Source organism: Budorcas taxicolor, chromosome 24, assembly GCF_023091745.1.
Source record: "Budorcas taxicolor isolate Tak-1 chromosome 24, Takin1.1, whole genome shotgun sequence".
Taxonomy (NCBI): domain Eukaryota; kingdom Metazoa; phylum Chordata; class Mammalia; order Artiodactyla; family Bovidae; genus Budorcas; species Budorcas taxicolor.
The window spans coordinates 7,975,412-8,047,500 of NC_068933.1; the positions used below are offsets into that span (position 1 = coordinate 7,975,412).

A 72,089-nucleotide genomic window follows, 5' to 3' on the forward strand; every position below is an offset into this window, starting at 1 on the left:
AGCACCCCTCTGCTGAGACCCATAATGGAGAAACCAAGGCCTCCTGCCAATAGCTGTGCAAGAGAGCCTTCTCTTATATGGGTATTCTAGCTACAATCAAGCATTTAGACTGAAACTGCTTGACAAGCACTGATCTAGAACCACTCAGCCCAACCCCTACAAATTCTTGACATGAAGAAACTTTGAAATACGAAATGAAGTAATTTGTTAGGTAGCAAAAAGTAAATAAATAAATAAAAAGGTAAACCTGAATAAACTGTATGAAGACTCAGTATCAGTTCAGTAGCTCAGTCATGTCCGACTCTCTGCGACCCCATGAAGCACAGTAGGCCAGGCCTCCCTGTCTATCACCAACTCCCGGAGTTTACCCAAACGCATATCCATTGAGTCGGTGATGCTGTCTAACCATCTCATCCTCCGTCGTCCCCTTCTTCTCCTGCCTTCAATCTTTCCCAACATAAGGGTCTTTCAAAAGAGTCAGCTCTTCTTATCAGGTGGCCAAAATATTGGAGTTTCAGCTTTAACATCAGTCCTTCCAAACAACACCCAGGACTGACTTCCTTTAGGATGGACTGGATGGATCTCCTTGCAGTCCAAGGGACTCTCAAGAGTCTTCTCCAACACCACAGTTAAGAGCATCAATTCTGCGCTCAGCTTTCTTTATAGTCCAACCCACACAACCATACATTACCACTGGAAAAACCATAGCCTTGACTAGATGGACCTTTGTGGACAAAGTAATATCTCTGTTTTTCAATATGCTATCTAGGTTGGTCATAACTTTCCTTCCAAGGAGTAAGCATCTTTTAATTTCATGGCTGCAATCACCATCTGTGCTGATTTTGGAGCTCAGCAAAATACAGTTAGCCACTGTTTCCACTGTTTCTCCATCCATCTGCGATGAAGTAATGGGACCAGATGCCATGGTCTTGTTTTCTGAATGTTGAGCTTTAAGCCAACTTTTTACCTGTCCTCTTTCACTTTTATCAAGAGGCTCTTTAGTTCTTCACTTTCTGCCATAAGGGTGGTGTCATCTGCATATCTGAGATTATTGATATTTCTCCTGGCAATCTTGATCCCAGCTTGTGCTTCCTCCACCCCAGCATTTCTCATGATGTACTCTGCATATAAGTTAAATAAGCAGGGTGACAATATACAGCCTTGACATACTCCTTTTCCTATCTGGAACCATTCTGTTGTTCCATGTCCAGTTCTAACTGTTGCTTCCAGACCTGCATACAGGTTTCTCAAGAGGGAGGTCAGGTGGTCTGGTATTCCCATCTCTTTCAGAATTTTCCTCAGTTTATTGTGGTCCACACAGTCAAAGGGTTTGGCATAGTCAATAAAGCAGAAATAGATGTTTTTCTGGAACTCGCTTGCTTTTTTTTTTTTTTTAATAGTTTTTTATTTTTTTAATTTTAAAATCTTTAATTCTTACAATGTGTTCCCAAACATGAACCCCCCTACCGCCTCCCTCCCCATAACATCTCTGTTTTTTTGATGATCCAGCAGATGTTGGCAATTTGATCTCTGGTTCCTCTGCCTTTTCTAAAACCAGCTTGAACATCTGGAAGTTCACAGTTCACATTTTGCTGAAGTCTGGCTTGGAGAATTTTTGAGCATTACTTTGCTATCATGTGAGATGAGTGCAGTTTTGCAGTAGTTTGAGCATTCTGTGGCATTGCGTTTCTTTGGGATTGGAAGGAAAACTGACGTTTTCCAGTCCTGTGGCCACTACTGAGTTTTCCAAATTTGCTAGCATGTTGAGTGCAGCACTTTCACAGCATCATCTTTCAGGATTTGAAATAGCTCCACTGGAATTCCATCACCTCCACTAGCTTTGTTAGTAGTGATACTTCCTAAGGCCCACTTGACTTCACATTCCAGGATGTCTGGTTCTAGGTGAATGATCACACCATCGTGATTATCTTGGTCGTGAAGATCTTTTTTGTACAGGTCTTCTGTGTATTCTTGCCACCTCTTCTTAATATCTTCTGCTTCTGTTAGGTCCAGACCATTTCTGTCCTTTATTGAGCCCATCTTTGAATGAAATGTTCCCTTGGTGTCTCTAATATTCTTGAAGAGATCTCTAATCTTTCCCATTCTATCATTTTCCTCTATTTCTTTGTATTGATTGCTGAGGAAGGCTTTGTTATCTTCCTTGCTATTCTTTGGAACTCTGCATTCAAATGGATATATCTTTCCTTTTCTCCTTTGCTTTTTGCTTCTCTTCTTTTCACAGCTATTTGTAAGGCCTCCTCAGACAGCCATTTTGCTTTTTTGCATTTCTTTTTCTTGGGGATGGTCTTGATCCCTGTCTCCTGTACAATATCACGAACTCTGTCTAGCAGAACTAATCCCTTAAATCTATTTCTCCCTTCCACTGTATAATCATAAGGGATTTGATTTAGGTCTTACCTGAATGGTCTAGTGGTTTTCTCCTCTTTCTTCAATTTCTGTCTGAATTTGGCAATAAAGAGTTCATGGTCTGAGCCACAGTCAGCTCCCAGGCTTGTTTTTGTTGACTGTATAGAGCTTCTCCATCTTTGGCTGCAAAGAATATAATCAATCTGATTTCGGTGTTGACCATCTGGTGATGTCCATGTGTAGAATCTTCTCTTGTGTTGATGGAAGAGCGTGTTTTCTATGACCAGTGTGTTCTCTTGGCAAAACTCTGTTAGCCTTTGCCCTGCTTCATTCTGTATTGCAAGGCCAAATTTGCCTATTACTCCAGGTATTTCTTGGCTTCCTACTTTTGCACTCCAGTTCCCTTTAATGAAAAGGACATTTTTTGCGGGGTGTTAGTTCTAAAAGGTCTTGGAGGTCTTCATAGAACCATTCAACTTCAGCTTCTTTAGCATTACTGGTCAGGGTGTAGACTTGGATTACCGTGATATTGAATGGTTTACCTTGGAAACGAACAGAGATCATTCTGTTGTTTTTGAGATTGCATCCAAGTACTGCATTTCAGACTCTTTTGTTGACTATGATGGCTACTCCATTTCTTCTAAGGGATTCAGAAAAATATCTATTTCTGCTTTATTGACTATGCCAAAGCCTTTGACTGTGTGGATCACAATAAACTGAGGAAAATTCTGAGAGGGATGGGAATACCAGACCACCTGACCCGCCTCTTGAGAAACCTATATGCAGGTCAGGAAGCAACAGTTAGAACTGGACATGGAACAACAGACTTGTTCCAAATAGGAAAAGGAGTACGTCAAGGCTGTATATTGTCACCCTGCTTATTTAACTTATATGCAGAGTACATCATGAGAAATGCTGGACTGGAAGAAACACAAGCTGGAATCAAGATTGCCGGGAGAAACATCAATAATCTCAGAAATGCAGATGACACCACCCTTATGGCAGAAAGTGAAGAGGAACTAAAAAGCCTCTTGATGAAAGTGAAAGAGGAGAGGGAAAAAGTTGGCTTAAAGCTCAACATTCAGAAAACGAAGATCATGGCATCTGGTCCCATCACTTCATGGGAAATAGATGGGGAAACAGTGGAAACAGTGTCAGACTTTATTTTTTGGGGCTCCAACATCACTGCAGATGGTGACTGCAGCCATGAAATTAAAAGACGCTTACTCCTTGGAAGAAAAGTTATGACCAACCTAGAAAGCATATTGAAAAGCAGAGACATTACTTTGCCAACTAAGATCCGTCTACTCAAGGCTATGGGTTTCCTGTGGTCATGTATGGATGTGAGAGTTGGACTGTGAAGAAGGCTGAGCGCCGAAGAATTGATGCTTTTGAACTGTGGTGTTGGAGAAGACTCTTGAGAGTCCCTTGGACTGCAAGGAGATCCAACTAGTCCATTCTGAAGGAGATCAGCCCTGGGATTTCTTTGGAAGGGATGATGCTAAAGCTGAAACTCCAGTACTTTGGCCACCTCATGTGAAGAGTTGACTTACTGGAAAAGACTCTGCTGCTGGGAGGGATTGGGGGCAGGAGGAGAAGGGGACGACAGAGGATGAGATGGCTGGATGGCATCACTGACTCGATGGACGTGAGTCTGAGTGAACTCTAGGAGTTGGTAATGGACAGGGAGGCCTGGCGTGCTGTGATTCATGGGGTCACAAAGAGTCGGACATGACTGAGCGACTGAACTGAACTGAACTGAACTGAACTGCCCACAGTAGTAGATATAATGGTCATCTAAGTTAAATTTACCCATTCCAGTCCATCTTAGTTCACTGATTCCTGGAATGTCGACATTCACTCTTGCCGTCTCCTGTTTGACCACTTCCAATTTGCCTTGATTCGTGGATCTAATATTCCAGGTTCCTATGCAATATTGCTCTTTACAGCATCTGTCCTTGCTTCTTTCACCAGTCCCGTCTACAACTGGGTGTTGTTTTGTTTTGGCCCTATCCCTTCATTCTTTCTGGAATTATTTCTCCACTGATCTCCAGTAGCATATTGGGCACCTACCAACCTGGGGAGTTCATCTTTCAGTGTCCTATCGTTTGCCTTTTTATACAGTTCATGGGGTTCTCAAGGCAAGAATACGGAAGTGGTTTGCCATTCCCTTCTCCAGTGGACCACATTCTTCAGACCTCTCCACCATGACCCATCCGTCTTGGGTGGCCCCACAGGGCATGGCTTAGTTTCATTGAGTTAGACAAGGCTGTGGTCCATGTGATCAGATTGGCTAGTTGTCTGTGATTTTGGTTTCAGACTGTCTGCCCTCTGATGCCCTCTCTCAGCACCTACCGTCTTCCCTGGGTTTCTGTTACCTTTGACATGGGGTATCTCTTCGTGGCTGCTCCAGCAAAGCACGTTGGTGCTCCTTACCTTGGACGTGGGATAGCTCCTCTCAGCCATGGCCCCTGAGCTTGGGCATATGAAGACTGTCTTCCATCAAAGGGCAGAAATCATGACTGAATTTAGGTTGTTAGAAAATAGGATTCTTCCTTGACTATTTTGTAACCTGACCTAGAAGCGTAAACAGTAATTAAACAAGGAAGTACAAAGAATCCTGAGCCTGATCCAGCTAACTTTTTATGACTAATCTCTCTCTACAAAGACATTTTTTTCCCAATTTTTAAATTTAAATCATTAGTATATATATTCTGGTTTAATGATGGCTGTGATATGCTTACTAAATTTTTGATAAATTGACGTTGTGTTTTAATGTGCTATACTTTAATTTTGAAAAAGGATTAGATTTTTCATTATTTAAAAAGTTGTATGGAGTCATTATATATTTTCATACGTGCAACGTTATGTAAATTCGAAAAACTATGCATTGCCTCAAATTTATATAGAGCCCTGCCTTTTTACAAAATTTCAAATGGTGCTCATCTCAGACATCCCAAAACAGAATATTTGTATGAATTTTTGTAGAATCTTGCTTAGCTCAGGTATCAAAAAATGAAGTGGATTTTAACATAGACACTAAGATATACTTGGCATAATAGGCCACGTTTTCTAAGACATGCTAAACCTATAGGTGAAGTGAAGTGAAGTCGCTCAGTCGTGTCCGACTATCTGCGACCCCATGGATTGTAGCCTACCAGGCTCCTCTGTCCATGGGATTTTCCAGGCAATAGTACTGGAGTGGATTGCCATTTCCTTCTCCAGGGGATCTTCTCGACCCAGGGATCGAACCCAGGTCTCCCACATTGTAGACAGACGCTTTACCATCTGAAACCTATAGGAGAAAAGTAAAAGCTGCTTGTTGTAAAAACCTTCCCCTGAGTCCCTCTGCGGCCACCCAAGCCCGAGGAGGGCCTGCAGAAACCTGAGGCCTGCCAGGCCACCTCGGACTTCGGGAAGAGTAAGAGAATCAGGTCACAAAACGTGCGTGTACCGTGCAGCTCAACGACAAGGGCAAAACTTCAAAGCAAAGGAAACAAAATTAGAGCTTCTGAGGATATACAGATCGGCCCCCAGAGGAGGGTGGTGAGTGAGCAGCAACAATTCTCTCCTTTCTATTGCACCCCCGCGTCTGTGCCCGAAGGCTGGGCCACTGCGCCTGCGCCGAGAAGCCGGGCCTGGGGAGGTGGGGGAGGGTGGGGCTGGAGAGGCGGGGCGGGGGCGGGGCCGGGGCGGGGCCGGGGCGGGGCCGGGAGCGCGCGAGATTTGAACTTCTAGGAGGAGCTAAGTATCTCCGCTGAGGTGAAGTTACGCGGCAGTTTTCTCAGCTGGCTTTGCAACTTAGTGGGGCGCAGCGCGGGCCCGGGCGATGGTGGAAGGCCCGGGTTGTACTCTAAATGGAGAGAAGATTCGGGCGCGTGTGCGCCCGGGCCAGGCTCTGACTGACGTGCGGGGCCGCGCGCTGCAGGGCCTGGGGCGGCCCGGCTCGCCGCCCGCCGCCTCCCGGCCTCAGGGCCCCTCACAGGTGAGCAGCTTCCGTGTCTCGCTAGGGGACCAGCAGTGGGAGATAGAACAAAAAGCTCATCGGGTTTCCAGGGTCCAAAGTGCCTTAGCTCTGGTCAAGGCTTCCTGCTGCTGCAGCTAAGTCACTTCAGTCGTGTCCGATTCTGTGCGACCCCGTGGACAGCAGCCCACCAGGCTCCTCAGTCCACTGGAGTGCCCAGGCAAGAATACTGAAGTGGGTTGTCACTTCCTTCTCCACAAGGCTTCCTGGGGCCTCGCCTTTCCTAACACGTACCTTGACCTCACCTGAGGGAGAATGCCCTACTGGTGCGCCTGCGCGGTTGAGGGTTGGTTGCTGGACCGCCGAGTTAAGGCCGCATTGGAGATGCCCAGGTGGGAAGTGATGGAAGGTGTTTTATTCCATGCCACCTTGCTTAGCTTCTTTACAACCCAGCAAAAGATGGTTTCCTTCTATCCATAGCCGCATTTTCTGCCGTTAATATTTTCAGATATTATGGCCCCCCACTTCAGTACTCTTGCCTGGAAACTCCCGTGGACGAGGAGCCTGGTAGGCTGCAGTCCATGGGGTCGCTGAGAGATGGACACGACTGAGTGACTTCACTTTCACTTTTCACTTTCATGCACTGGAGAAGGAAATGGCAACCCACTCCAGTGTTCTTGCCTGGAGAATCCCAGGGACGGGGGAGCCTGGTGGGCTGCCGTCTATGGGGTCGCACAGAGTCGGACACGACTGAAGCGACTTAGCAGCAGCAGCAGCAGCTGCTGCTGTGAATATTATCAGATGCCTGCAACCTCTGTTTTGTTTTTTTTTTTTCTTCTGTTTTTCACGTTTTAAAAACAATAAGCTTGTAGAATAAAATTCTAGCTTCTCGCCTGCCTAATATTCTCCAACTGAAAGTGTATTATAACTAACATATAATCCTAAAATTTCCCACAGAAGATTTGGCACCACCCTGTCCACTCAACTCAATATTGCCATCTAATGAAGCGGCAGAACCATTTTGGATCCCTTAAGTGAATTTATTTCTTTTTAAAGGAAGTTATAGCACAGCTTCTTGCCACTCAGGCATGCATTGCAGGTGGTGTGATTTTCATCTGGTAAGAACTTAGAACTTGTACTGAAAATATTCTGATTAAACCTCGTGCCTTAAAAGCCCTTCAGATGTACGGATGATTGTATTTCATGAATGCATGCATTATTGCGCTGTACTTCAATTTCTCCTGCAAAGCTTCATCATAGCCTTTGGTCTTGGAAGAAAAAGTTGCTTGCTATGAAATTAGCATATGCTTACAACTTGAAAGAAATGAAGTTCTGAGTCTGAGTAAATACATTTTCAAACTTGGACAAAGAGTAATTTTTGCATCTCCTTCCAATTGCCCTTGTGTTTTATTTATTTTGACTATATGTCAGTTAGTACTCTGTACCTGTTCTTTTATTATAGTGTTTTCTTTCAAAATCATTTCAGGATACCACAGAGATGAATCCTGAGTAGTCTCTTAAGAGTTTATAGAAAGTTAATGAAAGTTTATAGAAAGAGTTAATGTTTATAGAAAAATCACTCATTCAACAGAATTTTGAATACTCAAGGAACCTCAGTAACAGAATCTAACACTTCCCCTTGTGGAGGCTATTCTTTAGTTGGGAAGGTACATAGACATTCATTAGGTGAAAACAGAAAGAAATATAAGTTGATTAAATTCTCTAAAGTAAAGATACAGGGTTCCATGAGAACTTACAGGAAGTTCAGGGATGGCTTTGCTGAGAAAGTAACAAGCTGAGGTGTGAAGGGTGAGGAGATACCTAGATCTGAACTGAAGGTGGAACACTGCAGGCAATAGCAAAGGAAGAGAGATTGAAAGAAATCTGGTGTGGCTGGAAAGGGGATGATGAGATACAGGGAACGTGGTTTGAAATAAGACAAAATTGAGATTGCTGGTCGAAGTCAGATCCTGAGAATCTTTGCAGAACTTTGTAGGGACTCGACTCATTCTGGAATAATGGGGGTCTTTGAAGGGTGTTAAGATCCAGTGGCACTTTGAAAGATCATTCTCCTTGCAAAGGAAAATTATAAGACTGGCAGAAAGCCAGGGTACCTGCTGCCTTCTCAGGTGAGATTACAGGAATCTGAGAAGACTACCTGGAGCACAGAGGAGGGGGCTGGTGACAAATGAAGAGAAGGGAACAGAATTGCTATTTTGGAAGTAAAGGGAGTAGGGTGTGGTAATGATATGGCATGAATATGTTACGGATATCATAATTTACATCATTAAACAATAATATATTCTGTATTAAGTTTTAAGCTATTAGTAGCTCCCGAGGATACGAGTCAGATAAACTTACTTCCTTGAGAATACCATTTAATGTTTTAAATAGACATTACCTCATTGGTCTTCAGGCCAGACCAGCATGAACATTTCCTTTCCATTTACGATTATCTTCAGTTCCAAGGCATAAAGTGCTTTTGAAGAACTGTTATATATCATTTCATTATAAAAAATAATAACCCCATGATAAAGGATTAACCTGATTCTACAGATAAGGAATGTGAAGCTTGAAGTGAGTTTAAATAATTAAGTTGCCCGGTATCACATGACTAGGAAGGGCTGAACCAGGTGTAATCTTTCTTCTTTCAAACTCCAAAGCCTACACTTTTAACCATAGTTCCCCTCAGTTATAAACGGTTCAGTAGGAAAATGACTGATTCATTTTGGCAAGAATACCATACTGCTCAGCATATAGTGGTGACTACTTATTAATCAGAGAAGTGAGATGTTAAGTTTTTGGCTGTGTCTGCCACCATTTTTACTTTTGTTCAGTTTAGCCAGTTGGCTTACCTACTTTGGTAATGCTAATGGCTTCCATTCCCATATTCACAGTGCAGCCTGATAATATAATGTAGATGCTTCATCAGTGGTTGGGAAATTAATATCACTTGGAAAGCAATCACTGAACATTACTATATTTAATACTTTGGCATAAAGAGGTATTAAAAATTGGAATAGGTCTTTATGATTTGGAATCAAGAATCTTGTTCTATGGGAACTGGCTTTGAAAATCAATATGAAATGAATAACCCCTTTGTGAAAATCAATGTGGAATTAATAATCCCTTTATCATTGGGAATATTCTAAATATTTTGCCATAGCTTCACTTTATGGGCCCTTGATCTAAAGAAATAATAATCTTTGTAAACATGAAGGGTCTTTGCATTTTAGAGCATTGAATCCATAGTGTTAGTCGCTCAATCGTGTCTGACTTTTTTGAGATCCTGCCAGGCTCCTCTCTCCATGGAATTCTCCAGGCAAGAATACTAGAATGGGTAGCCATTCCCTTTTCCAGAGGATCTTCCCAACCCAGGGTTTGAACCCGGGTTCCCCACACTATGGGCAGATTCTTTACTGATTGAACCACCAGGGAAGCCCTATAGTAAATTTCATCAAAACGTGGTAGGTTGTCACAGATCTCTGGCATGATCACTACTTAAATAGGTGATCCCATGCTTCCTAGACCTTTATGCCTGAGCATTAAAGCTATTCAAAGGTTTCTGCTACTGACTTGAAATCATTAGTTTTCACAAGGCAGCAGCTGAAAAATAATAACTGCATGTGATCTTCTTTATATTGCAATAAACATGAAAAAGTACAAAGGAGAGTTAAATAAATACTGAATGGGCATTTAAAATAAATGAGTTAAACTCCAGATAATCATTGTACCAAAAAGAAGAACCCCACCTGTGTAGCTACTGTTGTAATGAATCAGCTACTGTGGCCTGTAGTTGTCCTCTTGGCTCAAGTTTGAAGTTCATGGAGAACATGTTCTAAGGCCTGTCTCCTTGTGACAAGTGACCCCCAATTTGAAGAAGAAAGCCTAGCCATAGAAGCCCAGCGTTTGCTAGTCGTGCACGCACTATATTACTTCTGAGTTTTGATCCACTGTCTTGTCAGCATAAAATTATGCAATTCTGTAAGCACATCGCATAAAACTCTGCTGGAGCTTTTGGAACCTTATGGTAAGAGACAACACTGGAATATAAATGAACATGCCTGCTTAATGAGCTGTGAAGAGTCAATCCTTCGATTTTAATTGTTGGGTGGATACAATATTTTGGTGAAATCGGTGTGTAATCTGCATATGTTTTCAGTTTCCTTTCACAAAACAGAATATGAAACAGAGTTTATAAGCATTCATTTCATTTGAAACATGGTCCTCTGGCTACTCTCTCTCTTCTTAAGATTTGATATATGTATGTAATATGCTAGCTATTCTTACTCATCTTGATATGCCCTTCACAGTGTCTCAGAGTTATTTAGTAAACATTTGAATGGATCAGAAAGAGCAAAGTTTTAAATAGTGCAAAAATAATTTTGATGAAAGATTTAAAAATAAATTCAATTTGGACTCTTTCTCCATGAGTGTGTATTTTGTTATGCATGTTAAATGGAAATTTCTATTACAAGAATATAATGAAGCCACATAATAAAAGTTTTCCTCCCTCCTTTCTCTTTATGGTTGAGGAAGTGGAAATCATAATTCATTTGATTGCCGTTATATGAAGGAATGAGCTAATCCACAGAGATTAATTTTCTAGCTAAATGAAGCTTATTCGTTTAAATCTAAAAAGAGGTTTTTTAACTTGTATAGAACATGCATAATAGTATTACATTATTCCATGGATCTGGGTAATGGTTTCATCTTAATGACTCAGGATCATTACTACCAGCATTCAGCATTACATGGAGTCATGGAGCAAGAGTGAACAGAAAACGGTTAAGGAAACTCAGGGAGATGATTCTCCACAGCCATTGGAGCTTTTAGTGAACCCTAAAGTGTTGGGGATGACGTAGAGAGAACATCTGATCATCTTGATTTTTGAATTCCAGCTCCTTTGTTGCTTATACTCACATCTTTGCCTATTTGGTCAGAATCAGATTATAGGACACATAAAACTCTTAGCTTAGTGCCACACTAGTAGTGTTAGTCACTCAGTTGTGTCCAACTCTTTGTGACTCTGTGGGCTGTAGCCTGCCTGCCGGGCTCCTCCATCCATGGGATTCTCCAGGCAACAATACTGGAGTGCACTGCCATTCCCTTCTCCAGGGATCTTCCCGACCCAGGGATCGAACCCGGGTCTCCTACATTGCAGGCAGATTCTTTACTGTCTGAGCTGCAGTAAAAGTCCTGGTAATTGTTCCTTTTTCTCCCAGATCAGGGCTTTCTCACCAGACCCACCTATCTGATGATGACTTTATAAAGGGGTGTAATCTTCTGGTGTAATCATATTGTGTATAAAACATTTAGCCTCTGAGTAAGTGCTTATAGCCTCTGCTCTTACAAAATTGTAAGACCTCTTTTGGGGGGCTTAGAGACCATTTTAAAGTTAGGTTTTTTTGATAGTTTAAATGGATAGATAAGTGGCTTGTGATTACTAAAAGTATTGTTGTATTGGGGGTAAAAAGCATGTGGGGGACAAAAAGAGACTGTGATTGTAAATACGGTATATTTCCCTCTCTAGGGGAAATATGTAACTGAACTAGAGGTGAACCATTTATCTGTGGAAAAGCCTTATTCTGTTCTTAAAAGTTCATCTTCCTTGTTCACCCATGGATAGGCAGAATAAATGGTAATCAGCACAATAAATCATGTGCTGTCTCCAAAGATATATGTTGTTTTGATGATTTCCTATTATTAAGCCACTTGAAAATGGGAAGGTGAACCCTTCTAAATCATACTTAAAATTGTGGCAAAGGATATTTTCTTCTCTTATTTCAGGGGAAAGAACAAAGAATGAAAAGTTCAGATAATACAGTAACGAGTTTATAAGGGTCAAAATGAGAAAGTCAGGTATATATTGGACAATTGTGTATAGTTACAGCAAAGATAATAGGCTTGTGGAAATTAATTTTTGAATTTGCATGGGCTGCTGCATCTTGTATGAAGAGGTGATAACCCCGGGTTCTACAGTAGGACAAGTGAATCTCTTGTAGTTCTTAGGTTTATTGCAAAAACCTTGCCCTGTTTGTACATAAGAGCTCTCAAAATAAATGGAACAAACCATCACTGGTACATAAGAATTTCTCCCTCAAATGGTGTTTTAAAAGAAAAAAAAAACAGTTAAAAATGTATGCAGGTGCTTGAGATGGTCAGTTATAAGTTGAAATTTTTATTTTGCCTGGAGTATATTCTCTAGAGCAGATTATTTTAGAAATGATAGTGTACTAGGGATCAGGTGATTTAGGTCAAGTGCCCACATGATAAACAATTTGTATCATCTCCCTCAAAACCCAAATAAGGTATTAGAATAGGTGTTTTTAAAGCAGTCATTTAAATGCTAAGTAAACATCTTAAGTAAAAACCAGGGCAGGCTGGGACTGGTTGCTGAAATCCTAAACCTTCCCGTAAAGTTCTTTTTACTTAATGGGAAATTCTGATTAACTATAATATTTTACATACATCTAGCTTTTGTAGTAACTTGGTACTCCTATATTTAAGCCTCATTTCTTTGAAGATAATTAGAAAATAAGAGACTAGGATGTTAATAATTCTCAAAGCAGCTAAAACAGTTGGTGGAACAGAAGTTTTTGCCAAGAGACCTTGGGAAAGGTATAGCAAGATGGGGATGATGGGTGGGGAATACCAAGAGGGAAGGAGGAAAGGATCTGGTTCATCCCACAGATGTTTCCTGAGCTCCAGGCATTGTGCGAAGTGCCCAGGGATAAGGAAACACCATAGTTGCTGTCCACAAAGAGCTCACGGACAACTAAGGGATAAACACGAGTCACAGACACTTGTTCAGTTGGCAAGTGCCAGCACAGCGGTTGTAGAAAGCCCTGTGCTGGGTTTGGCAGGTAGAAAGCCTCAAGATGATTCTTCTTCCCAGGCAGGGAAATTCTAGTCCCAGCGAGTGTACTGGAGTGTATAGCGAGTGACAAACCGTGTATGTGAGCAGGGAAGAGGTTATGCTAACATGCCTTTTTAATTCCCAAGCACCTCATCAAGTATTAAAAAACTAATTCTGACACACAGTTGAGCCAAGGGCTCGCGGCATCTGTAGCTAGAGCAGGCTGTGCCACAGAAGTCATCAGATGGTGTCAGGTCTGTGTGTTTCCACAGCTCCGGCCTCTCCACGTGTGATCGTTCCCCACCTGCCCTCTGCTGACGTCTGTATTGTCATAGTCACCTTCACCTTCATCAGGCCCAAAACATCTTTTTTCAGTATTTGTAGAGACTTTAATATCATCCCTTTCCACATTCTGTTTTTGGTGTCCTATTCTGTGTTATTTTTGATTATAGAGACTAGAGTACAAAACCAGGACACCTGTGAAGATTTGGCTTCTGGTTCCTTGAGCCTCTGTCCATCAGGATACCATGGTTCACTTCTCGTGGACAGTTGTTTGAAGAGACTTACTGGTGTCATGCATTTTAAGTATATTGGCATTTGTGTTTTTTGACTCATCCTCCTATGTACAAGCAATTTATGTCTAAGGGCACATGCTCCTCTTTGTGTTGTTAATAAGTGGTCCAGGAACCCTAACATTTGGGAGGGCCTTCTACTGAATCCTCCTTTGGCTGGAGAGACATTTCCCATGGTCAGATCCGTTAGACTTCCTAAAACCTCTGATGGTTGGCAGTAATTGGACAGCATGTAGATGCATACTCCAGGACAGCCTGTGGTGTCTTAACAGATTAATACTGTATGGAAAAGCTCTTTCTTTAACCTGCCCCTCAATCTTCGTCTAGTGGGCATTTCAGCTGTGCTCTCTGTTAGCTACACATGGAACCAAACTCCCTCAGGACTGTAGGAACTAATAGGGATATTTAGCACAGAGTTAGACATTTCCCAGGGAAAATCTAGGATAAAAATCAGGATAAGCTAGATTTGGATTTCTTCCTAGACATAGACATTATTAGGAACCCTGGCATTTAACTTTGACCAAGAAAAAGGTTTTATGGTTTCTTTTAATTTATACCTGCTGAAATGGATGTTACAGTGGTTTAAGAATAAGTGGCACAAAAATTTTCGATATGAGTTGTACTCAGAGATTTTGTTTAGCTAATTATAACAAAACCCAATGATGTGTTACTGTTGATTTACATCTGGGTGTTTTGATAATGGGGCAGTTTTAGATGGCCCAGTCTAGTCATTGAACAGTGAGCAGTTATCCTTACAGAGTGGGAAACTTCCCCAGAAAATGATCTGGTTTTCAGATGTCTAGAATAAGGCCTCGCAATGCCTCACACGTAGTAGAAAGTCAACAAGCTTTTCTAAAATGAATAAATTCAGTTCAACAGCCCTGAATGATACATTTTTTATGTGGAGGGTGTGTGTCCAGATGCCACCTGCCATCTTTATCCTTAGAGGATGTCAAAGTCATGGACACAGCCAAGTGAGTGGCATGAACTGTGGTAGCTGTTGGCTGAGAATTTTAAACTAAATTGTGTTAAGTTCTTGCAAAATGGTTAATTTAGTGCTGTGAGCAGACTTCCAGGGAGACATTAGGGACCCATTTACTATTTTATTAGATATGGTGACACCGCTGTCTATTTCAAGGTTATCGTCTCTGTCTCTGCCATGAGCCATTACAGAACTTGGTAAAGCCAGATCAAGGAACGAAAAGGAGATCTGAACACTGGGGTCATGGTGCACACAGGTGCTTAGGGAAACTTAGGGATGTGCACTCAACCTGGAACAGGGAGAGACTCCCTCACAAGGGAATCAAGCACAGGCTGTGAGGGTTCTGTATGTCCCAGAAAGGAAGTATCCTAGGTTCAAGGCAGGACGAAGGGTGTGTGGACTGGCATGGTGACCTTTTCCTGCATATTGGATAGATGATGGGTTTTAGATTTAACTTGTAAAGCTTAAAGGAAGATGCAAACATTGGGGTGACAGTCAGCACATTTTCTCCTAACCAAAAAGTCGGGGATGCTGCTGTGGTGTCCAGGGCTGTGTGTGTGAACCAGGGCCAGATTCCCACCCGGCCTTCACCGGGAACCCTAATAAAAGTCAGAGGACTTCAGAGGACATGGTTAAAACCAGTTGCTAGTAAAGGATACTGGGAGGGATAAGAGGCTGTTGGCTCTAGAGTGACAGAGACACAGGCCCCCAAACCATTAATTAGAAAAGAAAGGTTTAAAAGGTCATAAGACATTATGGCCAAAATGCTGAAAAATATAAAACCTAGTCTATGTTGAGGCAAAGGTTATTCAAAACTGGTCTATATCTGCTCTATTAATCATCATCTTCAAAGTCTCTGGGCTAATATATGAGAATTTTCAACTACTAATTGGTTGTCATGGAAACCCACCTCAAAACTGCTATCTTAATCTGCACTTGGTTTGAAGTGTATGCAAGAGACAGCAAAAAGTCTTGTTTTTGCTGAAAACAATCAGAAAAAACAGCAGAAAAATATCAAATTCTTGGTGCTTCTCAGTTTAGGGCTCTAATTGATTCATTTATAAAAATAAGGCAAATGTGAAAGAATGTTTTTCCCTCACTGAGTACTCAGGTTTGTTGTGCCAGTACTTGATAACCACTGATTGGTGCTAGAGTTCATCCAACTCTTTGTGATCCCATGGAATGCAGCGCCCCAGGCTTCCCTGTCCGTCACCAACTCCTGGAACTTGTTCAGACTCATGTCTGTTGAGTTAGTGATGCCATCCAAACATCTCATCCTGTCGTCCCCTTCTCCTGCCTTCAATCTTTCCCAGCATCAGGGTCTTTTCAAATGAGTCAGGTGGCCCAAGTATTGGAGTTTCCCATCAGGTGGCCAAAGTATTGGAGTTTCAGCTTCAACATCAGTCTTTCCAATGAATATTCAGGATTGATTTCTTTTAGGATGGAGTGGTTGGATCTCCTTGCTGTCCAAGGGACTCTCAAGAGTCTTCTCCAACACCACAGTTCGAAAGCATCAGTTCTTCAGCGCTCAGCTTTCTTTTTGGTCCGGGTCTCACATGTATACATGATTACTGGAAATACCATAGATTTGACTAGATGACCTTTGTTGCAAAGTAATGTCTCTGCTTTTTAATATGCTGTCTAGGTTGCTCATAACTTTTCTTCCCAGAAGCAGGCATCTTTTAATTTCATTGCTGCAGTCACCATCTGCAGTGATTTTGGAGCCCAAGAAAATAAAGTATGTCACTGTTTCCATTGTTTCCCAATCTATTTGCCATGAAGTGATGGAACTGGATGCCATGATGTTAGTTGTGAATGTTGAGTTTTAAGCCAACTTTTTCACTCTCCTCTTTCACTTTCATCAAGAGGCTCTTCAGTTCCTCTTCGCTTTCTGCCACTAAAGTGGTATCGTCTGCATATCTGAGGTTAATGATATTTCTCCCGCAGTCTTGATTCCAGCTTATACTTCATCCAGCCCAGCATTTCGCATTGATGTACTCTGCATAGAAATTAAATAAGCAGGGTGACAATATACAGCCTTGACCTACTCCTTTCCCAATCTGGAACCAGTCTGTTGTTCCATGTCTGGTTCTAACTGTTGTTTCTTAACCTACTACAGATTTATCAGGAGTCAGGTAAAGTGGTCTGGTATCACCATCTCTTTAAGAATTTCCACAATCTGTCGTGATCCACACAATCAGAGGCTTTGGCATAGTCAATAAAGCAGAAGTAGGTGTTTTTCTGGAACTCTCTTGCTTTTTCTATGATCCAAAGAATGTTGGCAGGCAATTTGATCTCTTGTTCCTCTTGCTTTTCTAAGGAAGTTTGAACATCTGGAAGTTCTCGGTTCACGTGTTGCTGAAGCCTGGCTTGGAGAATTTTGAGCATTACTTTGCTAGTATGTGACATGAGTGCAATTGTGTATGAGCATTCTTTGGCATTGCCTTTCTTTGTGATTGGGATGAAAACTGAGCTTTTCCAGTCCTGGGGCCACTGCTGAGTTTTCCAAATTTGCTGGCATATTGAATGTAGCACTTTGATGGCATCATCTTGTAGGATTTGAAATAGCTCAGCTGGAATTCCATCACCTCTACTAGCTTTGTTTATAGTGATGCTTGCTAAGTGCCACTTGACGTGAGACTCCAGGATGTCTGGCTCTAGGTGAGTGATCACACCATTGTGGTTATATAGGTCATTAAGATCTTTTTTGTTTAGTTCTTCTGTGTATTCTTGGTACCTGTCCTTAATATCTTCTGCTTCTGATAGGTCCATACTGCTTCTGTTCTTTATTGTGCCCATCTTTGCATGAAGTGTTCCCTTGGTATCTCTAATTTTCTTCAAAAGATCTCTAGTCTTTCCCATTCTGTTGTTTTCCTCTATTTCTTTGCATTGATCACTGAGGAAGGCTTTCTTATCTCTCCTTGCTATTCTTTGGAACTCTGCATTCAGATGGGTGTATCTTTCCTTTGCTTCTTTGTCTTTAGCTTCTCTTCTTTTCTCAGATATTTGTAAGGCCTCCTCAGTCAACCATTTTGCCTTTTTTCATTTCTTTTTCTTGGGGATGGTCTTGATCCCTGCCTTCTGTACAAGGTCATGAACCTCTGTCCATAGTTCTTCAGGCACTCTGTCTATCAGATCTAATCTCTTGAATCTATTTGTCACCTGCACTATATAATCGTAAGGGTTTTGATTTAGGTTATACCTGAATGGTCTAATGGTTTCCCCTACTTCCTTCAATTTAAGTCTGAATTTGACAATAAGGAGTTCATGATCTGAGCCACAGTCAGCTCCCAGTCTTATTTTTACTGACTGTATAGAGCTTCTCCATCTCTGGCTGCAAAGAATATAATCAATCTGATTTTGGTATTGACCATCTGGTCATGATGTCTACGTGTAGAGTTGTCTTTTGTTTTGTTGGAAGAGGATGTTTGCTATGACCAGTGTGTTCTCTTGGCAAAACTCTAGTAGCCTTTCCTCTGCTTCATTTTGTACTCCAAGGCCAAACTTATCTGTTACTCCAGGTATCTCTTGACTTCCTATTTTTGCATTCCAGTCCCCTATAATGAAAAGATCATCTTCTTTTGGTGTTAATTCTAGAAGGCCTTGTCGATCATCATAGAACCGTTCAACTTCAGCTTCTTCAGCATTATTGGTTGGGGCATAGCCTTGGATTACTGTATTATTGAATGGTTTGCCTTGGAAAACAAAGAGATCGTTTTGTTGTTTTTTGAGAGTGCACCTAAGTACTGCATTTTGGACTCTTGTTGACTATGAGGGCTACCCTGCTTCTTCTGAGGGATTCTTGCCTACCATAGTAGATATACTGGTCATCTGAATGAAATTCACCCATTCAAGTCCATTTTATTTCACTGATTCCTAAAATGTCCAGGTTCGTGTTTGCCGTCTTCTGTTAGATCACTTCCATTTACCTTGATTCATGGACCTAACATTCCAGATTCCTGTGCAACATTGTTCTTTACAACATCGGACTTTACTTCCATCACCAGTCACATCCACAACTGGGTGTGATTTTTGTTTTGTCTCTGTCTCCATTGTTTCTGGAGTTATTTCTCCACTCTTCTCTAGTGGCATACTGTCTCCTTTTGTTCGTGAAAGTGAAGTCGCTCAGGCATGTCCGACTCTTTGCAACCGCATAGATTGCAGCCTACCAGGCTCTTCCATCCATGGGATTTTCCTGGCAAGAATACTGGAGTGGGTTGTTTGTTCTTAGACAGTATCTAAACTGTTTTATAGTTTTATAATCACAGCATACATACTGCTTGGCTTCTGAAAAAAGCTTTATTTCTGTCATCATTTTCTCTGTCATTATGCATTTTTACTTCGAAGGCTAGTCAATTTATTTCTTTAAAAAAGAAAATGGCTACTTGGCATGGCTTCTCAGGTATTTGTAAACTCAATGCATTCCTTCCCTTCACCTGCAGGAGTCCTGATATTTTATGTCTGTAATTACCTTGGTCTTTTTTATAATGTTCAGTATATATGTTGTATATGTTGTTTGGTTTCCATGCTGATGGGGGAAGGTGTACTGGGTTTCTTTTTCCTTTATTCTGAACATCACAGTTGGGGAGTGGGAGAGGAGCAGCCCTGCAGTCAGAATCCCCTCCCCAGAGGGACCCGGGCTCCGCCTCTGACCCTCTGTATCCCACAGAGCCATGAAAACTGGAGGTCTCATGTCTTAATGTCCAGTAAATGCCTTCCTGATAAAATCTGGCTCCTTACCTTTGGGGTTCTCTCTCACTTTTACTTGGCTTTTGCCCTCTTTTTCTTTCTTACTGGTTTATGCATTCATCATCAAAGGTCAAAATTTATTCTTTACCAAAATATACTGTTTACCTATATTCTTTACCTGTTTTATTCTTTACCACAGTTAGATGTTTTTATCTGAATGCTCTTCCAAGGACCTTGGCTGTACTTTGGAAACGAAAGACTCTGTGCCCTAGTTTTTAACTTTAAAACATTCATGTCATTTCCCTGTGCCTTATTTTCACATGCACAGAACAGTATAGTCCTGGGAGAAATTCATTTTGATTCTGTGCCAATGACTTTTTTTTCCACTTATTATTATTATTTTTTTTTTTTGGCCTCTCTCTCTTTAAATAACTGCCTAGTAATTTAACAAAATATACGTAAACAGCTGTTTACATTATTCGACTTATTGGAGATGATTCTTCTCATTGGCATGCACCTGAGCATGGAGTAATATAAAAATGTTAAGATTTAAATTATGATTTTTGTTTCAAGTTTGTGTGTTTACACATGTGTATTTTCTCCTAGGCTGCTGCACTGAATAATAATAAAAATTCCAGTCAGGATTTCTTGAGACTGTTTAATGGACATGTTTACAGTGGTGTGGAAACTTTGGGGAAGGAGCTCTTCATGTACTTTGGGCCAAAAGCTTTACGGTAAGATAAACCTGTACAATACATCTGACCTGTCTGTCTTTAAAGATCTGCAGAAGGCTTTTCTTGCAGTTTGCTACATGTCACATTTAATCACAGAGAAAGTACTCCATTTTTAAGAGAGCTCTACTACAAGAGGTTGAAATTTTTGAAATTATCGTGGAAAGCAGCAAGTAGAAGAATAAAAGTATGATGTCATCATTACTTGGAGAGCTAGTCAATTTATTTCTTAAAAAAAAAAAAAAGATAGTCTGGCAAGGTTTCCCAAAGGTTGTTAGAATAACGCATCTCTGTTTCGCTCATCTGCAAACTCCCCTGGTGCCCTTTCCCTCTCTTGTTTTTACCAAATGTTTACTGCATTAGTGACTTCATTTTCCTTATGATATCTCCTAGTTTGATTTGAATGTCTCTCCAGATTTGTATATTTTTCTCTCTTCCTTCTTTCTCCAAAGCCTTGTACAGAAGTGGAAGCTTACCTGTACGTTTCAAAAACTTTCCACAGAAGTAACTGGTTCTCTGCTGTTTTACAGTGCTTATGGAAATCAGTTGCTAACTTACAGGTTGACTTAGTGATAAAGGTGTTGAAATGTATGTAGTCACCTATCTGATTTTTTGCAAAAAATATGAAAAAGTCCTATGAAATAATATGTCTGTCATTTTTGTCTTCTTGGAGTTTAGCCTAAGCTATTGCAAACTGTAAACTTTAAAATTTTTAAAATTTTTCTTTTAGATGTTAAACAGTTTTCATCTTCTTGAAAGTTCTGCTGTTGGACCCCGTGAAGATGAATAGTGTCATAGATAATATGACTGCGTAATTGTTATTTATTGCATCTTAGCTTTTGCTTGTTTTGAGTACTTCAGAGTTTACCTAGCTGCTTTTCCTTTGACGTGTTGTTCTCTCATTGTCAGCAGCTGCTGTCCTTGGAGAGCACTGTCCCTTCATGGTTTTTCTTTGTCTGGAACTGATAACATCACATAACCTCCCAGTTCATGTAGGAGCAGGCTGCATTGTTGTGGTAGTAGATTGATTGATGTGACTGAAAATTCTTTGTTGTGAACAGAGAAGGATGCAATGGGATCCATGTGAGATAGTTGAAAACATTGATATATTATTGATTCTCTGGTGTGAGGTGCAGATTTATTTCTGTAGAATGAGAGGGACATTTTTATCATGTCTTCTCCCCCAGACTGATAAGGGGAATCATTTCTCAGTGAAAGGCTGTCTGTAGGTGTCCGCTGAAGTTCTCAACCAGTGCAGTTGTTTCCTTAAACTCAGCGACATAGTACCATCCCTGGCAGGTATGCATCTCAGCTTATGGATGAGGAGCAACGTGGTCCCTATTTCTTTCCAGTTTCTGCAGCCTCAAATACTATTTGATATGACATTTCAAGGTCATTGGCAGATCAGCTGTTTGAATATGAAGTAAGCAACCTAAAATCAGCTGTATTCCCTTTCACAGTTTAACACAAAATACAGAAATGCTTTCCTGACCTAAGCTGCTCAGGAGGATGGATGACTGTGTCAGAGAAATGGGATCCTGTGTGAGGCTGCAGGTCTGTGAGTGTGAGATAGGAATGTTGTCTTCACTTCTGACCTGTTTTCTCCTCACCAGGCTGGTCTCTTTCGAAAGCCCATAGCCAGAAACATGCTTAATGATCACTTACAGTATTCCCTCCATAGGCAGCATCTCACAATTAAAACTGCCCTTGGATTTTGGTCCATCTTATAGGTCAGGCTGTGAGTCTTCCTGGGAGTCATTTGTTATCAAAGTTAAATACAGGCCTAGCCCTCTGGAGGAGAACATGCCATGTAAAATCCAAGCTTCAGATAGGTACAAATTAGATACTGACTATTTCTGTTGCTAAAAGATGTATCTAAGTGCTCAAGCACTTGGAACAGTACCAGAAAATAATAAAAATGATTTAACATATATTTATTTTAGGAGCACAGTTGTGGTGTTATGTGTGATTAATACGTATATTGTTTCTAAACACTTTTTAGAAGCTTTTAATATGTAACAAAAAAAGTCATGTTTAACTTTTTGTTAAATATGTATCAAATATTCATTAAAGCAAACTAAGGATAATGAACAAATACGAATAAATGTATACTTTCACAATCCCACTGCTGCTGCTGCTGCTGCTAAGTCACTTCAGTCTTGTCCGACTCTGTGCGACCCCATAGACGGCAGCCCACCAGGCTCCCCCATCCCTGGGATTCTCCAGGCAAGAACACTGGAGTGGGTTGCCATTTCCTTCTCCAATGCATGAAAGTGAAAAGTGAAAGTGAAGTCACTCAGTCGTGTCCAACCCTTAGCATGGACTGCAGCCTACCAGGCTCCTCTGTCCATGGGATTTTCCAGGCAAGAGTACTGGAGTGGGGTGCCACTGCCTTCTCCCACTACTGAATAGAATATCTACTAACTGTGGGTGTATATCTGTAAATCTGTTCACCCACCCTTCAAGCCACTATTTTCAATCAAAATGACACAGCTTATGTTGTGGATTAACCGGTATGTAAATATATTTTTAAATGAGTATCTTTTCCAAAAAGAATTTGCTATTTTTAACTTGTGGTTTACATGAAGAATTATTACATACATACATACAATAATAGTTACATACATACAATAATAGTTACATACATACTCAGAGGCCAAAAGCTGTATCTGAAATATTTGGGGTTTTGCCATTTTAGTGAAGCATTACGCATTATCAGTTTTGTAATTTAGTAATTTATTGGAGAAATGCAAAAGATAATGTGACAGTTTGTTTAGCTTGCTGGAAAATCTTTAAGGAATCCATGATATGCTGCATATAAGAGGGTTTTACAGCTTAAATGTAGCTTTGTAATCTGTCATATAACATGTTAGGAAAAGTTGGAATGTGATAAGTACTCCAAATTTTACACTTTAAAGTAGTAAATACCTACTGTTTGTCCAGTCTGCCCTCTTAACTTTTGAGGACAGCATTTCTTCTGGAAACTGGTTATCTGATCACAGAAACTGGAGAGTTCAAGTTGAATTTAGCATTTCTTTCCTAACACAACCTATTGGGTCAGTCTGAGTTCTTTTGTGAACTTTCTCAGCTGGAGCTGAGGAGAGTTAGTCTCTCTGTGATGGAAGGAAGCTGGGATGTGAGGTCTTAGACCTTGTATGTGGCCACTAGCTTGTCCAAAAAGACAAGGTGATGGAAGATACAGCCAGTCTCCGTGAAACAGAGAGAGTCCCCAAGGCATCTTCGTTCCTTATTCCCTCTGTCCCTGAGATCCAGCTTTCCTGCACTTTGATTCTTCAGCCTTCCTAAGAGCCATGAAAGTAAAAAAGTGAAAGAAAGTTGCTCAGTCATGTCCGACTCTGCAACCCCATGGACTGTAGCCTACCAGGCTCCTCCATCCATTGGATTTTCCAGGCAAGAGTACTGGAGTGGGTAGCCATTTTCTTCTCCAGGATATCTTCCCAACCCAGGGATTGAACCCAGGTCTCCCACATTGTAGACAGACGCTTTACTGTCTGAACCACCTGGGAAGACCCATGAGCTACCAAATATCCCTTAATGCCTAAACTTTTTGAGTTGAGTCTCTGTCACTTGCAATCTAAGAAACCTGATCAGTAAAGTGTCTATGGGTTGTTGTTCAGTTGCCAAGTTGTGTCCGGCTCTGCAATCCCATGGACTTACAGCAAGCCAAGCTTCCCTATCCTTCACTATCTCCCAAAGTTTGCTCAAACTTGTGTGCATTGAGTCAATGATGCCATCCAACCATCTCATCCTCTGTTAATCCCCTTCTCCTCCTGCCCTCAGTATTCCCCAATATCAAGGTCATTTCCAGTGAGTCAGCTATTCCCATCAGGTGGTCAAAGTATTGGAGTTTCAGCTTCAGGATCAGTCCTTCCAGTGAATATTCAGGGTTGATTTCCTTTAGGATGGACTGGTTTGATCTCCTTGTAGTCCAAGGCAGTCTCAAGAGTCTTCTCCAACACTGCAGTTCGAAAGCATTAATTCTTTGGCACTCAGCCTTCTTTATGGTCCAGCTCTTACATCCATACACATGATTATTGGAAAAACCATCGCTTTGACTATATGGATCTTTGATGGCAAAGTGATGTCTCTGCTTTTTAATATGCTGCGTAGGTTTAAGCATCTTTTGATTTCATGGTGCAGTCACTGTCTGCAGTGATTTAAGAACCCCCCAAAATAAAATTTTCCACTGTTTCCATTATTCCCCTTTCTATTTGCCATGAAGTGATAGAACCAGATTCCATAATCTTAGTTTTTTGATTGTTGAGTTTTAACCCAGCCTTTTCACTCTCCTCTTTAACCTTCATCAGGAGCTTCTTAATTCCTCTTCACTTTCTGCCATTAGGGTGGTATCATCTGCATATCTGAAGTTGTTGATATTCCTCCCAGCAATTTTGATTCCAGCTTGTGAGTCATAACAGCCCAGCATTTCACATGATGTATTCTGAATGTAAGTTAAATAAGCAGGATGACAGTATACAGCCTTGATGTACCCCTTTCTCCATTTTGAACCAGTCAGTTGTTCCATGTCCAATTCTAGCTGTTGCTTCTTGACGTGCATACAGGTTTCTCAGGAGGCAGATCAGGTGGTCTGGTATTCTTATCTCTGTAAGAATTTTCCATAGTTTGTTGTGATCCACACAGACAGAGGCTTTAGCATAGTCAATGAAGCAGAAATAGATGTTTTTCTGAAATTGTCTTGCTTTTTCTATAATCCAACGAATGTTGGCAATTTGATCTCTAGCTCTTCTGCCTTTTCTAAATCCAGCTTGTACATCTGCAAGTTCTTAACTCATGAAAAATAAGGTTTTGAAGCAGTAACTTATTTTCTATTTTTGTTACCATAATGGTTTATGTGTAACTGGAAAAATATACAATTTTCTTACTATCACTTCAGCTTTTAGTTTGGACAGAATTTTCATATTAAAATTTTGGTTGTAAGTTGCAGAAGCTCAACTTAAACAATTTTAATAATTATCTGTTATAAGAATATGAGTGTCTTTTAATAATGGAATCAGCCTTCAGGTACGACTGGAAGCAAAGACTAAATGCTATGAAGACTACATTCCGTGATTCTCTTCCTCCGAAATTCTCTACAATCTGTGTCTCTGCAGACAGGCCTCCTTTGGCTTTTCTGGTGCCCAGTGCCCTGTCAGTAACATCGTAGACAGCTCCCAGCTCCCAGGTCTCCCAGTCCTAACAAGAAACTGATCTCTCTCTGTCCCAAATAAGTTTGTCAGGAGAACTCTGATGAATGCAGCTTGACTCAGGTGTCCATTCCTGAATCAACTGTGTCAAAAGTGTGGGATCAGAGGAAGGGACAGAAACCACCCCTGGTGCGGCCTGGAGCCCACTGTGGGCAGGCAGTCATGTTATGCACAATGAATGAGCCCAAGAAACCAGTTGGATTGGGGTGGAGGGAACATGAAATGTCAAGAAATAAGGATCTAATCAGATTTTCCTAATCTGGGTTGATAACAATGAGGAATCTTGAAAACAAATCTGACTCTTGAATGCAGTGCAATAAGGGTGTATGTCCTAGTTTATAAGACATCAGTATGACGATTGTAGTAACAGTACAGGTCTTTACTATGCCTTGAAAATTTTCATGATACCGTTAAGTTTTTCATAGTTTTAGACAAAGAATATGTAACAATAAACAAAATTTGTTTTATTGGGGCGTGGTTATCACAACAGTTTGCTATTTCATAAAAATTAACTAAACTTTGTTAATTATAAGAAGTTATTTTTATGCACATTTCTCCCTAAATAGATTCGTAAGACCAAAAAAAGGTATATATATGTGTATTTAATCCAGGGTTCTTACTGAGACTACTGCTGCCTTTGAGTTGGGTCTTAACCTTTGAGATTTTACATGTGGATGCAGTTTCATTATAGAAAATGATTTAGAATCCACTTTATGAGCCATGCAGCTGAAAAGATTTTAGGTATGATGGCTTCTGGGCATGACAGTTGTACACCTTTCACTGGGGTTGAACCTCCATAAGCTAAATTACAGAGTACTTACAGGCACACATTTTTCCTGTCAAGAACTATGGGGCATGTAAAATGCATATATGATTGATAGTAGGGCACACAGAGTTTAACATCCACATTTTTAAAGTTAGACTGGTTAACCTTGTACAAAACTATAACATGGTGCTTTGGAATTAGAAGCATAGAGCAGTAACATTTGCTGCCAAAAAAGCCATATTTATTAACTCAACAAAGCTATAAGGAGAAGGATTTGAAAGGCAGAACACAATATTTCATCTTGAGAATCATTTCTGATCTTCATCATCAGAAGTCTCATAGAACCACTTTTTTTCTTTATTTTTTAACTGGACATGCTAATCAATCCTATAAAAACTGAAAGGCTATGAATTTTTCATCACTGCACTGTGGCTTTCAAGTTAACTGTAAATATTTATAAATCCCCTCTTCCCAATACATATGAAGGTAGAAGGAAACTAAAAGAATTGAAGACAATGGTATTTTGACTTGTTCTCTTTTCTTTTGATCTGAAAGATTTTGTAAAAAATTGTTTCATTGTGTTATCCCAAAGCAGGGGAGGGGGTAAAAAAGAATAAATGTCTTAAGCTATAGATCTCATTTTGGAATGGGTACATTTCCAATCCACTGTGGCTAGAAGTAAGAAATGTGAGTGTTTGTGGCTTTGTAGAATTCATAAAAACACCAACTGTAGGCAATTTAAATTTAGCCTTATCTCACCCCAAGCCTTTGAATCTCAGAAAAGGCTGAGAAGACAGTAGACTGTTGTGTGAATAAAAGATACTTCATCTGACAAGAACAGGGGGATGTTTTCTTGGGATTATTGTCAGGGCCTTATTATTTCTCTAGGAACTTATTTTATTTGTGGGTTGAAAAAATGATTGCCATATCTTGTTTTATAAGGATGCAAAGCCATTAACAAAAAAAAATATGTGATATTAGCTATCATTTTGTGCCCTTGAGTGTTTATTGTGACTGGTATTTGTTTGCTTATATTTCAATAAATGAAGAAACAAAAATTTAACACACAATATACTTTCTGTTGCTCAAAGATGGGTTTGATTTTGTTCCAGGATTCATTTTGGAATGAAAGGCTCCCTCTTGATTAATCCAGTTGAGTCTAAAAATAAGAATGGAGTTTCTCCTGATTTTGAAGTACAGCTCACCAAAGATCTGATTTGTTTCTTTGACTCATCAGTAGAAATCAGGTAAAAAAATTAAGTTAGAAAATGCTTCTGCTGCAAAACTGCAAAGTTGGCTCTGCAGTTGGGTTTGGGATGTCACATGTGGAAATGAAAAAATAAACACAAAATTTTTAAAAGTGGTTTATAATTGATAAAAAACAGTTATTTAAAAGAGTCTTCAAATAACATAGTTTGATAGGATCTTCATTATTTGGCTATATAGCTTTTATATGCTGGTTAACATAAAGGGGTTATATCAAAGCTCATTTAAAATGACACTCTGTGGACTGTAACCAGGTCCATGATTAATGTGTTGTCTATTCCTTTCTTTAGAAACTCAACAGAAAGCCGACAGAGAATAAGAGTGATGGAAGAATTAGATGTATGTTCACCTAGATTTAGTTTCTCCAGAGCAGAAAGTGAAGTGAAAAAGCAGAAAGGACGGATGCTATGTGACGTGTTAATGGATCAGAAAGTGTTGCCTGGGGTGGGAAACATCATCAAAAATGAAGCTCTCTTTGACAGTGGTCTCCATCCATCTGTCAAAGTAGGTTTTAAATATTTTTAAAATGATTTCTATATTTTTAAATATTGTGAAGGGCTCAATGAGGAACACTTAAATTTGGCCTGACATGTTTGGAGAGAATGTCAGTAGCACACTCTCCCTAACAGACTTCAGGGGGTGTTTGCCCATGTCAGCTTCTCTATGAGGCCAACCCTAGCCACTCTTTTTAAAGTTGGGTGTGCCCACTCCATCCCCCGAGTCTTCTATAACTTGCTCTGCTTTTTTGTTTCTCCATACGACTGATCACTTTCAAATACAGCCTGATGTTTACTTGTTACATACGTAGGATGTAAGATCTGTTCTCTGCTAGAATACAGTCTCTTAGGAGGAAAGTGTCTGTTTGGTTCAGTGACATATCTGAGTGTCTAAATATAGTGTTTGGCACATGGAAGGCATTAAAGAAATATCTGGTGAATGTATAAAGGGACTAAGGTCACCAATTTCTCTTAGTATCTGGCATATTAAATTCATACTCTGCACTCACTCAGTATAGCTCTTTGTGACATTAGAAAATGCTGTTTTGATGGAATGGTAAGACTGGAAGTCAAGATGCAAAGACTAAGTGATTAGTGAGGAAATGGAAGCAAAATTTAGAGTAATTGTTAAGGTAGCTTAGATTGGAGCAAAGGGAAAATATTCGACTGCCAGAGGGAGAAGTTGGGATAAGAACTGGATCTTTAGGTTTTTTTTTTCCTTGTTCTTCAACTGAAGTGATGTGAACTTATTTATATGTTGGCGAGGGGGCGGAACTGGCAGAGTGGGAAAGGTTAAAAAGAAAAGAAAATGGTGATTAATAGGGCCAAGTTGTAAGAAGGTCAGAGAGGTTAGAACTCAAATCCAGGTCGAAGGATACATACATTTTAGTTTCTAGGGAAGAAAGTTACATTAGGGCTTTTATCCAGACCCAAGTAGTGTCTATTAACTAAACCATCTTTTACATATTTCCAAAGATAACTATTTATTTTATGTGATTTCTTCCCAGGTAGGTTTTATGCAATCTAAATCAGTAGGAAATAAGTTTTCAGAGAAACTAGTTAATAATTGTTATAGACTCAGTTTGTTTTTTGACCCTTGGAACAAGCTAGTCAAATTTCTGTAATTCAGAATAACAAAACAGAATTATAACAGGAATGAGTTTATGAGCTTTTTAAAATCACCTTGACCTCTATGGAAAATATTTTTGAAAAAAGAACTGAGTGTTGTTACCCAGAGCATTGTTATTATCTTTGATAAACTGGCAATTTACTTGTTATCACTGTATCCAGCCAGCCATTCATCTGGTAGGAGATCATTTGCCCATAATGCCTGCAGGTTAAAAATTAATGGTAAGCTATGAGCCCCCTAAAAGCATATGTATAATGATTGAAAAAGTATAGTATAGCATTTTAAGATATGATTGAACATAGTACGTAAGATGTGGTAAAAAATAAGTGAGTTTGAGAAGTATAATACATATGTTTTAAACTTTAAATAAATGAAAAAATAGATAATATTTACTTTTAGAAGGATTTTGTTGATTAAACAGTTTTAGATTTTAGGCACTGATAAATCTATTTCCATTGTGTAAAAATGTATTCATTACACACAACAAAAGTGAGTCATCAGGAAGAATTTGTTCTGGAATTGCTGTTGAAACTCCATGTGCCAAATGATAACTAATTCTACAAGGGGAACCCGGAGATTTATATTAGGTGGTGCCCCAAAAAAAATCTTCAGTAAAGTCTGTTTCTGAGTTCTTCCATGTATTAACAAGTACTTTAGTATTAATGCATGTCTATAAATTCATATCTTTTTAAAACTTGACAGTGACCTTGGTGGTCATCTACTCCTGTGCTTGTTTTTCCCTCCCCTCTTTCTTTGTGGTCTTTTTTTTTCTTTTCCTCTTTATCCTCTGCAAAACTTTTCAAGGTGGCTGTGATAGGCAATGTTGGGGCTTTGAAGATGTCCAGAGTACAAAGTAGATATTCAGTAAATACTTGAATTTAGGATTAAAGTTTATAAATAAGAATAGTATTTTTTCTTTTTCTTTTAATTTTCACTTTTTCTTAAGTTGAGGTATAGTTAATTTACAATGCTGTGTTAGTCTCACGTGTACAGCCAAGTGATTCCGTTATGTTGTTATTCAGTCGCCAGTCGTGTCTGACTCCTTGCAACCCTGTGGACTGCAGCGCACCAGATCTCCCTGTCCCTCTCCGCCTCCTGGAGTTGGCCCAAGTTCATATCCACTGCATCGGTGATGCCGTTCAGCCATCTCATCCTCTGACACCCTCTTCTCCTTCTACCCTCGATCTTTCCCAGCATCAGGGATTTTTCCAATGAGTCATCAGTTCACATCAGATGACCAAAAGACTGAAGCTTCAGCTTCAGCATTAGTCCTTCCAGTGAATATTCAGGGTTGATTTCCTTTAGTATTGACTGTTGTGATTTCCTTGCTGTCCAAGGGACTTTCAGGAGTCTTCTTCAACACCACAGTGTAAAGGCATTAATTAATTGGCATTCTGCTTTCTTTACGGTTCAGATTTCACAACAGTACATGACCACTGGGAAGACCGTAGCCTTGACTATACGGACCTCTGTCAGCGGAGTAACGTCTCTGCTTTTCAACACCCTGTCTAGGTTTATCATCACTTTCCTCCCAAGAAGCAGTCATCTTCTGATTTCATGGCTGCAGTCACTGTCTGCAGTGATTTTGGAGCCCAAGAAGGGGAAATTTGTCGCTTCTTCCACCTTTTCCCTATTTGCCATGCAGTAATGGGGCTGGATGCCCTGATCTTAGATTTTTTAGTATTTAGTCTTAAGCCAGCTCTTTCACTCTCTTCCTTTACCCTCATCAAGAGGCTCTTTAGTTCCTCTTTGCTTTCTACCATTAGAGTGGTGTCATCTGCACATATGAGGTTGTTGATGTTTCTCCTTCCTAACTTGATTCCAGCTTGTAACTCATCCAGGCTAGCATGTCTCATGATGTGCTCAGCATACAGATTAAGCAAGTGAGAGCAGACAGCCCTGTCATAGTCCTTTCTCAATATTGAACCAATCAGTTGTTCCATACAGGTTCTAACCATTGCTTCTTGACCTGCATACAGGTTTCTCAGGAGGCAGGTAAGATGGTCTGCTATTACCATCTCTTTAAGAGCTTTCCATGGTTTGTCATGATCCATACAGTCAAAGTCTTTGGCATAGTCAATGATACAAAGATAGATGTTTTTCTGAAATTCCCTTGCTTTCTCTATAATCCAGCATATGCTGGCAATTTGATATCTAGTTCCTCTTCCTTTTCTAAACCCAGCTTGGACATCTGGAAGCTCTTGGTTCACATAATGCTGAAGCCTGGAGTCCAAGATTTTAAGCATGACCTTACTATCATGGGAGATGAGTGCAATTGTCCAATGGCTGGCACATTCTTTGTTACTACCCTTCTTAGGAATTGGGATGAGGACTGACCTTTTCCAGTCCTGTGGCCACTGAGTCTTCCAGATTTGCTGACATAATGAATGCAAAACCTTGACAGCATCCTCCTCTAGGGATTTGAATAGTTCTGCTAGAATTTCATTGAATTCAGTAGCTTTATTGCACCAGTGCTTCTTAAGGCCCACTTGACTTCGCACGCTAGAACATCTGACTTTGGGTGACTAACCACATATATCATGGCAGTAATCCGGTTCATTAAGATTTTTTTATACAGTTCTTCCATGTATTCTTTCCATCTCTTCTTGATCTCTTCAGCATCTACTAGGTCTTTACCATTTTTATCCTTTATTGTGCCCATCTTTGGGCGGAATATTCCCTTGATGTTTCCAGTTTTCCTGAAGAGATCTCTAGTCTTTCCCTTTTTGTTGTTTTCTTCTGTTATTGAGCACTGTTCCTTGAAGAAATCCTTCTTGTCTCTTCTAGCTATTCTTTGAAACTCTGCATTTAATTGGATGTACCTGTCCCTCTCTCCCTCGCTTTTCACGTCTCTTCATTCTTCTGCTATTTGTAAAGTCTCCTCAGATAACCACTTTGCCTTCTTGCTTTTCTTTTTCTTTGGGATGGTTTTGTTTGCCGTCTCGTGTACAATATTACAGAACTGTGTCCATAGTTCTTCTAGATCTAGCCCCTTAAATCTATTTGTTACCTTTGCTGTGAATGCATATGGGATTTGATTTAAGTCATACCTGACTGACCTGGTGTCTTTCCTGGTTTTCTTTAGTTTAAGCCTGAATTTTGCTATGAGAAGCTGATGATCTGAGCCACAGTCAACTCCAGGTCATGTTTTTGCTGACTGTATACAGTTTCTCCATCTTGGACTGAAAGAATGTAATAAATCTGATTTCGGTATTGATCATTTGGTGATATCCATGTGTAAAGTTGTCTCTTGTGTTGTTAAAAAAGGGTATTTGCTATGACTGGTGCATTCTCTTGGCAGAATTCAGTTAGCCTTTGCCCTGCTTCATTTTGTTTTCCAAGGCCAAATTTGCCTGTTACTCTAGGTATATCTTGACTTCCTACTTTTGGATTCCAATCCCTGATGATGAATAAAACATCTTTCTTAGGTTTTAGTTCTGGAGGTCTTCTATGACTTCATAGCAGTGATCAGCTTCAGCTTCTTTGGCATCTGTGGTTGGGGCCTGGATTACTGGATTACATAGACCTGGATTACTGTGATGTTGAATGGTTTGCCTTGGAAATGAACTGAGATCATTCTGTCATTTTTGAGGTTGCGCCTAAGTACTGTATTTCAGACTCTTTTGTTGATTATGATGGTTACTCCATTTCTTCTATGGGATTCTTGCCCAGAGTGGTAGATATAATGGTCGTTTGAATTAAATTCGCCCATTCCTGTCCAGTTTAGTTTGCTGATTCCTAGGATGTCGATGTTTATTTTGACCATCTGCTGCTTGATCATGTCCAGTTATACACACAAATATGTACATATTCTTTTTCAACATCTTTTCCATTATAGATTATTACCAGATACTGAATATAGTTCTGTGTGCTATACAGCAGGACCTTATTGTCTATTGTACATAGAGTAGTGTGTATCAGTTAATCCTAAACTCCTAATTTATCTCCCCCACCCCACCACTGGCGGTTTCCTTTGTGCCTGCAGTGCAAGAGACCCTAGTTCGATCCCTGGGTCAGGAAGATCCCCTGGAAAAAGTAATGGCAACCCACTCCAGTATCCTGCTTGGGAAATCCCATGGACAGAGGAGCCTGGTGGGATACAGTCCATGGGATTGCAGAGTCAGATGCAACTGAGTGACTAACACTTTCACTTTCACCCCTGCTGCTATACCCCTTTGGTTTGTTTTCTATGTCTGTGAGTTCATTTCTGTTTTGTAAATAAGTTCAAGAATGGTGTCTATTTATCTGCGCTTGAAATGGTCAACGCTGTTAAGAACACTAAATAGATATATGAGTTTTAGAAGAGATGCATATATTTCAAATCTATTTATAGTACTCTTAGAACTGGCAAGTGGTACTGCTGTCTATAGTAATGAACAAATTATGAAACTGTCCTGAGTAATTTTTCTGTTTTAAGGTTTGTCAGTTAACAGATGAACAGATCCATCACCTTGTGAAAATGATACGTGATTTCAGCATTGTTTTTTACAGGGTAAGAGCAAACATTTTTCAACTATGCAACATGTTGCTTATTTCCCTTTAATTGCACCAAAAATGTTAAGGCTCTATGTAGTCATCTAAGGGTAAGAGTGTAGAGGCACAGTGGGAAGAAGTGACATGTTGTGGGCATAATTAACATCTTAAAATTTTAGGTCAAAGGTCAGTCCAAACTAACTATAATTATGTTAAATTATGTTTATAGTAAGTTGGGGGACAGGTATGTTGGCATGTTACTTAGACTCATGTTCTAATTTTGGGCATACAAAGTAAAAGATAGTCTAGAGAGAGAGTCATACTTTGGGATAAATATAGACTTTGGTGCAATCACATTTTGCCACTTACCATTTGTGTGGTTAATATTATTTAGGTTACTTAATTTAGGTTTAGTTTATCTATAAAATAGAATAATATTTGTCATAACACAGAGGCTGTTTTGAGAATAAGTCCTAACTAAACTGTAGATTTTGAAAGTTGTGTATATAGGCATGGTCTTCTCTGGTAGCTTACCTGTCAAGAATTTGCCTGACAATGCAGAAGACATGGATTCAATCCCTGGGTCAGGAAAATCCCCTGGAGAAGGAAATGGCAACCCTTTGCAATGGCAATCCCAGTGCCTGGGAAATCCCATGAAGAGAGGAGCCTGGCGGGCTAGAGTCTATGGGGTTGCAAAGAGTCAAACATGACTGAGCAACTAAGTAGAGACATTTTATCTTTAAACAAATTATCATAAATATGTCCTTTTTTCTCTACATTCCATTTTCTATGTTCAAAATGTTTATTTTTGCTATTGTTAGAAAGTCAGGTTTGTAGGATTCTTCATTAGTTGGCCTAAAGTGTTAATGAGTCTTTAGCTTTATATACCTGTCCTAAGTATCTGTGGCTGTTTTAATATTATTTATGCCCACTTGTGCTTTTAGGGAAAGATGGTTCCAAATAACTACCCATTTTCTGCCCAGATTAAGATGTGTATTTCAATACTTGGCTTAAATTATTATGGGTTTTTAAAAAAAATTTTCAGTTTGTACTATTATTCGCTGTATTTCTGAGCTTTTAAATTTTCACACTGCTGATATAAATCCCAAACATTGTCTTTGGAGGAGTGTTATGTGTATGTGAGTAGAATAAAACTGTGACAGAGAATAATCAATGTCTTTTGAAATAGAACTTATGCCAAATGGAACATGTTTGCTGCTGGGATGGCATTTGAATTTTTCTTCTTTTTCAGTGAAACTGTAAGATTAAAAACAACTGTCCCTTTTCACGTCAGCAAAGAAGATGATCTTATTAAGCTTTACCCTGTAGAAATAAATTTTTTGGCTATTGAAACAAAGTGAGCAGCTTCAGTGTTCTAAAAATAATCAGATTTAAAGCTAATCTAGTCTTTTTCTTATAACCACATAATTATGTTTAATTGTAAAAACCTTAAAAGCATGAAAGACATTTTAAATTATAGTACTTTTGTATCCTTTTTAGATAAAAGGGTAAAAAGCTATGCAAAGAGCAATTTTAAATACTAATAAGTTATAAAATAATGGCTTTATTATTTCACACAAATCTTACTTGACAAATGTTGCTGAATCTTGTCAATACCTTTTTCTCAGATGAAAGAAAGATTATAAGGATATATGTATAAACATATGTACATTTTTAACAAATCATTTTTAGAAATGACTTTCAAGAATATATCAACACTGTTTTGTATATAACATAATGTTTGTTTGTTTGTTTTTAGTGCTGCAAAGTGGGATCTGCTCTCTCTCAACACTATAAGGTTTACAAGCGTCCTAATTGTGGTCAGTGTTGCTGCAAAATAACTGTGTGTCGCTTAGGGGAGAATAACAGAATGACATATTTCTGTCCTCACTGTCAGAAGGAAAATTCTCAGCATGTTGACATATGGTGAGAAATCTAATTTAAAATGTACTGTTTGCCCCAATTTTCTTAACAAAAGGGCTATTAATAAGAGACCATAGCTGAAGAGCTATCAGGCTATTAAGAACAGAACATAACTCATTTGAGGGCTTGGAAGAAAATAGTAAATAATATCCTCCAAAAACCAGAATGATCTGGAGATGATTTATGAGCCTCTTCTGATTCTGCAGAAAATCTGGAAGTTTGATGTTAATATCCAGGCTTTGGCTTTTGTCTCATTTATAAAATGATTACCGGGAAGTGTAGTTTTGTCAATAATTGGAAAAATGCAACTACTTTCCAAAGTTCTTAATTAATAGTAGAAAACATTAGCAAACTCTCTTTACAGGATTGCTGTCTTCCTGGTGAAGCAACCAACTACTTATTAAACATAGACGCAGTGATTCAGCCAGTGGCTGAGTCAGTCTGTTCCCATTCTGCGTTCCAGAGCAGGGAACTCACCACTGGGTGGGTTCAAGGACACACTGGCTCCACTGTGAGAATCGAGCTAAAACTGTGTTGATCTCCTGACCTGCACAAGCCCCTGCTCTGACCCGTGGAGCACAGTGGTACTTCGGGCCTCCTGAAGTATGTATCAGTTCAGAACTAAGGTCCTGTAGTTTGCAAAATGTTCGCTGATTTCTCCTTCCCCAGTGTACACTTACCCTGGTAAGATGCCTTAGGTCTCTTTGGGGAAGGCTGGGTGAAATATTAACCATGTAAAGGAGCTGCAGGATTTGTGATTTTAAGTCAGAATAATCAGTACAGACATGAAGCATATTAAGTGCTACAAGAGTGCAGGGACATTAGCTCTTTATAGGTACACAAAAGCTTGGGAAAATCTCAGAAAAAGGGTAATTTGATGTTTCTTTTAGAGATATAATTTTGGCTAAGTAAATGAGCAAGCAGACATTATTTAATTGGAAAAGCATTGCCACAAACCTCAAATCATTGATGGTAACACTGGCCAAGCCACGTGAAGACTTGCAAGCTGTTAAATAGGAAAAGCTAGTTTTACAGTTAGGGTGGAGTTAACTGGTCAGAATCAGTAGGACTAAGAATGGTTGATGTCTCACCTAAATCAGTAGATTAAAGACTTTTTGAGAGAAACACACATGATGCTTGTGTAGTATAATGGGCAAGAGATGGTTACTAGGCCTGAGGTCAAGACACTGGAAAGGGAGGAAAAAATAGTCATAAAGCCAGCAAGAATTATGACAGATTTGGTATGTGGGGTAATGCAAAAAGTTCCAAGCCCCAAAACAGAAATTTTCACTTTACAGGACTGGGAAAGATGGGTGGAATGGAAGAGATAAATCAAGTTTTGGATATGTGGACCAGATCCTTATATGATGGATAATGAAGACTTGATGGTTACACCTGTGTTGTTGGTGGAAGTATTAACACAGGATTGATTCACTGGGAAAGTATAGAGAAAAGAAGCAAGGTCTGAGCATTGGAGAGTATCCCTAACTACACAGTAGGAGGGAAAGAGGCAGAGAGGGAACAGGATTCGGTGGTTGGAGACAGGAGGGCAAGCAGGGAAATACACGTCTGTGAGGAGGCCTGGGAGGGCGGAGGCACCGTTTTGTCTGGGGAGCTCAGGGCCCTGGGACGGGAGTGATGTGGTCCAGATCCCCATTACATCTCCATCAGTAAGTATGTCTGCAGCTGTCTTGTTTTTTCTTCCTTCCTTGTTCCTATGTTTCATTTTCTTCATCACCTTTTGTTAACAATTACTTTTCTCTACACCATGCCATATCCCCTTTTTTTTTCAGCTTCCTCACCCCATTTTACTATCAGAGATCTGAAATATGGTTAGATAATGTTATATTACACAAATTTAGGGGTTTCTTATTTTTAATATTACATTTATTCTATCAAAAATGTATAAGAGTTTCTGGCAGAAGACATTCAATATATATTCGTCTACTGAATAAGTGATTAATATTCCGTATGTATTTGTTTTCTATGAATTGATAGCTTTTGAAATTTTTAAAAATTCATATTTTTCCAGATTGTCAAATAAGCAAAGGTCTTTTGAAACTAGGATTCAAAACCTCAAGTGTTCCTTGAAAGAGTCTTGGAAGTCACCTGTAGAGGCATGGTGCACTGGATATGTCCTAGGCCCTCAAGTCCCTCCCTCCTAACCTGGTTCTGTTTTATATGTTGGCACCCAGCTGAAGACTTATTGCAGATAAGTGTGTACTTAATAAAGCATTTGAAAACAAGTAATATTTGCCCCACTCTTAGAGATTTTTACAAGTAAGTATATTCTAGTCATTGTCTGGATGAGCATTTGAGCACTTTTTATATTGACTAAACTTTTTTCATTTTAAAGTCATTTCAAATTCAAATGAAATATTAAAAATCCCCATCATAATGATCTAAATTCTTGTGTTCCTTCAGTCACTAAAAATTTACTTCAGTCCTTCCTGAAGTGCTACCCAGATTTTCTAGTCCATTGGTCACACCATACTTTGCATACCTGTACCGTGTACTGTTGGCTCTTCTTGCATGCTAACTAGCAAAATCTGTGTGTGTGAGTATTGTTTCCATGAAGGGAAACTGTATTATTCTTTGACTTTACTGGAGTCTTTATAATTTCTTTCTCACTTTTTCATTTTTTCTGCTGTTGACTTTATTAGGGTCTGCAATACATCAAGTGCTGGGATAGCACAGAGAAAATAGAATAGTGACTCTCTGACTAATACGTTCCCACATGGTGCTGCTGCTCAGTCCTTTCTCTGAGGACCACCAGCTCTTAGGTCTCCCTCAGCTTCCCCTCTACCAGCCTGTTCCTGGGTCACTGGTGGATGGTGCATGTTTGAATGGACTTGGGGCCCTGGTCATGACATCCCCTAAGCTAGGAATGGAGTGGCATCTCTTGAATTGGACATTTGAGACAGTCCACCTGCTCCCTGACATCACCAGGGCATGTGGTCCCTGGGCACCGAGCAGGTGCACGGTGGTGCTGGCAGCATGTGGGCCTTGCCCAGAGAGAACCCCAGGCCTGACACCATGGACAGCGCCCTCCACCTGGTGCTGCTGGAATGACTGCTTCCATCCTCCACCCTCCCCTACCCCTCCACAGAGGACCACACAGCAAGCCACGGAAGCTTGCTGAGTGTCTGGCAGATTTGCCTCTGCAGCAGGGCCTACAGGATGTGTTGACAGACTGGGTATGAGGGAAGAGTGTTACAGACAGCTCCCAGGTTTCTTGCCTCATCAGCTGAGTGCATGGTGATGCCATTTACGGAGATGTGACAAACCAGCAGGATTGCGGATTGGGGGCAGGGGTCCGGACTTTTATCTGGACAAGTTTCCTGTGGCTGCTGTAACAGGTTACCAGCAACCAGATAGCTTAAAGCAGCAGCAGTTTATTCTCTCATGGTTCTGCATGCTAGCAGTTCAGCATTATTCTCACTGGGCCAGAGTCACAGTGTGGGCAGGCTGTGCACCCCTAGCCCAGCGACTCTAGCGGGGAATCCACTCCTTGCCTTTTCCAGCTTCTGGTAATTCTAATATCTTTCGCTTGTGGCTACATGATCCCAGTCTCTGCCTTTCCCTTCTGCATGTATCAAATCTCTCTCTGCCTCACTCTCTCTTAAGGATACTTGTGTTTGGATTAAGAGATCACTGATAATCTTTTGGAGGTTGTTATTCAGCCTACTGCAGACATGTTAAGGTTGAAATTCTGGTGAACTGTCCAACTGGAGACTGAAAATAATTTATTACTAGATTGTTAAGACATGGAGCAGTTAGGAGAAAATGCTTCCAAAGCTTCTGTATGTAACAATAAATATCCTCTTATGGTAAATTTATAGGATAGAAAATGAAAATGGTGAAAAGTTGGGGCACATTAAAAATCTGAAGGTTATTTAAATTTTTTGTGCTTTACTTAATTATGAATTAATGCATGATGCTGCTGCCTCTCATAGTAAGTCAGTAGAGGGCAAGGATTAGGTCAAGTAAATTCTTTAGAAGGTCTGGTATTGCATAGGAATAAGAACTATTTTTTAAAATATATTAAACTATAGCTGATTTAGAGGGATAAGAAATATTGGATAGCATTAAAAGTCAAGGTAAGTAAAGATAAAAGAACCATAATGAGATGTGTCTTACTTTCAGATTTTCTTATGCTATTTATGATTTTACCAGACAAGTCTGAATTTAAAACCTGTTATAATTATATGTAGGGAGCAAAACATTACAGAAGACAAGACTACCTTTGAAAGTCAAAGAAGTCATGTTCTGAAATGTAAGGCAGAAAGCCTTTACCGGAAGAGTTTTTTTTCAATATTAATGTTTGGACACATGAAAGGAATCCATGACACTGCCTTGGTTGCTAAGCCATGTGATGTGCTCCGTAGACTCAGAAACATGCTACAGAGCAGGACTATATCAGAGCTTAGAAAGGCACTTCCTTTAACAACGCAGAGTCAATTAGGAGTTCAGGGTAGAGAATCATAGTTTACGTCTATGCCAAAAGTTAGGGTTGGTTTTGCTGTTTGCTTACTAATCTGTTAGTTAGATATCAACATGAGAGAGTTTTACTTGAAGGGAAATAACGTTAAGTATAGATATCTTTCTTATCATAGTAGATTGTAGCTCAACTAATTGCCACAGTGCTGAATAGATGTTGAGAAATTCCAGAAGCACACAAAGTAAATGTGAAGCTTTTCTCATCTTAACGGTCATTGCTTTAATTTCTACATAACTTTTTTCCTCCCTAATTTGGTTGAATAAAGATAGTTTTGCTTCAGGAAGAGTCCCACTTACTTTAAAAATTAGTTCAGAAATGCTCCCTAGTGGTTAGGTCAACTGCTTTTAGTTGGTTTAAAAGCACACATACACAGCTCTTCGACTGTAAGACTTTTGTTAGTTCTGTCTTTAACAGCAATCTTCAGGACCCAAGTGAAAACATTCTGAGACATAGAACTTCTAACCAATAGTAAATGTGTAGCATTTGGGTATTAGTGGTTCTGTAATTGTTTCTGGGGTACCCAGAATGTATAAGAACAAGGCCATAATAAAAGTGTTAATGACTAACTTCAGGACGCATTCTCTTCTAGCATGCTGCCAGTTAGAAACACCACAGTCAGTTGGCCTTCTAGCAGAGAGGGTCATCTTATAGACTGTGTGGCCCAGAAATCTGAAGAGCAGTGGACATGTGAGGTCTGTACTCTAATAAATAAGCCATCTTCTAAGACATGTGATGCTTGCCTGACTTCAAGGCCTGCAGGTAAGACTTAATTTTGATTCTGAGTTCCTGCCATTTCAAAGAGAATAAATTACACAAAGTCAAGTATATATCTTGTTCCATTTTGATATTTCACGACTAACTAAAATGCCTTCTTTCTGAAAGGTTTAAAAGAATTGCCAGCCTTTGCGTGTAAACCATGCTAATATTCTGTTGAGCGCTTTTTTTTGTTTTTAAACAGGGAGGGAAGACATGGTGTGTGCCTTTGTATCTCAAAAAACTGAGATGATCACATCTGTTCTCTGTTTCTAATGAATTATTCAATAAAGCGTTGTTTTATGCAGATTTCAGCAACTTTTGAGTTTGTTATTCAGTCCAAGTGGTTCATAATTTGAAAGGGAGGATTTCTGTAAGAATATCTTTGCAGGTGGAATAGAAAAATGCTGAATTTATTCCTCTTTCTTTATCCCTCCTACCCCTTGTTATTAAAATCTTTACCCAGACAATTGTACTGATTTCATTCAAATCCTTCAAAATAACTCTTCTTAGCTCACAATTTCATGCGTTCAGAGAATGTAAAACCTCAGAGGAAACCTGTGATTAAGAACCATCTCATTGATGTGGCTTCTATTGTGTTCTAAAAGTGTTCTTTCTTTCTTCAATTAGAGAGGAGAAAGTCCGTTCTTGACTTCTGGACCCCACATTGTGTGAGCTGTCATATTGTGTTTTGTTCTCTGGGCCAGAGAGGCAGGCATCACCCCTTACACAGCTTCACTGGGAGCAGAAGGAACTGTGTCTCCTATTTCTGGCCCTCCCTTCTTCAGTATCATTCAACAGAGAGCCCTCAGAAAATCACAGTCTTAGATTTCCACATTTATTTTGACATTCTGAAATGCGTTTACACATCTTAATTATTTTCTTATTTTTTCTGAATATGAAAGGCATATCTATCTCAAGAGCAATTTAGAATAAATTACAGTACAGAGTCTAAGATGCTTTCTTGAAACATATTTAATAAATGTAAATCTTTGTAATTCATCTTTACTTTTTTGTAATAAGCCTTTTACTTGGTCTTGTCATTCACAGACACATTCGTGATGATCTAGATACAGGCTCTAACTGCTGATCTAAAGCTTTGTGGGATGTCCCCTCTTAACTATACTGCATTAATATTTGGTCTGACAGTTGCAAAATTGATAGCTCAATAACCTTTAAATGCTAAAACACAATATAAAGCATAATAAATATAAATCTTTATTAAACCCACCTCTGAGTCCCTGGAAGTTGTTGAAATTTTGCACTTCATGTAATACTTTATTTCCTAATCAGAAGGTGGCTAATTCTGGATTCCTCAAGCTAACTTTGTATTATTAGTTATATACATTAAGTCACTGTAATAAATGAACTGAATGTTTTAATCAGATGAAAAGATGTTTCAAATAGTCAGTGTATTAAAAGGAATACTATAGAATTACTTGTCTCTTTTTCCAGATTCAGTACTCAGGAAAGAAGGAAATCCTACTGTCTTTAACAACTTAGTGAAATACCCTTGTAATAGCTTTGGAAAACCGAAGGCAAAAGTGAAGATCAACAGGAAAACTGCATTTGGAACTACCACTCTTGTTTTGACAGATTTCAGCAATAAATACAGTGCTTTGGAAAGAGAAGAAAGCCATAATCATATACCAGATGGGGAGTTTCCAAGCCCTCCTCCTAACATGTGTGGTAGTGATACACTGAACACCTCCAAGGAGAGAACAAACTATGGAAGTCAACCGTCTAACAAAATAAATATATCACCTATAGTCTACTCTCAGTATAAATTATTTAGTCCAGCACATAAAAAATTAAAAACAACCCACTACTCATCACCGGATCTTAAAAGTTGCAACCCTGGATTTTCTAACAGGTATGATGCTTCTCACCTTGGTCTTTAAGGTATTTGCATTAAGTTTTAAGGATGAAGAAGAATCATCCATTGCTAAGGAAGCCTAATTGATCTTGGAAATGTAAAGCAAACCCAGAAAGACTTTTACAGTATTCAATAATTTGCATCCCTTTCTTCTTCTAGGTTATAATACTACAGAAGGGAAGGGAATGAAAAACAGAATTTCCTCCATCCGTAGAAAACTTGGTTTTGGTTTTTCTGACAACTATATACATGCTTAATACAGAATGTTTGGAAATATTGGAAATTATGAATACAAATAATTAAATCCCCCTCCCTCCCCGAGTCATACTGGTTATCAGTCTCCACTGTTAACAGTGTTCTGTTTTATTTTTTTTAACTTTTCTTCCAATGAAAGGTAGTTCTTCTAACAGGGAAACTGTTCATTTAGTAAATGTCCTCTGTTCTGAAGGAAAGGGATCTGAGATATTTTTAGTGACATTTCTGCTAAAGAAATTGGCTGTATTTCAAACAGCCAAGGAGAGTGGCAGGCATTGTTTCAACCAAAAAGGCTTGAAGAGCATGTGTACTACTTTTGGACATGAAATTAAAAGGTTGTAATTTCAGTTAATGAATACTACCAGACCACATATGTTTTTAAGAGACTACTGGAAGAAGGCAATGGCACCCCACTCCAATACTCTTGTCTGGAAAATCCCATGGGCGGCCTGGTAGGCTGCAGTCCATGGGGTCGCGAAGAGTCATACACGACAGCAACTTCACTTTGACTTTTCACTTTCATGCATTGGAGAAGGAAATGGCAACCCATTCCAGTGTTCTTGCCTGGAGAATCCCAAGGACGGGGGAGCCTGGTTGGCTGCCGTCTCTGGGGTCACACAGAGTTGGACACGACTGAAGTGACTTAGCAGCAGCAGCAGATATACATTCAGGAGAAGACACCAATTGCTGTCACCAGAGATACAGTGACTTTAGTAAACAGTGTCATCCTTGTTCCTTAATGATTATTGGCAGCTCTTCCTCCTGTTCTTCTCCAGCCTTATTTAATATTTTGTCTGGGGCTCCTGATGACCGTATCTCCATCAGGGAGAGACTTCTCTCCACAATTTTCTTTTCCTTCAGAAAGCATACATTGTGTATCCAGCATCTTTACATGAAGTGAAGAATATTTTAAATGACGTGAAGGTGGGTCTTCTTGCCAGTGGGAGATGAGCAGGGGAAGAGCTGCTGTGGGTGGGCTCTGAAGTAATCTCAGGAGGGATTCTGGTTTCCACCCTCTCCTCTGATTATCTATGTCTTTGCTGATGGAAAGATTATTCCTCTGGGTAGTGAGGCGAAGGACCACCTGTGCACACACCTAGAATAACCTCTGGGAATCCTTGTAACTTATTTCATAACAGAATTCTGAGATGATTTTTGGTCAATAGATGCTTTAATCTCCAGTTCCCCATACTAGTTCTAAATTTATCATCAGTGTATCTTGATAAATTATTCTTGGCTAATTTTTTGTTGTTCTTCCTAATCACTTATTATAACTTGTTTGACTTTTGTCTGTAATACTGATAAAATAGAGACATTTGAGTTAAGTTATGGAGGGGAAACTTTTAACTACTCGATCAGTATACCATCTCTTCACCTAACGCTAATTAACGTTTCATGATGAAAGTTCATGAAGGAGCTAGTTAAGAGGGCCCAAGTTGGGAGGCTTTCCTGAAAGAAAATCGTTTTTGAACAGCCTTTTTTGTTGTGTCCCATAAGTGGAAAGAAGCAGATGTGATTGTTTAAAAATATTGTGGCTGTTTTTGTACTCAGATGAAGTATCTTGGCATATTTTTATTTCCTTAGTGCTTTGTAGAAAATCTCAGACAATTTAACTAATGAATTAGGGATTTAAAAAACATTAATGTAACCTTAAATTTAAATGATTTCTTCATAAGCCATTAGTAATAGGGTCATATGATTAATCACATGCACACAGCATTACTTAGAAACACTGCTGCATGCGAATGTGTTGAATGTAAGAACCCCAGGAATGCGACTCTAAAATCAATCAAGATCAACTAGCAGAATAAATGTCAAGTGATGAAATACATTCACCCAGCAGCCCTTCTGCACCCAGCTACTTTACAAGGAATAAATTGCAAATTACTGTCATTTATTTCATTTTTCTCCTTGTCTGACAGCTATAGTGTTCATCTCATGGACAAGATGCTGAGCAGAAGCTCACAACATAATAGGATTAAAGCAGGTGGTCCACTCAGAGAAGTGATAGCCAGTTCATTTTTTCTTTAATAATTATATGGTAATTAATTTGCCTTTTGTTCTCTTAATTACTGATCTCATCACCACATGATACATACTATGTTGACAGGGCATATTTTCAGATTGGTCTTTAGACAGATTTGAATTGAATCCAGCTACTGGATTATAAATTAGATAGTTGAACCAATTTTTAAGCAGTTAAGAATGACTGTTAGACAGTTTTAAGTCTTTGATCCAATTATTGTAAATACAGAGCAAAACACAGTGATACCACTTCAAAGAAATCATACATGTGTTTTAGGTTGAAGTTTTTCCTGAGCTGATACAAAGGCTCATATAGATCAGAGAAATGAGATAAAATCAGTCTGCTGCCATCAGGTTGCCAAATTCTACCTCTAATCACCAGTGAAGCACTAACACCTTGTACATGCTCCTGGGTCACCTTTTGGGGTTTTCAGTCCCCAAGAATGTCAGAGCCACCTGGGACCATCCAGGATGAGTCATTTAACCTCTGTTTGTTTGTTTGCTGTGATCCTTGAAATACTACTGAACTACAAAATATACATTCAGTGAGACTGATTAATTAAAAAAAATTAGATAATATTTTTATTATAATCACCTGATCTGTATAGTAAGTTAAATCATGATAAATTGGTCATTGAAAAAAATACCCACTTTAAAATTAAAAACCTGTGCTTGGTAATGTCCTCCTTTTTGATAATAGCTTTTGTCTGATCTGTTTAATATTATTTGAACAATGCTTATTGAACATGTTCAGTGTTTATTATCAAGTATTTATTGAGAACCTATTGTGCATTATAAGCATTACTCTTGATTCTAATGACTTTTACCTCAGCAAACTACAGTGAGCAGCGCTAAAGACAGCCCACTCCCAGTTTTAATAAGTAAAGTTTTACGGAGACAGTCCCGTTTCTGGTTGGTTTACATATTCTTTCTGGCTACTTTTCATGATAAAACAGCAGACTTGAATATTTTGCAACAGAAACCAAAAAAACCATGAGCCTAAACGTATGTCCCTTCTGAAAAAATTCACCAACCCCGATCTATTACATTGACCATTTATGTCATGCTTAGTCGTAGAGTTGTGTTGCGACCACATGGACTGTAGCTCTCCAGGTTCCTCTCTCTTTGGGGATTCTTAAGGTAAGAATAATGGAGTGGGTTGCCATGCCCTCCTCCACTGACCATTTGTAATCCAATATTAATATTTAAGATAACAGTCCTAGTTATCAAAATAAGTTAAAACTATTCCACATGCTGTTTACCCAAGAAAACACTTTGCTACATTATTGAGAGTTTTTAAAGTAATGATGGAAACAAAGAGGAACCAGAATCTCCTCAGTTAATCAGAACATTTAATTATTCTGGATAATGTTTGTTATCATGAAATGAAGATTTGTGTTGTGTCTTTGGAGCCTGTGTGTTCTTGGTCACAGTAACTCGGTACTCTGACACGTACTGTGTGCATATTCAGTCTCTGGGGTTCTGATTCTGCCAGCCATCTGGTGTAGAGGCAGATGATTCTGAGGAGCTGCCCGGTAATCCTGAAGCTTCTGGTCAATGGGCCATACTCAGAGGGCCAGGATAAGATAGCATATGGTGTTTTTTAATTTATCATTATACTAAGGAAGAAAGGGAATGGAAGACAGAAATGAGGAACTTACGAGAGACACTGGAGTCTTTCCTTCCTACGTTGATCCTATCTTCCACCATCCTCCTCTCCAAAATAGCTTTACTAATAAGGGAATCTAAACCTCTCCCTGGATTTGTGAAGCTGGAGATCTCTAGGTTGAAGCAAGTGGGTTCAAAAATGTTTGTTAACCCCAGCCTTCCAAATAATAAAATTATGTTTGCATATGTATACTTTTTAAAAGAAAGCATCAGTTTAGTTCCTTCTCTTAAGATTTTTAACTTTATTTTCTCCTCCTCTAAATTTTTTGTAAGCATTATTTACTGCCCTCTTGCTTTGATTTTGAAATCACTCAACTTCTCTACAACTATCTAAATGTTTAGCTTCTCTTGGAGTTAACATTTTAATATTTACTCTTTTGGAGGCACTGATGAAACCAAAGGAGATGGAAAAGAGAAGTGTTTTGCCCTTCACCTTATTTATTTCTGGTTAGTGTTCCCTGTGATTCTAAATAATAAGCCACCATCCCCCACACTGAAAGTGCTACCAACAAAATACCTGCTGAGGAATATTTAATAATAACAGTTTCTTCACAATGCCCACAGCTGATTTCATCTCATAGACGCGGCTGCACAAACAGCTTCAGAAACTACCCTCAGGATGTTTGAGTCCATTTAAAGCGATATAGTTAAATGTCTTTTATAAACAAGTGTAGACCAACTTCATCACAAATAAAAGATCCCTTGTATGTCAATTATATCTCAATTGAAACTGGAAAAAATATCTCACACTCTGAACATTTTGATGAGATATGATGCCTTGAGATATTATAGGAACGAGTATGTAAAGCATATAGTTTAGGATTTATAAGTATTTTTTTAAAAATCACTTGAGAATGGTATTTTGTTCTTCAGAAATTAACAAAAGAAAGGAGGAACTTTATCATTTAGAAATTTAAAATTGGGCTATTAGGGGAAGGGCTTCTGTTTTTAATAAGGGCTCTTTTTCTCTTCAATTGGTTTATTAAAAAGACTATTATAAAGGCATTATTAAAATTATGCAAAGTATAAAAATTAAATCATGAAGCTCCTTTTTGAAGAGAAAATTCCATATACAGTGGAAGGCCAGCTTCTGACCTTTATACACTGTATACAGGGATAACCTCCAGCTGCTCTTGATCTAATCATGAGGAAGAATAAAGCTTCCTTGCTAGCTTTACAGAATACACCTTTCTGCTCTGGCGGCAGCCTGCTGAAATATGATTGCAACTATTATGTAGCCTTGATCAAAGCAAAGCATAGAAAATTATCTTTAGAGTGGGCAGTAGAAAGAGTGATCTCTTTGGCCTTGTCAGAGCCACTGATGACAGTCTGCTACCCATGAGAAAATAATTAGAGAAGATTGTGACTCTTGCTCGTTTTGGGGTCAGGGAGCTGTTGGACTTGAGCATATTTTAGGGGAAATAAAAGTGGCCACCCAGTCATGTTGGGTAAGAAAATAACCAAATGTCACAAATGAAAACTAAGAAGATTGGATGTGCAAGTCAGCTGTTTTTATTCTTGAGAAATTTGAATTACATGTCTAATTTAAATTAAATTTGCATAAATAGGTACCTTTGGAAGTAAATTAGAATTACCTGGGAAAACCAAGAATTAGAATGACCTAAGAGTCGGACATGGCTGAGCGACTTCACTTTCATGCATTGGAGAAGGAAATGGCAACCCACTCCAGTGTTCTTGCCTGGAGAATCCCAGGGACAGGGGAGCCTGGCGGGCTGCCGTCTATGGGGTCGCACAGAGTTGGACAGGACTGAAGCGACTTAGCAGCAGCAGCAGCAGGAGCGTACGTAATTATGTGAAGTTGACCACGGTCCCTTTTTGGCACCATTTCTCTGTACAGGAAGGATTCTAATGTGGAGGTGAGGTGATGTGAATGATCCCTTTTAGCCCTGTTGTGCTGCAGTTATTTTGTAACTTGTCATTACAGTGAACTTCAAAGCAATATGACAGATGGTCCTCGTTTGTTAAATGCCGGCAGTCCCCGCTGCAGTAAACACGGCCGCCCCTGCGCTCTCCGAGTGGTGAGGAAGAGTGGAGAAAACAAGGGCAGGCACTTCTATGCTTGTCCTCTACCAAGAGAAGCACAGTGTGGATTTTTTGAAGTATGTGTATGATTCATCAAGCTTAATGATTGTGTCATTGAATACTTAGGCCACTAAAATGTAGCAAATATCTAACCATTTATGGTTTTATCTTTAAATATAAAAGCTGTACTGGTGTTGTTAAAATTTGAAGGTGTTCATCCCAAAAAGAAAAATTAATTCAATGACAGCTGTTCCGTTATTAGAGTATATTTGTAGCCACCAGTACAGGTAGAAGTGTCCCTTGGTTTACAGAAAGAAAAGTAACCAAGTCACTTACCAGGGACTGATAATCCAAGATAGATATTTGCTTTTCCTGACTTCAGTTGCTGGGGTCCAGCCCTGGTGGATCCAGGGTAATTTGAAGGGGAGACAGAGTAGGCGAGGAAAAACTTATTTATTTAGAAATATAAAGAGAGATTAGGAAAAAGTAGTGTAGTAGGAAAATTTAGTGGAGAAAAGAAGCTGAATAACTTGCTTTACGCGGAGAGCTAATAAAACTTCGAGACAAGAGGTTTGCACCATCTATGTAGGCCACCGGCACCAGCTTGAATAGTGGAGGGTGCCCCACCTTGGGCTCCCTCTCGCGTGGGTCTTAGAAGCCAGGGCAAGTAAGTAGACATGGTGAGCCTCACACTCCAGATGGGAATTCAGCCTGAAAAGAAGAGGGAGGGAGAGAGTGTCGACACGGGGGGAGCCAGATTTCCAAGAAACCAGTTCGAGAAGCTGGTCTGAGAAACTGGTCCATCCTTTATTGTTCAGGAAAGCTTTTTATACTTTTGGTTGTACATAGAGATCAATGGATACTATAAAATTATGCAGCATCAGCAGCCCTGACTCTTATCGAGACCAGGCTTTCTCTCTGGATACCTAGCTGTATACACAAGTCTTAGGTGATTTACATCAACTTCTGGCCAAAAGGCCTATTAGCATTTTACAGCCCTTTTCTGATAAGGTTCTGTCAACCAGAAAACTTATTTGCCTTAATAGTGTTGTTCTTCCCAAAGTCTGGTGCCACTCTCAGAAAGCACTAATTAAGGTTACATTCTTACATAGCAAGGACACAACGATTTATAACAAAGAAAGAGGAGTACAGTGATTTATAACAAAGAGAAAGTTTACTAACTCAAAAGTCTAGTGTTGCTAACATCAAAACTACTATATTCCTTTCTCTATATCCCAATTACATTGATTAATATCCTTCAGGTGCCTAAAAGATGAAGATGATTGGAGGTGTGGCAGCAGTCATTGACTCAACAGTGAAACCCATCACCAATATAATTTTTAGCTTTTTAGCAAAGGGCTCTATAGCTTTAAGATGCTTTAAGCTTCGTGCCTCTCTCAGTTGGGGGGCTGTAAACAATCACATGTGTAGTTAAACCTGTTAGGCAAGTTAGAGAGCCATCAAAGGAGTTTGAGGTGAAACATTCCTTTCATATGCAGGAGACCAGTTGGAGCTCTAAGTTAACTTTTTCCAGAGAAAGGTGGTCGGGGATAGCCCCCTGTCATGTCAGAAGAGTATAGTATAGCAGGCAGTAAACAGATTTTGGTTTCGGGGTAGATGCTCAGGCAGAGGACCCCTTGAGACCTGACTCGTCTTGCCCGTCAGGTCTCTCTGCATGACTTTGTCATGGGTGGGATCTCCCATGCTGGCTCCCGGCACAGAGTGACATCCAGACCTTTGGTTTATGCACTGAGTAGAGGTACCTGGGAAACTAATTTACACGCTCTGGGTTTACAATAAGCTCGGCGAATCCTACTACACAGGCTTAGCCAAAAAAAGTGATGACACAGTAACAGTTTAGATGTAGGTGATTCCTCAGTCTTTCAGTCTGAGTTTGTCCCTCCAAATGACTATGAGACAGAAGACAGGAACCTGGGTCCTTCAGGTCAGTCTTCCTTCCTTCCTCATTGTGAGCCTCACGCTGCTGACTGTCACCTTAAGTTTTAAAGATACATGTTCTCTCCAACTGCTTTATCTGATGAAAGACTGGAAAAAGAAAAGATGAATCTGTTTCAGTGCTGGAGCAGAAGTTTGCTGGTTGGGCTTACTGAGAGAGAAGATATCTGTCTTCAATGTGGTGTCTTCCTAAGGAATTCCCCAGGGAAGATGTGATCATGATTTCAGAGCCTAGCCCCTGTCCGAGACGTGACTCCATCTGACTCAACGTACACATCTCCCCTAGAAGCTTGTATAGACTTACTGGAGAAAATATTATTAACAATATTAATCACAGCCTTCTTGGTAAAGGCCTCTTGAGGCCAAAATTAATAAGGATAAGAATAATACAGTGGAATCTGGTAGTAATTAGTCTGGGTAATTCTGTATGGGATTCTTTTCCTAAGAGAGTAAGAAAGTTTAGTATTAAAGTCATAACAAATCTTTGATCTTAATAGCTTTAACTGAAACAGATCTATAGCAGGAACATTGCTGATTTACTTTACAGTGAGATTTTCAATAAAGTGAAGGAACTTCTGTAAGTAAGCCTTTGGAAGAAGGAGACTTGGAATTATGACAATTTCTCGTGTGGTTCAGGCAAATTTGTTAGAGAAGCTACTTATAGGATATAAGGCTTTTAAAGGGCAATAACTAATGACTTACATGTATCTTACAATGTCAGGTTAATAGGAAAAGGAGTGGAAACAACAAGGTACTAATCAAATACATCTCATCAGTCTACTTCCATCTAAACTTTACCATCTGTTTCTCTCCAGTGGGCAGATTTGTCCTTCCCATTCTGCAACCATGGCAAACGCTCCATCATGAGAACAGTGTTGAAGATTGGACCGAATAATGGAAAGAATTTTTTTGTGTGCCCTCTTGGGAAGGAAAAACAGTGCAATTTTTTCCAGTGGGCACAAAATGGGCCAGGAATAAACATTATTCCAGGATGCTAAGTTTCTAGTATTTGAGAGCTATTCATTTAAGTGTGTCATCTTTCCATTCAATGGCTGTGTATATTTCTTTTTTGCTTGATGAATGCTATACGTTTCATCAAATATACAATATATTCCATTTATAATGTATATTTAACCTATTTAGTTATGACAATAAAGTATTGTTAATATGTTCTTGGTCTGTTTTAACTTATTCAGGGAAGCAGTAATTTTTTTTTTTCTTTCAGGAGAGGAGTGTGCAGTTCAATAAAATAATGCAGTATTCTGTCTGTGATGAATAATTTCTCATGTATCACCACTATTCATAATATATGATTAAAGGAACTTCTTGTTTTCCTAAGTGAAATGTAAGAAATGGAATCTTCTCTATAGAAAATATTTTCTTTCTTTTTATTCTATTCAACAAACATCAAGTTCCTCAAGATGCTAGAGACATGCTGAACACATGTATAACTTCAAACACATTTTTGTGAAAAGCTATGGGGATTCAGAATATAAAAGTAACATTTAAGAAAAGAAGTCATCTGTATATCTTTAAAAGAGAAGTTGGTTTAAACTTTTCTGCTCATGATTTAATGCCTGTTAATTAATTGCTTAAGTTCATTTCAAAAGCTTAATGTGCTATTATTTTTTAATTTCTAGTTTTAACTCCCCTCTTATTAAAAAATTTAGTTTAGGTATAATTATTTCCCAAAAGAAAAGAAAAATATTAATCTCAATGCATTTCTGCATGTTTATGGAAAATTCCATTCAGAGCTGGTTCAATCTATTTTAAAGGATAGCATGGAAGATGGCTGGACCCTCATGCCCCTTCTGAAACCAAATAGTCCCTGCAGCACTCTGGAAGTTAACAGCATATAAAATTACCAACAAGGAAAGAGCATATTTCATCACCATGTGCTTGAAATTTTACACTGAAGAGACACAGAACCAACCTAAGATCAGTGATCTTAATTGCTCAAAAGGGTAATTTTAGAGCTCAATTGGGCCATTGATGGTGTTAATGACTGATGTGAAGTACACAGGGTGTGCATTCAGAAAGTAACTACGTGTTGATTGTACAACAACAAGCGGAAAGGCCTAGTGCAAACCAGGATTCCATAAATTCTAGTCCCCAAAATCAGCAAATTAATTACAAGGAAATATAGGCAAATAAAATAATAAATTTAGAGATTATCTACTAAAAAATGTGCAAGATTTATATGAAGAAAATTTTACTGACACATCAAAGAAACGTGTCTAGACAAGGCAGCATCTTGATTGAAAAGGATGGATGTTTAAAAAAGGTCATTCTTCCAAACTTAATTTTGGGTTTTAAAGAAATTTCCCATCAAAATTTCAGGGAGGTTTCTGCTTCCATTGAGGAGTAAGCTCCAACTGAACCCAGCTCTAGATTCTGGAAAAAACCATTCTGGAGAATGAGCAAATGCAGACAGCTTCTAGAAGGCTGTGGAATTTGGAGGAAGAGACCAGCTGGAGGTAAACAGTTTTTATCCTGAGAGTGGGACAAAGTCAGTTTCAACCCACTATCTTTCTGTCTTGAAGAGTCAGCAGGCAGTCTGGGCAACCACAACTCCTGAGAAGGGGGAATTTCAGAAGACAGTTTGAGATGAGGAGCCCTGAGTTCTGTGTTTAAACTCCCCATGACCTTGAATGACCCCTGAACAACATTCATGTATAGGGCAGCTAAAGATACACCAACTGAACCAAGATTTTATCTACCGCCCAGGAGAATTTGCAATTTGAATCCAATGAAATCAATCGCCTTAGAAAAGAGTCAACACTCTCCAAAAGAATATACCAAATCCAGAGCCCACCACTTCTTCACGTTCATTATTCCATCAGGAATTATACAGCATAAGAAGATCCAGAATAATGTGACCCAGATTCGGAGAAAAGGCTTAGCACCCAAGACCTACTCTAAGATGACCAAGATGTTGAAATTACCCACCAAGGATCTTAGAGCAGCTATTATAACTCTGCTCAGTGAAGTAAATAAATGCTAAATGGATATGATGCCAAGTAGAAATTCAGATCTTCAAGAAGCAATAGAGAAACTCTGAAATGGCAAATATCTAAATAAAAAAGTATTACTTTGTCTCTTAGTTTCATTATAATACATGGGATTTTTTAAAGCAAAAATATAATCTTGTAAGATTTATAATGTATGTAGACATGACAATAGCCTAAAGAGAAAGATCAAAGGAGCTATTCAGTTGCAAGTTTTCTACGTTTTGTGTGAAATGTTTCCATATTGACTCTAATTATGAAAAGTGTATGTTTGTGTGTATGTGATATCTATTATCAGACTTAGGGACTGTTCAACCACTGTTTCTGAGTACTTTTTTAGTTCACACTCTTCTTTCTGAGATTCTGATGTTTCAAATATTAGATCATTGCATTATTATTATCCCACAGACTCCTGGGCTCTGTTTATTTCTTCCAATCTCATTCAAACTGGGTAAATCCTACTGATCTGTCTTCAAGTTCACTGACTTGTTTTTGATCTTCACTCTATTGTTGAGATCATCCAGCTAAAATTTTTGTTATTTTTTTTTCATTCCTGTACTTCTACCTGGTTCTCTTTTTATGATTTCTGTTTCTTTATTGACGTTTTCCCATTTTTTTCCATTGGTTTCAAGATAATTTATTCCAGAAGCACATTTATGGTGTCCGCTCTAAAATCTTTGTCGGATAATCCCAATACTTGATTTATCGTAATATCTCCATCAGCTGAGCGTCTTTTCTCCTTCAGATGTGTGTTTTCCAGTTCAGAACAGGATAGATTATTTTTCAGTTGTATGAAATGTATTTGGTTATTAATGTTTGGAGACTTTAATGTTCGGTTATTATGTTAGGAGACTTCGTCTTCTGTAAAGAGGACATGCAGTCATTTTGTTTAGCTGAGTGTGTAGTTTCTGACTTACATTTTGGGCTTTATTTCCAGAGGCAGATTAACTTTCAGAGCCCTTGCAGTCCAGTTCTGGCCTGCTTTATTCTGGACTTGCTGTGAGTCCTCATCGAGCCCTCTGGTGCTGTCTGCAGGCAGAGAAGGTGATCCCTGGGCTGTCTGGTGTTTCTGGGACATCTTGTTCAGAGGGGGGAGGGGGGGGCAGGACCACTGCCCCTGCATCTCCTTATGTCACGGGGTAAAGGGAACTGGTGTTTTTGTTGTCCCCATCAACAGCGTGGGTTCCCACAGCACCCGAGCCAGAACCAGACAGTCAGCCTTCGGATCCTACCTTGGTATATCATTGTGCTGAACCTTTGGAAGCTGCTGTGTTGTCTGCTACTGTTATCCCTTTGGAGTTTATCTGCCTATTTCTTGATATTTCAAACTACTATACTGTGAATACAAAGGCTTTTCATAATTCAGGGAAAGCCAAAAATGAGATTGAAAGTAAAATGATGATTTTAAGAGCTGTCTCTGAACTTTTATGTGGTGACAGCTATTGTCACTTTCCATAAATTATTTTATCTAATTCTCTTAACTGCCCCATGAAATCTTTTCCTATTATTTCTAATTTTCCAGTTTAAGAAAGCTGGCTTGCTATAGGCTAACGCAGAAATGTGTGTCACACAGGCTATGGTTTGAAGTTTGCTTAGTGCTAAAACACGTGGATATCCTTCTTTCTTCATGAATTAAAGTGGCTGTATCCAGAATTGTGTGTCATTGGTATATACAAATAGATATCTAACATATACAAATGAAAATAATTGTGGGATGATAATAAAATTATGGTCTTTTTTTCTCTAAAATTTGTCATGTTAAAAATTTCTATAAATTGATTTTAAGCTTATTACTTTCCATTACTTTTAAAATTTAATTTCTATTACTTTTTTAATCCATTATTTGTACTCACAATCACATATTCTAGACTACCATTATTAGCAAGTTGGTGTGTGGAATGAAAGAACAAATGTTCTAATGAGTTTTCAAAAAATTGAACCTCCTTTTTCTTTGTATATCTTTTCAGCACTTTGCGTTTCTGCTGGAGCCTATGCTAGGGTTTCCCTTGTGTTGTATAACTTGTCCTGTCTGCATTTACTGATGTTCACCTAAAGGACTGTGTGTAACCCTTCTTTGTTCTTCACAGAGTCTTACCAAGGATTGTGCCTGTACACAGTAGAAACTTAGTAAACATTTGTTGAACCTAATAGATGAAGGTTTAATATCATGTCACTCTGTTGGAACATTTTTAACCTTGTTACCACTATTCAAACATGAATGCACTTAAATGTCATTGAAAAGAGTGTCACTGGTTTATTATAAAAGAGAAATTCCTTAGTGTCTAAAAGCTGTTAAATCTTTCTAGTAATTTAAATGAAAAAAATTGGCATTTTATAGAAATTTGTTTACATACAGATAGGCAAAAACTAATCAGATCAAAGAGCATGTATTTGTTGAAAAGTAAAGAGGCCATCGGGCTTCCCTGGTGGCTCAGAGGTTAAAGCATCTGCCTCCAATGCGGGAAACCCAGGTTCGATCCCTGGATGGGGAAGATCCCCTGGAGAAGGAAATGGCAACCCACTCCAGTATTCTTGCCTGGAGAATCCCATGGACGGAGGAGCTGCATTATTGCTAACCCATGTTTCATAACATAGAGATGAAAAAAAAGTGAGTACCCCTCAGTGCCCATGAGTTTGAACCTCTTCCTTTTACAGGAAACCAAGTCAACCAGTTTAAATTATTTCTTAGCTTTTAATTCAGTTAATCCCTACTGAGTACCCATTATGTGAAAACTTCAATGATACATATTTTTAAAGTAGATCTCGCGAACACCTAAGTGAAGTAGAGATGATGAGGGATGTAGTTCTTCAAGGAAAGTGTGGACAGACGGGAGCATGCAGGGAGCCCACACCTGATCGACGAGTGGATAAGCCTCAGGACAGAGGGCTGCTGGAATTTCACTTGAGTGCAGATCTGCATATGTACAAAGGCGTCTCAGTAAATATAGCCCAGAGCGCAGTGTGGGGAATAGCAAAGAATCCCATTTGGGTAGATTATAGGGAATATGAAGGCAAAAACGGAAAATCTGTAAAGGATGAATTCACTCCATTTCGCTGCTACAAATAGAGTTCCTAAGATGGGCCAGGTCTTTGTTACAAAGATATAAATGTCACTCTCTCCCCTTAGGGAGCCCATGGCAGAGGAGCAAGCCAGTGCACATCAGGACCCAGGCGGACCTGGGATCCAATCAGAGGGCCTTCTAAGCAAAGGAGAAAAGAAGTCTATTCTGCCAGTGTTGTGCAATATGGTAGGTACCGTGTTTAATTGCTAGATGCTAGAAAACAATTGAGTTCTTAAGTCAGACTGCTAGTTCTGAGGCCTGTCACACCCCTGACCCTTGCTCCTTGGAAGAAGAGTTATGACAAACCTATGCAGCATATTAAAAAGCAAAGATGTTACTGTGCCAACAAAGTTCTGTATGGTCAAAATTATGGTTTTTCGATGTCAGAGTTGGATCATAAAGAAAGCTGAGTGCTAAAGAATTCGTGCTTTTGACCTATGGTGTTGGAGAAGACTCTTGAAAGTGCCTTGGACTGCAAGGAGATCAAACTAGTCAATCTTAAAGGAAATCAGTCCAGAATATTCTTTGGGAGGACTGATGGCTGAAGCTGAAACTCCAGTACTTTGGTCACCTGATGCAAAGAGCTGACTCGTTGGAAAAGACCCTGATGCTGGGAAAGATTGAAGGCGGGAGGAGAAGAGGGTGACAGAGGAAGAGATGGTTAGATAGCATCACAGATTCAATGGACATGTGTTTGAGCAAGCTCAGGGAGTTGGTGATGGACAGGGAGGCATGGCGTGCTGCAGTCCATGGGGTCACAAAGAGTCAGAAATGACTGAGAGAGTGAACTGAACTGGTAAGGTAACGATTGGGATACTGTGTACTGAGTCTTAACTTACCTCACCTGTTAGGTGGTAGTGGTGATGATGGTCCTGTCTCCAACACTGTTTTAAGGATAAAGTGCTATATCCCTGTGAAGGGCTGAGCACAGTCCCTGGCCATCAGAACAGGAGAGTTCATTGTATTATCTTTATTAATCTTCCCCCTCCTGCTCCCACCACAACTGTTATTGAGGGAGGTCCCAGAGAGGAAGGATGTAGCAGGGGTAGTAGCCTCAGAGAAGGATGTGGGTTTCACTGGCAGAGCAGGACTTGGGATGGAGGGGAGATGGATGAGGGAAGTGTGGGAGCAGGAGGAGGTGTGCTGTGTTGGAAATGGAGTCTGGAACCTCATAAGAAGGTTTCAGGAAGAAGGTGCTGGGCTGAGTTTTATGTTTTCAATGACATGTCAGAAATTTAGGATTAAAATGTGTGAAAGAACTATGAAAAGCCATCAATCATGAAGAATAGAGACAGCCAAGGGTTCTCGGTAATGCAGGCATCTTTTATTCTAGACAGAAGTCATATATCCTAGCAGTGAGTCCAAATCTTATCAATTACAATAGCTTGTAGCACCGTCTCTCCCTGTTTCTTTGACTGCCAAGAGATAATGGCTCTGAGTGCATGGAAACACTAGAAAAGCAGGTTATCAGGTCAACCAGAGTGATGAATCCAAGCAGTACAGAGGGTCCCAGTTGCAGAAATCCATTTTAAAACAGGTGAATCCAATGCTTCACATGGCAGAACAAGGCCCCCAAACACAGAAAGTGGGTGAACCCTATTGTCCTTGGAAGTCACAGAATAAAAGCCAAGGGTTCAGTTTAGTGCATTTCAGTCACTCAGTCCTGTGTGATGCTTTGCAACCCCACGGACTGCAGCCCCCCAGGCTTCCCTGTCCACCACCAACTCCCAGAGCTTGCTCATGTGCACTCATGTTCACTGAGTCGGTGATGCCATCCAACGATATTATCCTCTGTCGTCCCTTCTCCTCCTGCCCTCAATCTTTCCCAGCATCAGGGTCTTTTGAAATGAGTCAGCTCTTCACATCAGGTGGGCAAAGTATTGGAGCTTCAGCTTCAGCATCACTGCTTCCAGTGAACACTCAGGACTGCTCTCCTTTAGGGTTGACTTGTTCGAAGTCCTGGCTCGCCAAGGGATTCTCAAGTCTTCTCCAACACCAGAGTTCAAAAGCATCAAATCTTCAGTGCACAGCTTTCTTTATGGTTCAAGTCTCACATCCATACATGACTACTGGAAAACCATAGCTTTGACTAGACAGACCTGTGTTGGCAAAGTAATGTCTCTGCTTTTTAATATGCTGTCTAGGCTGGTCATAGCTTTTCTTCCAAGGAGCAAGTGTCTTTTAATTTAATGGCTACAGTCACCATCTGGAGTGATTTTGGGGTCCAAGAAAATAAAGTCTCTCAATGTTTCAATTGTTTCCCCATCTCTTTGCCATGAGGGGATGGGACCAGATTCCATGATTTTGGTTTTTCAAATGTTGAGTTTTAAGCCAACTTTTTTCACTCTCCTCTTTCACTTTCATCAGGAGGCTCTTTAATTCCTCTTTGCTTTCTGCCATAAGGGTGGTGTCATCTTTGTATGTGAGGTTATTGATATTTCCCTTGGCAATCTTGATTCCAGCTGGTGCTTCATCCAGTCTAGCATTTCTCATGATGTACTCTGCATAGATGTTAAATAAGCAGTGTAACAATATACAGCCTTGACGTACTCCTTTCCTGATTTGGAACCAGTCCATTGCTCCAGGTCCATTCTAACTGTTTCTTCTTGACCTGCATACAGATTTCTCAGAAGGCAAGTAAGGTCATCTGGTATTCTAATCTCTTTAAGAATTTTCCACAGTTTGTTGTGATCCATGCTATCAAAGGCTTTAGCATAGTCAGTGAAGCAGAAGTAGATGTTTTTCTGGAATTCTCTTGCTTTTTCTATGATCCAGTGGGTGTTCACAGTTTGATCTCCGGTTGCTCTGCCTTTTCTAAATCCGGCTTTAACATCTGAAGTTCTCATCTGAACATCTGAAGTTTCTGTATCGCTGAAGCCTGGCTTGGAGAATTTTAAGCATTCCTTTGCTAATGTGTGAGATGAGTGCAGTTGTGTGGTAGTTTGAACATTCTTTGGCATTGCCCTTCTTTGGAATTCGAATGAAAACTGACCTTTTCCAGTCCTGTGGCCACTGCTGAGTGTTCCACATTTGCTGGCATATTGAGTGCAGCACTTTCACAGCATCATATTTTAGGATTTAAAATAGCTCAACTGGAATTCCATCATCTCCAATAGCTTTGTTCCTAGTGATGTTTCCTAAGGCCCACTTGACTTCATACTCGAGCATGTCTAGCTCTAGGTGAGTGATCACACTGTTATGGTTACCTGGGTCACTAAGATGTCTTTTGCACAGTTCTTCTGTGTATTCTTGCCACCTCTTCTTAATATCTTCTGCTTCTGTTAGGTCCATACAGTTTCTATCCTTTATTGTGCCCATCTTTACATTAAATGTTCCCTAGGTATCTCTAGTTTTCTTGAAGAGATCTCTAGTCTTTCCCATTCTATTGATTTCCTCTATTTTTTTTGCATTGATCACTGAGGAAGGCTTTCTTATTTCTCCTTGCTATTCTTCAGATCTCTGAATTCAGATGGATATATCTTTCCTTTTCTCCTTTGCCTTTCTCTTCTCTTCTTTTTCCAGCTATTTGTAAGACCTCCTCATACAACCACTTTGCCTTTTTTTTTTCCCTTGGGGATATTTTTGATCACAGCCTCCTATACACTGTTATGATCCTCCCTCCATAGTTCTTCAGGCACTCTGTCTAATGGATCTAATCCCTTGAGTCTATTTGTTACTTCCTCTGTATAAAAATAAGGGATTTGATTTAGGTCATACCTGAATGGTCTAATGGTTTTCCCTACTTTTCTTCAATTTAAGTTTGAATTTGGCAATAAGAAGTTCATGATCTGAGCCACAATCAGCTATCAGTCTTATTTTTGCTGACTGTATAGAGCTTCTCCATCTTTGGCTACAAACAATATAATCAATCTGATTTCAGTATTGACCATCTGGTGATGTCCACATGTAGAGTCTTCTCTTGTGTTATTGGAAGAGGGTGGTTTCTATGACCAGTGCATTCTCTTGACAAAACTCTGTTAGCCTTTGCCCTGCTTCATTCTGTACTCCAAGATCAAATTTGCCTGTTACTCCAGATATTTTTAAATTTACTCAGTAAATCTTTAATCCAAGTTTCTGTTGATGGGTGGGGCTGTGTTCCCTCCCTGTAGTTTGGCCTGAGGCCAAAGGACGGTAAGGGTCATGGCAACCTCCCTGAAAAGGACTTATGCCAGCACTCCACTGCCCCCAGGACTGCTGTATTCAGTGCCCCAACCCCACGGCAGGCTGCTGGAGACTCCTGGACACTCACAGCCAAGTCTGGCTCAGTCCCTTGTGGGATCACTGCTCCTTTCTCCTGGGTCCAGGTGCCCTGGGTGTTTGTGCCCTCCAGGAGCCTGTTTCCCCAGTCCTGTGCAAGTTCTCTAATCAAGTCCCACTGGGCTTCAAGGTCAAATCCCCTGGGTGTTTTAAGTCCCTTTGCTGGATCCCCAGGTTGAGAAATCTGTTGTTGTTCCCAGAATTTTCATAACAGTGTGAAAACTTCTTTGGTTTAATTGTTTTCCAGTTTGTGGGTCATCTGCGTAGTGGCTCTATGGTGGGGCTAATAACGACCTCCTCCAAGAGTTTTAAGGTTGAAAAACTCCAAGGGTCCAAGGGTTTTAGGATTGAAAATTTTTCTGTTTATTATTCAAATACTGTTGGCTGAAGGAGGGAAAAAAATAACAGGAAGTTACAAGAGATGAAATGAAACAATGATGGTAGGAAAAAAAAATCTTGTCAACAGAAAGGAAAAGACAAAGAGAAAGGCCCAAAGCATCTATGTGGACACTCAGCCTCCATTTTTAGCTTTCAGAAACACAAATATATACACCGTTAACAAAAGAAGAGCCTTGTAAATTTTTAAAGCTGAGCACTAGCTTTTTGTACTAAATGCTATCATAAAATGCAAAACTGAAAAACAAAGGAGCAGTCTCATTAGAACAATTCCATACCTCATGCACATCTCTCTCATTCCAATCCTTAGCCTTGGTATCTTCATTTACATATTAATAAATATTCATCTGCTTTTAATATGCATATATCTTCCTCATATTATTACACTCAGTTTTTGGCTCCATTTAAAAAGAATTTATTTTGCTATCAATGGCAGAAAACAATTTAGGAAACTGAACAGAGCAGGAAAAATGTTAAATTTAAGTATTTGAGTCAGTTATGGACTCATTAGTTTAATAACTCGTTTTCTCCAAACTTGAATAATTTGAACACATTAGGAGTGATACAGCATTTTTAAAAAGTGTGTTCTTAAAATGGTAAACGCTGAATCTAGGATCTGAGTTTGTAGTTATTACTTATTTAAAATAAACGACCAAATTCCACTGAGATATGGTCTCATTTTCAGGAATGGTCTATTAACAGGCAGCAGTGAGCAAAACAATTAACTATATCAGCGCATTAAAACCTAATGTGTAAACTCTGCATAGCAGCAAACACACATCCTACCATGGCCTATTAAGTAATCAGAAATGATTGCAGATAATTAGCTGGTGAACAGCTGCATAAACTCAAGTATCCCATTTTTTATCGGACATGGAGACTTCAAGTGAAAGGGAGGTCTGTCAACGATGTCTTGAACCAGACAGAAGTGTCACCATGAAACAAAATTAAGGACAATTCTAGGGCTGGATGGCAGATGGCCACTTCAGATTTTCTTCTGCTGCTGCTCCTAATGTTCAAGAGAATATAGTCTGTAAGTATTGAAGCAGGGGCACTACCAGTGACCAAAAAGCTCTTGTAAAATTGGAAATTGAAATAAACACAGAAATCAGGTTGTTAAGTTCTCTTAATGAGTGTATATCATTTGTACTTGTTTGTATTTTTAGTTCAGAGTTCATTTGCACATTCCCATATATCCTTTCTGGATGAGCTTATATTCTGATATGTATCTAAATGGTGATATATACCATATATACCATGTAAACATATAGTTGCATTTGAATTAGTAAATGTACTGGATAAGTATTTCTTTCTTAAAAAAAGCAAAAAACACAGTTTCTTTTTTTTTTAATCCCTTTTTTGACTAAAACATGCTGAATGGACCATGATGAATGTCTTTAGGAATCTGAGGTACTGATATGAAAAAGACTCATGTTTATTCCATACAAGTCCAGAAAATGTAACTAAGAGACATATGTTTAATAAAAACAAAATTTCAAAACTTAGAGTTCTTAAAATGGAAGTGAGTACACTGTAAGGTTCTTAGGTCCAGCCAGGAATGTCATCAAATAAATTCAGCGTCTGATTCCTACCAGAGTGGATATGGTTAGAAGGACCTCAGGTTTTATCAAAGGTTTTTTTCCTCCCATTGTAAAATCCTAGACACTAGAGGAGATGGTACATTGTAAAATCCCATCTCTAGAGGAGATCGTACAGCAATAAGTAAATGTATTATCATCAATGGTGCTAAACTTTTGGGTAGTACTTGATGAATACTTGCATGAAATGTTTTGTATCATGTGAAATTACATTTACACATGTTCACATGCTTTTTTTTTGACACAAGTTTTCATTTTATTTATAGGCCTGCTAAGGATAAAATGGATGGATGGATGGATGGATAGATAATAAACATATAACTGAGAACCATGCATTTCACTCACAGAGAATTAGTTCTATCATATGGATATTATATTTATTTTCTCTCGAGTTATCCTCATTGATAAAAGCATTCATTCAACAGATGTTATTGCCATACCTGTTGCTGTGCTAGGCTCAAAGTGCTGAAAATGTAGATGAAGAATATTTCCTCAAGATGTTTAAAGTCTTTGGAGGGAAGTGAGCCTTCAAAGCATCACTCACAATTACAGTTCAGTGAGACAGAGATACAGGATACAAGGAGAAGATGGGGAAGGAATTCCCATGACAATCTGAAAGACACCAGGAGTAAGGCTGGGGATGGGGAGTGTGCCAGGCAGGGCATAGGAAGAGGCTGTGGGCTGAGAGAAGTGTTTGTAAAGGCCTATTTAGCCTGGAAAGAGGGCACTGATTACACCTCTGAATGGTGATAGAGCTAACACCTGCTAAGCTGTGCTGTGCTTAGTCGCTCGCTTGTGTCCAACTCTTTGTGACCCCATGAACTATAGTCCACCAGGCTCCTCTGTCCATGGGATGCTCCAGGCAAGAATACTGGAGTGGGTAGCTGTTCCCTTCTCCAGGGGATCTTCTCAACCCAGGGATCGAACCCAGGTCTCCCACATTGCTGGCAGATTCTTTACTAACTGGTAATTAGTCCCATGTTGCTCTCTCATTGAAAATTGTCAGTTGTTCTCATCCAACTTTCCAGAATGATTTGCTATAACTATTTTCTGTCTCCTAGGACCAGTGCTCAGAAAAGTGCTAATAAAAATGTGGATGTGTGCTGCAACTGATACCCAGTGTAGCCAAATAAATAAATAATTTTTAAAACTTTATTTAAAACAAAAATGTACTACAACCTCAGCATCACCTTAGAACTTAGTAAACGCTCCCAGATGGAGGCCCAGCTAGGTCTGCTTGAACAGTGCTCCGGGTAATCTGTCTATAAGGTTAAGTTTGGGAACCACTGTTGAGCAGAGTATCTGCATGTGTTTCAGATAAATTTTATTAATCTAAATGAATTAGAATAAACATGTAAAACTTTTTTTTAAAGTGTGTTGTAACAGGTAAATTAATTTTTGAGGTGGAATGAGGATGTAAGATTGAAAAAAAACAATGAATGGACTGGGAGTCAGGCCAACTGGTTACTAATTCCAGCCCTGCCACTAAATGGTAACAATAATCACCACCAAGTAATGTCCAACTGTGCCAAGATTCTGGACTTATCTTGAACCTCAGGGTTTTTCAGCCAGAAAAACAAGGAAGTTATATAGGAATATTTCTAACACCCCTTTCCAAGTCTAAAATGTGGTTCTGAAGGAGTTTTAATATTTGTTATTTGCATTATTGGGCTTCTCTGGTGACTTAGAGGTAAAGAATCTGCCTGCCAGTGCAGGAGATGTGGGTTCAATCCCTGGAAGATCACCAGAAGGAAAGGGCAACCCACTCCAGTGTTCTTGCCTGGAGAATCCCATGGATAGAGGAGCCTGGTGGACTATAGTCCATGGGGTTGCAAAGAATCGGACATGACTCAGTGAGTAAACAACAACAGATTTGCATTATTAAAAAATTTAATCATGTCAGTCTCTTTGCAGATGATTTTAAACTGTTTTCTCCTCTTGTGTCTTTTGAAAGTAGTGCAGCCCTTGCTGTCTGCTATTTCTGGTCCGTCATTTTTAAACCTTTTCTTTCTTCTTTCCTGCTTTTGGGCCAGTGGTTGGTTCACTCCACAGTTATTTAAAGTAAGATCCTCGTTTATCCATATTAAAACTTCCATGAAGACTCCTTGATGAAAACTACCCAATAGACTTTCAGAAGAAAACAAAACAAATAGCCTTCATCTTAGAGTGTGAAATATTCTGTCTTGAATGTCAAGCAAACAATTTACAGAGGGTAGAAAATAAGAAAATACTGTTTCACTTAAGATTTCACAAGCTAGAGACCCGGAGAAAAAATTTAACCCTTCCCTTTGTACATGGTGCTTTAGAATATCCTTTCCTTCTTTTCTTTCTTTCCTTCCATCCATCCATCCATCTCTCCTTCCATCTATCCATCTTCTCTTGTGCTGATTTTCTTTCTGCTAAGCAGCTTTGGCACCAAATCTTGCATTTATGAAAGTGCAGACTTCTAAAAGGCAGAATTTGTTAAGCCCCCATAATGTTTAGCATAACACACCAAACAAATAATTTCTCAATAAAAGTTTAAGGTATACAATTTTAAATTCTGTCTCAGTATAATCTTCGCCCCAGTCAGTAAACTGGTTTTCTTCACAATCTTTGGAGCTTCTCTCCAAAATATTTTCTCTGTATTTCTGTAAGGAGGTGCCTGGAGGAGGAAATGGCAAGCAACTCCAGTATTCTTGCCTGGAGAAACCCACGGATAGCGGAGCCTGGCAGGCTTAAGTCCATGGGGATGCAAAGAGTCAGACACGACAGCAACTACACAGAAGGAGGTGCAGCTTCTGGTTCACGTTTAGATTTGCTGCTTCACCTGCTCCCACTCCCTTTCTGATGTGATTTCTGACTGGGGAGCTGACATGGTGGCTCTCTCTTTTTTCCCATGGTGCAGGGTTTGGCAATCCCCCCACTCCTACCATGTGTCTGGGTGATGCAGCTTCTTCTCGAGTGCCCTTGAGACCCACTCAAAGTATGCACTTGCTCACTGTAAAACTTCAATAACCCTTCTCTGTCTTGAACAGGAAATTAGAGCAAAATGCTCTGTTTTCAGCATTTCTTTGCAGTCGGGTGTGCGTGCTAAGTCACTTCAGTCGTGTCTGACTCTGTGACCCTTTGGACTGTAGCCTGCCAGGCAGTCATCTCACCTTTATGCCGGCCACTCTTGAATCCCCAGATAGGTCTCACCTCCTGTTAGCTGATTGTCCAGCTGTTAAGAGGGACTGCATCAGTAACACAAAAAGAAGCTGTCTCCGAAAAATCTTCATTTTTGTTTTGGGAGTGAGCATAGATAATTCTGATCCCTGGTCAACTCCAGGGATATAAAATTGTGAAGGCTATCTGTTCTAAAAATACTGGAAGGTATTCATTTCTGGAGAGCACATTAGCTCTGGAATGTGGGTCATTATCTAAGTCTCTCTTGGAACCAATCTTAAATATTAGCAAGTCTTTCTAAATCGTTTCTCTGTGGATAATTGTTTTGTTCCGGGTCATTTTTGAGCTACTTACTGTCATCACTATATACACAGTATTCATCTAATTTTACTCCCTCAACTTGTGAAATAGTTCCGTGTCCTTAAAGGGACTCCAAAGAGCTCTGGTGCCATAGTCCTTTATGTCTCAGTGCAGACAAGAATGCAGTGAGAGCGAAGTGATAGATAAGAGGTGATTTATTAGAATAGGACCCTTGTGAGATTTACAAGCAGGCAGGTGAGAAATGCCATGCCCTGAGAACTTACTGGCTACAGTTTTATAATCAAAGGAAAAGTGGGGAGGGGAAGAAGATATTCTTTGTCTTTCTTAAGTAGAAATGCTTCCATCATCAGCTCCTCCTCCAGGTTGAGCAGGGAGTACTTTTGTCCCTTCATGGTCAAGCTACATCCACAAATTACTGTTTATCATGTGTGCAGAGAGCATGTCCTGGGGTCACTGACTTGCTGAGCTCACTGCGCAGGCTGTGGTTCTCTTGCCACCATTGTTTTATTGTTTTGAGGCTTGCCTCGTGCCTCTGTTGCATGGTTTTGTTGCTAAGCAATCCTGCCTGGTTGTGTGGTTAAGCAAACCTGCCCTCTCAAGTGATCATTAACTTACAGAGGTCTCCCATATTTTTCTACTTATAAGATTATAAGTGGGATAAACACCTACTTCGTCCCTTCACTCTGTTCCTATCACTTGTATTTATTCTCATTTTCTTCCATCCCTTTCCCCCTTTGTAAATGCAAGTGATAGTTGCTCAGTTGTTTCCGACTCTTGGCGAGTGTCCCCTTTGTAAGCATAACTCAACCAAAGGGAGCGTCTCCTAAGAGCTTTCTTTAAAGCTCAGATCAATTCAGGGGCCTTTGCAGTTTTGTTTGTTTGTTTGTTTGTGTTCAAATAAATCCTGTGTATTTTTTTCCTATGAATAATCACAACTGCAACAAAATAATATATTGGGTACCTAATTGTTTAATGTCTGTCTTCCTTTTTAAAATGAACGCTCCGCGTGGGCTCGGCTTTTCTCTTACTTGTCACAGGATCCCCACCTCCTAGGCCAGCGGCTTGAATATAGTAGTTGTTCCATAGAAGCTGTTGAATTAACAGGATCCTATTACTTTATTCATTTTGCTGACTGTGCTTTGGCTGTTATTTTAATTCTAAAATGCAGTCCTTTGGCCTCCAAACTGATAGGGAAGGCTGCTTTGCTAATAAGGATGCTCTTGCCCCTGTAGGCAAATCCACATGTGAATAAAGCCTTTGAAATACAAATTACTATGGAAACAGAGGTTTGGGTTTGGATGTGGAGTGCTGAGGCTGCCCTTCTCATGCTGGAGGGAGCAGGAGTCACAGACAAATCCTGGCTCCCTGGTCTCCCCACTTTCTCACAGACGCCCCCACCACCCCCACCATCTGCTGGTTCTCTCTTCAGGTGGGTTACAGATTGTGATTGGAGTACTTAATCTATTCACTATCACAAATTAAGTGCTTGCTTGATTGTGTTACAGCTTCATCCATTTACCCTGATTAGATTGTTACTGGAAATACAGGGATACCATCAAGCTGCCACGACAGTCAGATTCCTCAGGGTGTCTCTGAATTTCTCCACATAATCTTTTTGGCTGTTCCTTAGGGTATGTCACTTCCACAGATAACTAATCTCATCCATTACATTTTGAATCTTACTGATTTTATTCTTGGAGGAAGGCTTTATCTCAGACTCCCCCCAGTGACCCTCCTGCCCTCTCCAGGACTAGCCACCCCTGGCAAATAACTGTTGGGGCTTGGGGAGGCCATAGACCACTCTCCTCTTTCTTCCTTTCCTGTCTGTTCCTTGTCTCAGACTAGTGGTGGCGGAGAGTTACATATAATTACCAACCAACATAAGAGGGCTTTTCATGAATTTTTCACCCAAAGACCTTGGACGGAACTTTCTGTCAGTGTCTTGCATATATTGGAGGAGCAGGGCAGGAAGAGCAGAGTTTGTTAAAAATAATGATAGAAAGTTTCTCACTGCTCAATGTTACACATTAAAAAAAAAAAACAACCACAATTCAGTTTATATCCAACCACTTACATTCAAGCTCACTTTTTCCAGGGTGAAGTGGGATCAGGAAATAGTTGCAAACACACCTCCCTCCAGCTTTCTAGCTGTGGTGACCCCAGGTCAGAGGCAGAGGCTTAGCAATGCCACAGTTTGAGGCCATCTGGCTCAGCAGACTTGTTCTTTTAGAATGTCAACACACAGTGGAATAGGGTATATTTATTTGTGTATTTGACTTTATAGAAGCATCTTTGAATGAGCAGTGGAGAGATTTCCCTTTGTATTCATAGAAACCAGAGACTTCCCTATGATTCCTCCAGAAATATATATAGCTTAGAAAGGTATTGTCTAAAAAAAATTTTTTTTTCTCCAAAAGATTCAATATAGTATGAAGAATCTCATGGTAAATATTACTTAGGACTGAACTTCTTTTAGTCTGTGTGTGATGATTATATTGGGCTTATGTTTCTTGCATGATTTGCTAAGTTATTTCGTAGCTTGGAAGTCCTTGTTCCTCAGTATTTCAGATGTCTCTTCCATTTATACAGTCAGGTTCCTTCCTATGCTCTGTCTCCAGGTCTACATCTAATTGCTTCCAGAGACAATTGACAGTCACAAGTTTATAAGGTTAAATATACACAAAATACATTTTAAGTTTATTTCTTCATGCTGCACTTATCTACAGAAAATGCAATCTCTTGACGCATGACCTGAAAAACTTTACTTGAAAAGGAAAAACAGGACTACAAATAACTATACATTTTTAAAATTCAAAAATAGCTTTTCTGACATAAAGCATCATCATTCCTAAAAGGCTTCGTGTTATTCTCTTCACCTAAATGAGTGACCATAGCACATGCATTTTAGAGGTGAGTAAATTCTTAGCATATCCTAGCTACCTCACTGACAGATTTAAAAACGTCTTTATTTTGAACCTGTGTATCCAACCATCCTGCAGAAGTATGCAAACCATGGCATAACCAAAACACGCGTGTGAGGGGATAAGATGCAGCGTCCCAAGTGCAACTACTGAATTTCCACATCTTACGTTCGGGGTGAACTCCTACCACCTTAAAACGATAGGATAAAATTCTCAGCCTATTTACTCTTTATGTGCTATTTTCATTATAACTGTGTTGCTCTAGGCTTTGGGAAGAAAAAGCAGAAATAAGAGGTAGGGTGATACAAGCAACACAACACAGAGAAACACAGGAAACCGCAAAAAGCAGAGATAAGAATTCAAAATGTAAGGAGCTTCTTGTCTCATTCAGTTTTAAAGTCATCCCTCTATTATAGCCTACAGTAGGAATCTAGGTTCATAATGATGACACTGAGTAATCAATTCAGTAAACATGTAACAACAGATGACGTGTACACAGCATATTTTGCATTCAGTGCCCACCACATTTTTTAGCATAGAGTGTAGGAGTTCAACTACTGTGTGTTGAATAATACTGTGAAAATAAACACAGAAACACAATGGAGATTAGGTATACTGTATTGTGATATTTTTTATGGGACTATTTCAAGAGAATAGCATAAGAAACTTTAAAAGATACCAAGGATAAAGCAAGTGAGCTGGTAACTGAGTTTAAAAAGGGATGAAAACCCATTAAAAATTATAGGAAAAGGTTGAGAATACAGAGTTTTGAAAAATGCAGAGGTAGCAGTGTAGCAGCAGAATCCTAGATCATCTGAAACCACAGACTAAAGATTTAAGAAGGCTGTAAAGGAGACAGAGGTAGTATTTGATACAGAAAATGATTAAGATATAAATAAGAATCGCAGTGTAGGCAGGACTCTGGTAAGGGCGCATATTAGACATGTTCAAGGGTGTGTGACAGATGGAAAGGCAGAGGAGGAAAGGGTAGCTTCAAGTCAAGGATGCCTTAACTACTGGGGGCCTTGGGAGCAAAATAAAAGTAGGAATTTTGGAGGAAAAAGAGCAAAGCCAAACTGCTGTCTAGCGTAACTAGAAAGGAGACTGTGTTCTTTAAAGAATGAAGAATGAATTGACATAAAAGTTCAGGAAGATGACAGATTCAACCTAAAGAATAAAAGAAGTTGATAGGCTAGGTTTGAGACCATATATATAGTATAATTAAATGTAATTAATCATGTAAATACTGTCATCACAGTCACACTGGGAGATCCAAATTCAGGCTTAATTGCTCCAATCAAGGAAGTATTTAATGAGTTAAAAGTGAGAAATATTTTGAAAATTGTGGGAAAATGTACTAAGAAAGGGAGTTCTGCAGTGAGAAGGAGGGTAATTTTAAGATAGCCCATGCAGCATCTTGTTATTGGTGGCTCAGCTCCACCTTCAAAGTGTAGGTGATTCAGCTTTTAATAAGGACACTTCCACTGCTCTTCTAATTATACCATATTCACTTTGACAAAATTTTGAGGATGCACTGCAGTCGCTTTTACTAACTGGGATCATTTTTGCAGATCTTCTCATTAATTATAAAAATAGAAATCATTGTCCTTGTTGTTTTACTATAAATATTCATGCAACCAAAGTTTTAAAATATAACCTGGCAATTTAAGTGATTAATTACAGCAGCATACTGCTTGAGACATTCTGATTAATGGAAAACTTAAAATATTTCAAGTAAAATATTTAAATAAATGAAGGTGCCTTTAGACTAAAGAAAACCAAAGCAGTTATCATTGAGAACTATAGATTCATCTCTTTCTCTTCTTCACACAAACATCAAAATGTTACCAAACTCAAGTTCAGCTGCTGACCACTCAAAAGCCAGTAATTCAAGAGGCAAGTGTCAGTAAAAATGAAAGGTGCTTTCATCAGAAAAGCCAGCAATCTGGGTAGGAGGTAGACTCAAGCCTGGAGACCAGCTCCAAAGATTCTGCTCAGCCATGACAGTGTTTAAAGGGAAGGTGGGGGCTGAGGGGATAGGAGTCTCAGTGAATCATCCAGGCAGGAGGTTGGGTTCTGCATTCATCTCCACTCTGTGCAGCCTGGCTGACTCCCTCTTCAGGTGTTTGCCCACCCATTCTGTCTGCAGGATTGCTATGGAGGCTGTTGAGCGTGTGAGTGCATGCTAAGTTGCTTCAGTCATGCCTGACTCTACGACGCTGTGGACTATAGCCCACCAGGCTCCTCTGTCCATGGGATTCTCCAGGCAAGATTACTGGATTGGGTTGCCATTTCCTTCTCCAGGGGATCTTCTCATCCCAGGGGTCAAACCCACATCTCATACATCTTCTGCATTGACCAGAGGCTTCTTTACCACTAGCACTACTGGGGAAGCCCTGTTGAGGGTAGAGTCTTTAAATACTAAATTCTACATTAGAATTTATATAATCAATGGAGTTAAAAAGGAGTGAATAAATTCAACAGCATTACATGACAGAAGGGAAGATGATAAACGGGAAGATAGCACAAAAGAAATCACTCAAACACAGCACAGAAAGCACATATGCAGCACAATATATGGAAAATATGAAATGAAGCATGAGACATTTAGGGTAGATGAAGCATGAAAAATATTGCCCAATAAATTATTCCTTTGCCATTGACAGTAATTTGCAATCCAATTAAATAATGCTTCAGTTCAGTTCAGTCACTCAGTCGTATCTGACTCTTTGCAACCCCATGAACCTCAGCATGCCAGGCCTCCCTGTCCATTACCAACTCCCAGAGTTTACTCAAACTAATGTCCATCAAGTCGGGGATGCCATCCAACCATCTCATCCTCTGTCATCCCCTTATCCT

General features: G+C 39.5%; 1 protein-coding gene across 1 annotated transcript; it reads left to right on the forward strand.

Moving 5' to 3' along the window:
- Positions 1-6,196: 6,196 nt before the first annotated feature.
- On the forward strand, positions 6,197-51,518 carry NEIL3 (nei like DNA glycosylase 3). Its single transcript, XM_052661521.1, has 10 exons — positions 6,197-6,352; positions 20,040-20,167; positions 27,268-27,402; positions 27,712-27,925; positions 33,465-33,539; positions 35,280-35,446; positions 40,534-40,703; positions 42,153-42,570; positions 48,467-48,641; positions 51,336-51,518. Exons 1-10 carry the CDS (start codon positions 6,197-6,199, stop codon positions 51,516-51,518), a joined length of 1,821 nt encoding a protein of 606 aa, XP_052517481.1.
- Positions 51,519-72,089: the final 20,571 nt, after the last annotated feature.

What these genes read in the sequence shown, in the direction of transcription:
- NEIL3 (XM_052661521.1), top strand. Translation starts at nt 6,197, where the DNA reads ATGGTGGAAGGCCCGGGTTGTACTCTAAATGGAGAGAAGATTCGGGCG. An exon ending in GGCCTCAGGGCCCCTCACAG is followed by an intron (nt 6,353 to 20,039) that starts GTGAGCAGCTTC and finishes ATTTTCTCCTAG; the next exon opens with GCTGCTGCACTGAATAATAA. An exon ending in GTCTCCATCCATCTGTCAAA is followed by an intron (nt 27,926 to 33,464) that starts GTAGGTTTTAAA and finishes TTCTGTTTTAAG; the next exon opens with GTTTGTCAGTTAACAGATGA.